We start from the raw sequence: 60207 nt of genomic DNA on the forward strand, positions 1-60207 counted from the left end.
AAAGCTGATCCGTCGTTCCACGACCAGGACGGAATCCGCATTGTTCCTCCTCAATCTGAGGTTCGACAATCGGCCTGACCCTCCTTTCAAGTACCTTGGAGTAAACTTTCCCGCGGAGGCTGAGTAGTGTGATGCCTCTGTAATTGGCACACACCCTCTGATCCCCCTTTTGAAAAGGGGGACCACCACCCCGGTCTGCCACTCCTTCGGTACTGTTTCCGACTTCCACGCAACGTTGATGAGACGTGTCAACCATGACAGTCCCTCAACACCCAGAGCCTTCAGCATTTCCGGGCGGATCTCATCCACCCCCGGGCGTTGCCACTGTGGAGTTGTTTGACGACCTCAGTGACCTCCCCCCGGGAGATTGGTGTTGATCCCCCGTCATACTCCAGCTCTGCCTCTAACATAGAGGGCGGAGTTGTCGGGTTCAGGAGTTCCTCAAAGTGTTCCTTCCAACGCCCCAACACTCCATCAGTTGAGGTCAACAACGTCCCATCCTTACTGTACACAGCTTGGATGGTTCCCTGCTTCCCCCTCCTGAGGTGTCGGACAGTTTTCCAGAACAACTTTGGTGCCGCCCGAAAGTCCTTCTCCATGTCTTCTCCAAACTTCTCCCACACCCGCTGCTTTGCCTCGGCCACGGATGAGGCTGCTGCCCTTCGGGCCTGTCGGTACCTTGCAACTGCCTCGGGAGTCCCCCGGGATAACAAATCCCTGAAGGCCTCCTTCTTCAGTCGGACGGCTTCCCTGACCACCGGTGTCCACCAGGAGGTTCGAGGGTTACCGCCCCTTGAGGCACCTAGGACCTTGAGACCACAGCTCCCCGCCGCGGCTTCGGCAATAGAGGCTTTGAACACCGACCACTCTGGTTCAATGTCCCCAACCTCCACAGGAATGCCCGAAAAGCTCCGCCGGAGGTGTGAGTTGAAGGCCTCCTGAACTTGGGCCTCCTCCAGACCAGACGTTCCCAGTTCACCTGAACTACACGTTTGGGATTACCAGGTCTATCCAGAGGCTTCCCCCGCCACTCGACCCAACTCACCACCAGATGGTGATCAGTTGACAACTCCGCCCCTCTCTTTACCCGAGTGTCCAAAACATACGGCCTCAGGTCCGATGATACGATAACGAAATCGATCATGGACCTTCTGCCTAGGGTGCTCTGGTACCACGTACACTTATGAGCATCCTTATGTTCGAACATGGTGTTTGTTATGGCCAATCCATGACAGAAGTCCAGTAACAAATCACCACTCCGGTTCAGACAAAGTCATATTGCTAAATATCTAAATGTAACTTTTTGCATGGAATAAACCCTCAACTTAACTGATGTGTAGGTGATCTAGTATTTAGTATTGTTTATTGGAATGTATATCAGTGTATTCAAGTCAATACTTCATTCATTTAAACCAATATATTTCTTGATTCTTTGTACAGTATGAAAAAAGAGTCTTTGTACCTGAGCTGAATTCACTGCTGTGAGGAGTCCAGTTCTGTCTCTCACTCTCTGGTCCAGCCTGTCTGCATCACCTGGACACCTTAAACAAACAGATATATATATATATATATATATATATGTAAAGTACCATGTGTACAAACAATATAACTGATTCTCTGCTGTTGAACATGTTGGATTGTGTATTGTCCGAGTCAGGGTCCTTTTTATTTTACTGTAACTTTGGAAGTTGTGTTACCAATGCTTACTGTTTATTTGATACCCATTTGGTAATGCAATTAATAAAAACAACAAGGTTTGGGTTCATTCTTCAGATGACTGTGACGTTAACGTGTAAGCTCGATAATGAACTCCAGCTCAATCAACCATATTGTAATATCTAAGTAATCATCTTGAAATATAATTTTAATATACACACATCTTATTGTGAGGTTGATTTCACATACATTACTTCGACATTAGCTTGTCTACATACTTGAGCATAGCCAATTTAAATTAACCTTAGATGCATACAGTTCTACCTACATAATACAATATCTCTAAGTTACAAGGATGTAACCTTATTTTATCAACCTCAAACAGAAGCCGTTTGTTCAACAGTATTATCCCACTTAACACTTGTCTATTTCGTTTTAACCTTTATATATACAGTCTATGATTTTAAGTTGGAGGCTACGATTAGCATCGTTAGCACCGATGTAGCTACCACTAGCTTACATGCTAACCCAAGCCTTACTATTCATTACGTAGCTGATTAAAATCATTAACACATAAATAAAGCACTCGACTTTTACTTACCGCATTCATGCACCGTCTGTTTTAACCGCAGATCGAGTCACAATAGTCCGATATATAAGCATGAAGAACAAACAATCACGGCCGGCTACAAGTTGTGTTTCCTGGATGAGCTGAGCAGGCAGAGTCCCTGTAGCTAGCTTCACGGAGCAGCTAGCAGAGAGACAAGAAGCTAACAGCGGCAGGTACTTGACAGAACCGTCACTCAATGTGACCACGCCCTAATTTATGCACACACTTTAAGACATAATATAAATAAAAGGGTCGCGTTAGAAAACAATTCACTCATAGATCCATAATCATGAAGGTGGAATCTAACTATATCGATAATAAAATGTATGGAGCCAGGGGTAGAAACATGTTTTTTTCTGCTGTAAAATTGGGCATTTTAACATGGGGGTCTATGGAAATTGCTCCTTTCTGCAGCCATCGCCTATCGGCCAATATATGAACTGCAGTGTGTGGCACTTCCGTATTGGCTTCCCGGCTCTTCCCCAGAGTTTGCTTGGTTTTTACATAGAATTCAATGTCATTTAACATTCAAGACAATTAAACAATGGAATTATCCTGTAAAAAAACGATAATTTCTCATCAAACCAATTTACAGAATAAAACCTTTATTTATTTTTAAATAAAAGTAATTTACTGTATTTTTATGGTATTTACACGTAATATAGAAAAACAAGAAAGGTCTGTAAAATAATACAGTACATTTCTGTGAAAAACTTTTTTTTTTTACAGTGTACCACTAGGTTAAAATAGGATATTATGGGACATTTGGACTGCTCCATTCCTTGTAGTCTCTGTCCAAAGGTAACTTTTAGATGTTTTTGTCATTACGCACAAACTTAAGAAGATTTACACATAATAATAATTTAAAAAAAATCACAACCCATTGTCCTCAACATATGGTGCTTAATTTAAAATGTGAGACCCATCCATCCATCCATCTTCTCCCGCTTATCCGTGGTCGGGTCGCGGGGGTAGCAGTTCCAGCAGAGAGCCCCAAACTTTCTTTTCCCTGGCGACATCAACCAGCTCTGACTGGGGGATCCCAAGGCGCTCCCAGGCCAGCGAAGAGATATAATCCCTCCACCTGGTCCTAGGTCTACCCCTTGGTCTCTTCCCAGGGGATGTGAGACCCCCCTAGCATAAAATGCTCTCACCCCAGATGACTCAATTTAGACCACACACACACACACACACACACACACACACACACACACACACACACACACACACACACACACACACACACACACACACACACACACACACACACACACACACACACACACACACACACACACACACACACACACACACACACACACACACACACACACACACACACACACACACTTTGATTCTGGCACACACACCCCAAAAAAAAACTCTCTTTCTGAGAGAATGGGAATGTTACTCTTTTACTGTCACTTTATGTCTGGATAAACTCCAGTCCAATGCAATTTTAAAGAGATAGTCATTTTTAAGTAATTAGTGGTTATTATTAAATATGGCTCTTTTATTGCTACTTTTAACTTTTTAATGGATCCTATGTAAGTAAAGCCTGATAAAACTGTCAAACTCCCGAAATCCACCAGAATACTGGAAATTACATCTTCTGTTAAAAATGTCCTGGGGGGACCCCCAGACCCCCGCTTGGGGGCGTGTTCAGTATGCCCCCCCCCACCCCTGGAAAAAAATCTCCTGTTATCGGACGGTGTGAGGTTGGCAGGTATGGCTGAAGAGCTGATTAAGAATCCGTTGTCCGATAGTGTCACAACTCAGGAGGAGACTGGCTCAGGAGGGAGCCAGTCTCGATTGAGGCCCATCAGCTCTGATCTGCGGCCACTTCCCCCCCAGAAACTGTATTTAAATCTCATCCTGGTCACTGACCTGCCAGTGTGCAACTCGATTTTGACAGGATAACAACTGGTGACTTCTAGAATTGTGTGAGTAACATTCTGTTTTTAGACTTCTCTGTTTCACTGTGTGTACTCTGTATAAATGCTCTGTAGTTGATCTGACTGAAATTGTGATTTTAAATCTCAAAACCGCTACAGTATCTGACAGGCAGAAACTTGGAACAAGTAATTTGACTGAAACCTTAAAACTGAATTAACTGACTGCTAGGGTTAACTTTGATTTAAACATTTGTAGAATACTAAGAGCTTTATTGAGTAGGTGTAACTGTATTAAGGGTTAAACTCATAACTTTATAACTTAGGGTTTAATGTAATTGTAAAACCATTGGGCCACTGAAAAGATATAACAACTCAGGAGGGAGCCAGTCTCGATTGAGGCCCATCAGCTCTGATCTGCGGCCACTTCCCCCCCAGAAACTGTATTTAAATCTCATCCTGGTCACTGACCTGCCAGTGTGCAACTCGATTTTGACAGGATAACAACTGGTGACTTCTAGAATTGTGTGAGTAACATTCTGTTTTTAGACTTCTCTGTTTCAGTGTGTGTACTTTGTATAAATGCTCTGTAGTTGATCTGACTGAAATTGTGATTTTAAATCTCAAAACCGCTACAGTATCTGACAGGCAGACACTTGGGACAAGTAATTTGACTGAAACCTTAAAACTGAACTAACTGACTGCTAGGGTTAACTTTGATTTAAACATTTGTAGAATACTAAGAGCTTTATTGAGTAGGTGTAACTGTATTAAGGGTTAAACTCATAACTTTATAACTTAGGGTTTAATGTAATTGTAAAACCATTGGGCCACTGAAAAGATATAACAACTCAGGAGGGAGCCAGTCTCGATTGAGGCCCATCAGCTCTGATCTGCGGCCACTTCCCCCCCAGAAACTGTATTTAAATCTCATCCTGGTCACTGACCTGCCAGTGTGCAACTCGATTTTGACAGGATAACATCGAGATATAACGCAAAATAGAAAGCCCCTTGACCCCAGCCAATTAAGGAGAACCGTAAGGCCGTGTGTGACGAAAGTTATATGGGCACGTTCGGGGCAGCGCGCTGACCCAGAATATGGTGTTTGATTTCGAGAAAATATTTTTACAAGCCTTTGAGAAAGTTATTTATGATTATCTTGGCCACTAGGGGTCGTACAGCTTCGAGACTGGCACCGTTGGATTCAGCGTCAAAAAGTAAGTCGGAATAGATATATTTTGATAAAAGACAAAACAAAACAACACGGGGTAAAACTCCAATATTTTCGGTGATCTTTGGTATTTCCCAAGGTCCTAGAAAATCGAGACCTAGCCTATTCGATTCAACGTCCTTTTCTGAGTTTGACAAAGTGTTTTTTAATTAAAAAAAAAAAAGTTTAAAAAAAGAAAGCAAAATCTGCAAGTATTTCAAAAATCTGTAACTTCTTATTGAAAAGTTGTAGACCATTGATGTCACCTACCATTCGACTCAGCGTCATCCAATTAGTGCGGGGGGGGGGGGGGGGGGTCCCTAGCTCAATGAATGTTAGGGACCCAAAATAGTGTCACTACAAAGTACAATCAAATCCAAATTGCCTGAAACGTGCTCCTAACTGTTTTTTGGGTGGTCAATTTTGGATTTATGTGGGATATATCTCCCACCCCCACACACAGACTACACCCCCCCCACTACAGAGCACCCCCCTCCCTCCCCCATCAAGAAAATAAATAAATAAAAGGCAAACAGCATATATTCAACATTGATTCAATGTTGGCATTTCAATCATTAAATTCGACCACAATACAACGTTGATTCAATGACATCTTTTCAACATTTAAGGTTGATCCACCATCAATCTTCAACCTTAACCAAAAATCAACATCTTTGACCATAATTCAACGTTGATTTAACATCTTTTGCTATCTATATTAAGTAATTAAATCGTTCAGAAGCTTCTTCTTAAAAATAAATTCATAATACCAACAAAAAGGCATTGAAAGAAACTGTTGATTGCATTCTGCTGCCATCTATTGGTGTAGATGCACAAAGCACTTTATATTTCTGGAACAATGAAAAAGTACATGTTTTGAATATGACATTGCTGTGAAAGACAAACGAAATATGGGTTCCAGCTATCGGGCTACAGCTATGGCTTCTGATAAATCCTAGGGACTGTAGATAGTTACACACAGTTGTGTGTCAGTGAAAAGGTCTCAAGAAGCCAAGAAGTTGCTTGTCTTTTTTCCTAGCTTTTATGTAGTCCTCTGCAGATGGATGGCTTGATTGTACAGTTGCCTGATTACGCAATACTGCAGCTGCCTCAACACCTTTCTTCAAACTGGAGAATTGATTGGGATCTGGTAATGATTAGGCTTTAATGTCTGTAGGAAATCAGCAGTCATCTTTAAAAATCTCTTTACTTTTTAGGGGTGACCTAATAGTCTGAATTGGGTCCAGAACCGTCAGCCAGAGAGGATCCAGATGTTCAACTCCCTGGTTGCTGAAGCTTTATTGTGTATGTATACAGTATGACTATAAATGAATCTGAATAATGTCGGAAGATAAACGAAGCTTTAATGATCCAATGCAGGAAAATTGAAATGTTACAGTTTCAAAAGAACAAAAGCAGACTGCTAAGTCATTTTCAAAAATACAGTATTGATTCAGCTCCAAAATCAGGGAAAAATGCTTTTTTTAGACCCTCTATGTCTTGTTTGACCAAAACAAAATATGGAGTGAGCTGGTAGCTGGAGAGGTGCCAGTTCACCTCCAAGGCCACTGCCGAGGTGCCCTTGAGCAAGGCACCTAACCTCGAAACTGCTCCCTTGGCGCCGGGTACCTGGCAGCCTCTCTGCTCTGCCACCTCTCCTATCTGTATGTGGTTGTGTGTGTGCATGTATATCCTCTGTGTTTGTGCATGTGTGTGTAATGTGTGTAAACACAACAGAGTGGGGACAGAAATGTCCCTGTAAGGGATTAATACAGTTCTTCTTCTTCTTCTTCTTCTTCTTCTTCTTCTTCTTCTTCTTCTTCTTCTTCTTCTTCTTCTTCTTCTTCTTCTTCTTCTTCTTCTTCTTCTTCTTCTTCTTCTTCTTCTTCTTCTTCTTCTTCTTCTTCTTCTTCTTCTTCTTCTTCTTAGTGACCACATCGTTCAGTACTCAGTTTGGCTTTGTTATGAATTTGTAGACTCCTAGATATTCAACAACTTTTCTCACAGTGTAAGATATGTCTTTAAAGACAACTTAAAACATCATAAAATAAAGAAAAAAGTAAAAGTTTGTGAGACATTTGTTCAGTAAAAGTCTTGGCCTCCCAGTTAAAATAGCCTCAAAGCAACTTTTAGCACAGTAGCTAACTTGCTGTAATTCGACAAAACAATTGAAATGCGGAATCTCTCTGTGTCCGTTTGTCTTAATGTGTCACTTAATATTACATAAAATTACAATTTACACATTTATGATCCAGGACTATGAAACACAACATTTATTTAGGCATGTGTCGTTGACGTGGAGCAGAAAGGACAGAGGTCTTGATCTGAGTTCCTCCACATCAGTGATGTTTCACATGCTTTAATCTTCCACTTTGAACACAGAGTCTATTAATTCACAGAGTCTATTAATTGTCTATTAATTAATTAATTGTCTATTAATTAATTAATTAATTAATTAATTAATTGTCTATTAATGTGATGATGTAACCTGTATCAAGGTTTTTCACTTGATCATGGCTGAGAATTGTGTGTTGAACAAAGATACTGCAAGTACAACATGTGCACACACACAATACATTATACAGCAGCATGGACACAGTGTAAATGTGTTCTGTGTTGTGTTTGGACGTGTTGTGCTGAAAATCTCAGCTCTTGAATTTAAGGTAATTGACATGAAAAACAGTCATTGCTAATGGAAATATTTCGCAGTTCGTTCACACTAATGTCTGCTGCACATCCAGGCTGATCTGAAGTAAACATTGACTAAACTGTTTGTTAATATGTTCTTATCAGACAGAAATGTAAAGATTTCTAGGCACCAGAAACAAATGTTTGTGTGCCACATTTACATTAAATTCGACATTATTGAATTGCTTCCTTTTTTGTAGTTGACAGTAGAGATCAAAAGCAATCACTTGTTTGCTGACTCACCTTTGGGTTCCTTTTTAAATTCAGCCTCTAAAATATTAAAAATGAACCCTAATCCTACCAACTGGTGTCAAAATACAGTAGACGCCAGAGCTATACTTTCCCATATATCTCACAGATGCTTTGTTCTGTCATTATAAATCAATATGATTAGAAAGACTTCAGTTTTCTGTTTGATAAGAAAAAAAGTATTAATGTATTGTGGTCCTAGATATTAGTTCAAATGTACTGCCTATGCAGTTTAAATAGATACACAATAAACAGATTAAATGTTTTCCAAAAGTCTTCAGTTGAAGTAAGTAATTTTGAAGGAGACAGACATCGATTTCTTCATGTGCTCTGTCTATTTTATTTATACAATAAGCAAATGATCTCTGACTTCCCTTAAAAGTTGTACAATTCAAAAATGATAGTTGGTTCTGACAGTAGTTTATTTATTCAGTCAGTAGTCCTTGTATTTGTTGGAGATGAGGTTGAGGCTGAGTTTAATTAAAGCAGAAGCCAATATTTTTAGGATATATCCTGTGGCGCCCCAATGTGGAGCTTTCAGAAAATACACTGTAGGCCTAGTTCACTTCAAAGCACAGTCACAGATAAATCTCTTCCATTTGTGTCTTGCTCTCACTGAACGCCACTTCCTGTAACATCGGAACCTGAATCTTCAGAGCTAATGTTAACCAGCTTATGTACACATGTGTCAAAGCATTACATATTGGAGCATATAAGAATGAGTGTGTCCATGACTTTCCGCTGTCATGTTTTCCCTGACTGGGTTTAGGTGAATCTTCTGCCATAATAACCATTACTTCAGGAATGACTGTGCAGCAATTGCATTTCTGAATTTCAGACTATTTGTTCTCTAACTGAAAAAAGACCACCATATTTGAGAAGAAGCACTTTCACTCGATGCACTGTTTGTGTTTGTTTCTTTAAATTATGGTTTGGCTCTATGAAACCTGATGTACTTATATGATTCTGTTTTCTTCAAGTTTGTATCTTCTTGGTCGAATGCACTTATTGTAAGTCGCTTTGGATAAAAGCGTCAGCTAAATGAAATGAAATGTAATGTAAATTACCTGTAACAGACACATACAGAGAGGATTGTTAATCAAAGGAGGAAGGTAAACTAGGACATGAAGATTAACCTGAACTCCTCTCAGGTAATGGTAATGGAGCACGTAAGCTTTACTATTACCAGTTACCACATGCTTCTTTAGCTGACTAAAGCATGTATATGCACAGGACACAACACATCCTTTCACATGTTTCAATTTGGGAGGATTAAACCTTAAAAAAAGGTATCCTGTGCCATAAGTGTATCATAAGATCCTGGCAGCACAAAGCACAATGATGATAACAGATAACCAAACACACATACAGTAAATGCCTAAAGTGAAAATACAACAAGAGTAAACATCTCATCCCCTCATGAATGCAGCCAGTGAAAGCATTACAAATAAATTAACATTATCTCTCAATGGATATTTTGATGTGCTGTCATTAGTCATATTTGACAGCGATTTATTGGACATTTAAATGTTTGTATTGCACTGGTGTTTGTGTGTGTTTGAGGCATTTTTAAGTGTTGCAATTACCTAGTTTTTCCACCAGAGGACAATAAAAGGTTTATTTTTTAATAAAAAAAGATGTCAGCTCAGAACATATCCTGGTAGGGAATAAAACCGGTGTTTGTGAAGCAAATTATTTTCGTTGTTTAGTTTGCTTGAAAAACTGCAAACACATGAAAATGATGATGGAAAGTATCAAAATGCTTTTTCTCTTGTGGGTTTATCACAAGGTGAGTTCCATTTTTTATTTCCTGCTTTTTAAACACGTGCTCTACAGTACAGGTTAGCTCGGAGATTTAGCGAGGCTTGCAAATGTAAACAAAGACAAGATTGCGTCCAAAACACGTCAGGCATTGTTTCTGATAGCAACTTTCTGTGGGTCCGCCGCCGATTTGACGTCATATCGGCAGCAAATCTGTATCTGCTCGTTGTACCCCTGTTTTTAAAAGATTTGGGTACGGAGGAAAAGAGAAAGGGTTTTATTTTCTGACGCTGCGTGAGTTCCCCGACACACCAGGGACACATATTTATGTATAAAATACATCAAAAAGTGCATTTTGCATGATAGGTCCCCTTTAAATAATTTTACTTCACATTATCCCTGTTAAACTGACTTATAAATGATCAGTTCATTAAAATATAGAAAAGCAAAGTGTTATCACTCTCCTCTGAAGTGAACATTGTGTAAATCCGGACAAAGGACCTATTATGCAAAATCCATAAATCCATGTATACATAAACATGTGTCCCCTCTGTGTAAAGAGATTCTGAAAGATTCAGGAAAAAAGATTTGCTCACTTTTTCTCCTGATCCATTTATATAAAAACCTGTCTAAAAATGAGCTGATCAGATTGTTGCCACTTTATGTCATAACGATTTTTTGGCTTGCGTAACCATTAGCCAATAACCAACCAAGGTAACCCCCCCCACCTTATCAGCTGAATCTCCTCCTAGAGCAAATATATCGTAGAGGGGCGTGGGGAGTGGCACCTTATTTTCATCTAAAGTAACAGACAGAGAATCAGCACTTTTGAAACAGAGGGGTTTATGGGATGCTGCAATGCATGATCTGTTTGGTATTTTGAGCCAAACAGTATAGTAGGGGACCTAATAGCTTGTTTATGTCTTTATTTTATATATATCTATATATATATAGATATATATAAGAAATGTATGCTACAACAAACTGCTATCCGACATTCTTGTATCATATTGTATTTTTATTGGTTTATACTGTATTATATTCATATACAATAATATTGGGTTTCTTGGTATTATTTAATTTGTTTACTGTGAAAAAATGTACTAAACTACACAAAACAGGAATCTAATAAAGTAAAACTACTGCTGCCCCATAATAGATTTAAGAAAATATGTCTCTCACAATCTCAATTAGATTCAAGCATAATGAGTTCTAGGACTACATTAAATAAATACTGTATATTGTAGTGCTGAGAGATAGGGAGTCGGAGGCGGTGCAATGGAGGTGCAAAAGGGTACTTTATTAAGGAGCAGAAAAGCAGATGTTGTTCGGTTGCAGTCCGGGAAGAAGAGAGTGAAGTCAGGAGGGCACACAACATATATAGAAAACACATAACATGTCCGTGTGGGAACAATACCCCCAACTGTAGTTCCATGTATGAATTATGTCCCAGTGTATTAATAGGTGGTCACCACACAAGCCCCCCAGAATTCAAACATGGCAAAAAAAAAAAATCCTCGCATCCGTGGAGGAAGCAACACAGGGGCCGAGGAGGGCGGGGTCGCAGGTGAGGGCCGGGCCATGGAACGGGCCACGAAAGGGGGCCGCAGGAGAGGGTAGGGGCCCTAACGAGGGCACCCCCACCGGGGGCGGGCCGGAACGGGCCGTCATAAGGGGGCTGCAGTAGGTGTCGTGTCGAACCCAGTAGAAAAGAGCGCTGCCCGGCCGCAGGTGAAGGCACGGCGGCGGCGGGCATGAAATCTCCGGAAGGACGGAGCGGTATCCCAGGGAGGGAGGAGCAGTCACCACGGGAGGAAGGAGCGCAACCTGGCCGCAGGCAGACGCACAGCGGCGGCGGGCACAAAGTCCTCGGCAGGCATTGAGGTATCTCCGGAAGACAGGAGCAGTCTCCCAGGGAGGAAGGAGAACAACCCGGCCGCAGGCAGACACGCAGCGGCGGCGGGCACGAAGTCATCAGCAGGCGTTGAGGCATCCCCGGGAAGCAGGAGAGGCCAGACAGGTTCCGACAATTGCTCATACACTATTGTAGCATTGAGATCTTTTTTAAGCAAAAACCTTAAAAAGTCTTAAATCAGCTTCTATGTTGTGGGGATTTGCTGCTTTTCTTGATGTTATGTTAGTAAACCAAATGTTTTTGGATTGTGGAGAGTTGGTTGGAAAAAAATGAATTTGAAAGCAAAACAAACAGACACAATTAATAAACAAACATTGATAAAATGGACACTAAACCTAAAATGACTGTAAAACATCTGCATCAGTGGCGGCCGGCCCATAGGGGCGTTAGGGGCGCCGCCCCACCTCTTCCCACATACAAACAAAAATATTAAAACAAATATTAAATAAAAAAAAAAATATTTAAAGAAAATATATATTTTATATTTTTATTTGTAATGAACAAGGTAAATATCATACAATTGGTATCAGTAAAATGTATAATCTACAATAAAATCTCGTTTAAAATTGTGTTACGATGTCTAAAGTTACTGATAAGTCACATGTTTCCTGCCTGGCCTTGCCCGTGGCATTAGTTTATCATTACCGGGCGCGTGCAAGGAGCCCCCGAGCCAAACAGCAGCAACCAGCACGTTGCAAAAGTCTCAATAGTAAACTGTGCCGCCGAAACATAATTTCAGCCAATCAGCGCCGTCAAATATTTTGGTCACGAGGGCGCTCACGTTGGCGCCCACGTTGCTTACGTGCGTTGACGTGAGTTGTTTTTTAGACTCGTGAGTGACCAAGGTGACGCAGTAGTTGGATGAGAATGGCTTGGTGTGCAGGTGCAGTCGCCGGACCTCGGTCCGCACCCAATTCCGTGCAAGAGCTACTCTCCAATCCTTTCGAAAGGAGAAGTTTGGGAGATAAACTGTTGCTTAAAGACCTTGGACTGGACCAACCCAATTTGTATATATCGCAGCAAGCTCGTGAAAAAGACAAAACGTATCAACGGGGCTTCTCACGTAGCTGGTACACCAGAAAGGCATGGCTAGCTGGATGCAAACAGGTAAATGCTGTCTTTTGTTTCCCATGCTTGCTCTTCAAACAGCCGGGGACAGATACGATCTGTTCAGAAACTAGACAAAAGTTAAACAAGCACAAACCACAGACTGTCTGTGTCATGGAGAACACAGTCACTGGTTTATTTATGTCTGTATAGGCCGTTGTTGTGAGTGTGGACGGTCGGAGCATAACGTTAGCTTAGCCAAGCTCCATTTAGAAAACACGCATTTTAAAAGGGTTTTTCGCCTGCCGTCTATCTGCAGACTTGTCAAAGCGTTAATTCATGGTTTTTACTAACCGGTATCAGTATGTTGTTAATTCGGCATCATTTTGAAACGCCTATTACAATTAAATCACGGTAAAATATGTTCATCTTGTTGTAGTTGTAGCCCCCTAGCCAGCGGTTCTCTCTCTAGTTTAGCATACTCAGCCCGACTCAGCCTGGTTGTTCCTGGCCCTAGAACCACGATTTTATGGGGCCAGAAAAACTGTGAATTAGGACCCGCTAGCCGGTACTAGGCCAAGTGGAAACGCAACCAAAAACGGGCGCCGCACGGCTCGGCACGCTTAAAGCGAGCTCCGCGCTGCACTGGAAACGCGCTATTACATCACCAGAAGTCCTAATTTAAGGGGTCATTTCTCCCAAAAAAAAATGTTTACTCACTATATCAACAGCCCCACCAAAAATATTTTCCACCAGCCGCCACTGATCTACATCTTACATTAACTCATAACTTTAGCATTCATATAAATTGCATAATATTGATACAATTTACTTTGAAACATTCAATCTCCTTTGTTCCAAACACTTCACCACACCAATAATTTTGTATCTTTTTATAATTATTTATTTAGTAAATATATTTTTAAATTATAATTCTAAGCAATTACCAGTATTTTCTCTGCCTTTTTTTAAATTATTGTGCTACCGATACCAAGTCAAATTTCTATTTGGAAAAAACATGATTCTGAATCACAATAACTTGGTCAGTAAATAACTAACATTTCGTAATAAATATAATTTAAAAAATCACTATCATTACACAGTTAATTTATAAAAAAGTGCCTGTATTTTTCACTTTTTCTTTTTTAAAATAATGTGTCAATAAAGGTTTAATTTTGGCACAGTTGGGATTCCATAGATTTCACCGTCGCGATTTTTAAAGCGACCCCCGCTGTAAATTACACTAATGTTGCAGTGATATGACCGTAAAAAACACACCAAAAGCATCTTTCGCCCGCTATGCTAGTGCAATCCTTAGAAAATGTTACTACATTTCAGCTTACCTGCAGCCAGCTCCGTGTTCTTCTGTGTGAGCCCTTTTCCTGCTTTCAAAGTTCCCACGGAAAGCGAAGGACCACCCAGCGGCGCAGAGCACGACGCCGATTAGCTGCGCGGAGCTCATTTGCATTAACGTCAGTAAAGGCTGTAGGTCAATCCTTGCGGGTGCTTTTATTGGATGTGCCGCTGTCAAGCAGTGCTGAAGAATTGGAAGGGCAAACGCCAGAAAAGGCAGAGAAAAGACTAACATAAAATCAGCATTATGTAGCTCGGTCTTGCTTTATCTTCGCTCTGTTTCACCGTGGATCATCCTGCCGTGCCAGATTTCAGATCCGAAACTTGTGGACACGGATCGGTCTTGTTTTGTTTTTTTTGTGTGTGTTTTTTTTGTTGTTGAAGATTCTGTGTCTATCAAGCGGTTGCATTCTCCAGAGGTGGTACGTGGTATCTGACAACCTCTACATCCTTTTATTCCTACAAGAATGAGAGAAAACCGTGGAGCCCGGTGACAGTGTAGCCAGCTGCACCCGGGTTTGGACCTCCTATATCAGGCGGATCATCCTCAACCGGGCAGCGGATGCCTGAATGGATATTTGCGAGCCATCCAACAAGATTTCCCCGTTTCCTAAATTGGTGAATGTGTGCTGATGGAAGGAGAGTTCTGTCGGACTACATTATGGCTTTATGTTTTACGGAGGGTGCTTGACATCGGAGCGACTGGCTAGAATAACACCCTGCAGTGTGAATATTTCAGCCTGTTGATGATGAACCGCGCAGGACTGGAGCAAAGTGTCGTGAGAACCGGTTTATGGCCCGTGTCTTGAGCTGAAGTGGACATCCAGATTGTTTGAGAGAGACACACATAGAGGAAAAAGCGTCATTTTTGATGGCTCCGGGGTGTGGGAGGACGACTACACATGAAACATTGGACACCCATAATGGATAAAACTATTGCATGAAGCTGGCGTGGGGACTGCATGGTGTGTTTTTCAGGCCTAGCCTACTTGATAACAGTGAAGTTAGGGGGAAATGAGAAAATGGTGATGTGGTACGAAGAAGGCGAGAATAGGAGCCGGAGTGAGGGATCCAAATCGTCCATGGGGATCTGAGGAGCCCAGCTGAAGAATAACGGAATCCAAGTTTTCGAGGACAAGACAGCTGCTTTGATTAAAGACCTCCAATTAACTTCATGTGAAAAAGAGAGGGAGGAAATCAGCTTCCTGGTCGGGGGGTGGGGGATAGAGAGATTGTATTCATGCCTTGTGTTGGAGCAATTGGAGAACCGACTTTGCTGTGGCCTAGATGATACATATATATATATATATATGTATTTATATATATATTTAGCAAAAAGACAGACCTCAGAAGGAAAAGTGGACCTTAAAAAAAGGGCGAATGACACTCTGGTAGCCTCAAAGTAAAGCACTTGCTCAAAGAGAAAAAGGCTGAAGTGGGTTGAAGCATGGGCTGTGCTTCAAGTATTCATATCTCTGATAGGGTGGTCTACCAAAGTGGAAAAGAGTCCGAGGATTCCCACTCACCCCAGCAGACTAATACCACTCAGCAAGGAAATCCTGCCTCGGCACTACCCCTAAAACCCCCGAGCTGCAAGGTGAGGGCACCTACATTCATTACATTCACAGAGACACTGGGACAACATGTGTGTGTGTTCATGCAGATTACAGTTGGTCTCCAAGAGGCCTCTTTTCCATTATACAAAATATGTACTCAATTCACATAATAACAATATTAAGGACATCAAACAACTGTATTTCCAAAACTTCTATCATCTTGAATGGCCAAATTATAGTAAAAAAAACAGCAGATATACCTTGAGACAAAAAGGGACAGCAAACCTGCGTTACCATTCATTCAAACGCTTTTGAAACTATAATGTATTGTTTTTATATTTAGGGAAAAAGGCCTCTATACACACTCAGTTAAAGGTCACAGGGTCACAGGCCTCCATGCTTACCTTAGATTCTGTTCTCTCTGTAGTTTTTGTGTAAGAGTTTTGATAAAGCTAACATTTGCTTCAGTTTCAATCACTTCTGATGTAAACGATCTTAATGCTGGATGTATGCACTTCATAGAAGCAAAATCTAAGCGTAAAGCTGACTCTAGTCAGTCATGTTTCTTGTGAGCTTTATCTTCTGCTTCACCTGTAGCTTTTCTCTCATAGAGGCCTAACATAAAACAAGTCATTTACAGAAATGTGTTAATGAAAGTATTTGTAAAATGTACAAGGTATCTGAATAGAAAGTATTGAAAAGGATTGAGGGACATAATAGCATAAAGTTAACCCTCAGTGTGTTACATCATCACAAAAATGACAGTGCCATTTGTGTATTCAACCACTAATAATTACTCTAACAGAGTATTACCCAATGTTCTGCGTCTGCCTGAATGCAGGGACTAAAAGTGTGTCTCTAATCAAGATGATGGTGATTTTGTGAATATTTGGCATTTATGTATTGTAGAACAGTTCAAATAAGCACAACACTACTGCAATTATTCAGATACGTGTTTCGAAAAGAAAGGAGGTTATTTTGCAGCAAACTAAGAACTTATGATTTTGTTTTCCTTGTCCAATATGTAAAACACAGTAACTAGAACAGCTTTTCCTATCTCTAAATGAAGAATAATGATGTAGAAGCCTTGAGCAGTGGCACATTGGTAATATAATCAAAGACAGATCGTACTGAAATGTTTGCATGTACATCTCAGCAGGCCCCTGCAAACACCAAACGTCCATACACAAATTGTGTGTGATCTTGTGAATTCGTTGCTGCATGAGTGCATCTGTGTGTTGGTTGTTTTCATGAGTATGTGTGCGTTTGTCTGACAGACCGCAGGCTATTTGAGGGCCTCTGTCAAACCGAATTTTGTGGCCAAATGTCACTGCAGGATGCTGTGAGAAGTCAGTGTGACAGATGCGCCCATGTCAAGACGCCCACTGTGCCTTTGATTGAATTAGTCCCCTGATTGAGTTAGACTAATGGTATACAAATCTCCTTCGGCTGGAAATGGTTAATCCCTGTTCTGTAAGGTGTCATGCTTAACATCCTCTTTGGTTGCCCCTATCTTTTTATCATAATGTATAGATATGTTAGTTATAGTAGCTTTCATCAAAATGATGCGCACATCTGCTTGCTGTGATGCGTTCATGGCTCACTGATACATTGCTGCTTCTGCTTGTTGTTGCTTTTTTGATTTCTTCTTACTTTAAGAGATCACTAATGCCATTCATTGTTTTGGAGTTGTGTGAATGAACAACATAGATTTTACAACATAGTCATTCTCATAAAAAGGACTATCGTGTTGTATTTAGTTTAACATATATTTGTATATATATTTGACTGACAGAAACTGTTCTGATTAGGTTTTTAAAGTATTTTTTAAAGTAATATTGCCATAAGTTCTCTGGTCTAAGCGTCCCTGATGTGAGGATTGCTGCTTCTTTTTGTGAATTTGCTATTGTAAACTGAATTTATTTGGGTCTAGGGCAGTTTGTCAGAAGTCACAGGGCTTTAAAAAATTGTAATTTGCTCTATTTTTAGACACAACACCCAGGCAATCTTCGTCAGAATAATCAATAATGAAAATAATCATTAGTTGCAGCCTTAGTAAGAGTGTTAGATCCACATCATCTTAAATAATTTGTATCTAATTATTACTAAATGTTTGTGTTGTTTTTAGTCTGTGTGCATGTTTTTGTAATGGCTTGTGTAAGGCAGTGCATACATTTATCCCTTAAAGGATGATACTAATCATCCACATCTGCACACAGCTAGCAGCAGCAACAACAAAGTGCAGAAGTTTATTTTACTACAAAACCAAATCAAGCAAATGTAAAAACTGCGCTGTAATCATGCTTACATTTTTACATGAGAGAGATGGAGAGACAGCGAGGCGTCTGCAGTGTGAGAACGATTCAAAAGAAGTTTGGGAGTGTGATGCGAGTCTTTGTCAAGGGTACATTACCATCTGGGCTGCTCTGGCGATGATAAGGCTCAAGTACAAGGTCCTGTGATAGTGGGCATTTTTTGTGTGTTTGTATGGCCAAACAGACAGCAAAATAACACAACACCATTTATCTGGCCTTGACTTTTCCCATCCGATTGCCCCCACTCAAGGAAATCAAGTATCCCCCCCTAAACAGCTAATGTAGAATCAGTTTTACGGTTACCTCTTACTATAAATGGAAAAGGGCAATAAAAGGTGCTAAGCTTATAAGTATCTGGAGAGTAATACCATCTTGCTTGCTGCCTGATTCCAGCCTCTGCATGCATTAACATAAGTGGTGGAATCACTCAGCCATACATCAGACTTCCCCCATTAAACCCCCCCATCCCCAGAAGTGACAAGGCACACAAGGTTGCTTTCTAAAAGTCAAGCCTCAGTTGGGGAAACACACAACTGTTGCTAACTCGCCGTGCAGAACTTAGAAAAAGTCTCTGAATTCTATTACACGTCATACTTCTTAAAGAGTCTAGTAAAGCTATGATATAGCACTGACCTGCAGACTCTCTCCATTTGTTTGTGTGTGTGTGTGTGTGTGTGTGTGTGTGTGTGTGTGTGTGTGTGTGTGTGTGTGTGTGTGTGTGGTGTGTGTGTGTGTGTGTGTGTGTGTGTGTGTGTGTGTGTGTGTGTGTGTGTGTGTGGTGTGTGTGTGTGTGTGTGTGTGTGTGTGTGTGTGTGTGTGTGTGTGTGTGTGTGTGTGTGTGTGTGTGTGTGTGTGTGTGTGTGTGGTGTGTGTGTGTGTGTGTGTGTGTGTGTGTGTGTGTGTGTGTGTGTGTGTGTGGTGTGTGTGTGTGTGTGTGTGTGTGTGTGTGTGTGTGTGTGTGTGTGTGTGTGGTCTAAATTGAGTCATCTGGTAATTTATTCCAGAGGAGGGCAAAGGCTCAGCATAGTGATGAATTAATCCACTGTGCTTTTTTCTGCTGGCTGAGAGGAGTGAGTCTGATATTGGCTCTTTTTTCTTTCTATCACTATTTCACTTTCTTTAATTTGTGTATCAAACTTTCAAAGCTCTTCCCCCTGTCTGTCGCTCCTGCACTACAACACATTTGCTCTTAGATATTACTCTCTGAATGTCCAATAAATTATTACATGTATCTACATCTAACTGTTTATATCCGCACAATGACAGATATGATCTAATTCACAATAGCAGCAGTCTCTCGTGCACTCATATAAATGCTGTCGTTCAGATGACTTCAATGGCCCTGCTGTTGTCTTTGTACAGCTGCTGATTGGATCAAGTGATGGACTGTGCTTATCTATGTCTATCAAGGATGTCATGTGTGTACAATGGTCTTTTATTGCTCAGAGCATGGCACAAACGCCTGGCACACTACCATAGTTAATAGTATGATTCTTACTGGAGCAAGTGTTGGTAAGGCTAAAATGGCACATGTACTGAATGTTAAAAGAATAGTTTTACAGTTTGCGTGTTTGCTGTTTGAGAGCAAGATCGATACCCTAGAGTAAATGTGAAGCATGAGGCAGCAGCCAGCTAGCTTAGCATAACAACCTGGAAAGGGGAAAATAGCTAGTCCAGCTCTGTCCAAAAGGTGACAAAATATGCTTTCCAGCAACTCCAAAGCTCACTTATGAACAAGTTATGTTTTCTTGAATTCCTACAAAAAAGTAGTCCCTGTAGAATATTACATTTGCATTTTTGAACTTCTGTTTTTCTGCACAGACAATAGGTGGATTTTCTTTCCCTTTGACAGATCCAGGCTAGCTATTTCCAGTCTTTGTGCTAAGTTAACTGGCTGCTGAAAAGCAATATTTCTCAAAAAGTCACTGACATCAACATACTGTACTATACAGCTTTTAAATATGATGAGCATTATATTTTATTTAGACAACATGTCAGCTGCAGTGTGACCCGGTGTTTCCCTTCCTGCCTCGAGTGTCTGCAGGGGTAGAAGGGGGAGATTTATTTTTGCCGTGTCATTTATCTCCTCTGGGCCATGAGCAGACGGAGTTGAGAGGAAGCATGATGAGGCCCATGCAGCACCCACAGTCCACTGATGTATTGGCAGCTCTGAGCTTATCACCCTTCAATGTTTGTACTAAGCAGGAGATGTCAAAGGGTTCAGGGGTGAAACATGACGTTAGTACAGTATTTATACAGTATTTATTTCCTAGAACCCATCTATTCCTGAGCATTAAGCAGCTCCAGCACTTGATGTAATGACACCAAGGTCTCCCCCTGCTGACAGCGTTAACGTTGATCCTCTGTAGAAATCTAATTAGGATAATATAATAAATCCCTTTGTCACCTTACAGTGGGTCGGTTCAACTCTGAGAGCTCGCTCTCTCATGAGGTGTCAGTTGGGTGCATATACTTATTAAAGATGACCTCCTATTGTTTTAGAAATAGTCTTAACAAATAAGGCCACATTCAAAGCTTGTTCTGCTCCCCCTCCAGGTTAAGAATTTTGTATCATAAGGTCAGCATGTGATAGTTTCATAAGATTATGGAAATGGTATTCTTTCAAAACAAGGCACTACAAGTGTTTACTTTGTATCAGCGCTCTCTGTTCTCTTTCAGAAGCTCACAGGAATGTAGATGTGAGTGATCCAGGTCCTTTAAAGCTCCTTCTGGACTCTATCTCCCCCAATTTCTGGCTTTTCTAAGCTCTGTGCATCTGCAGGGCTGCGGTGTCATGCTACCGATATGCATTTCAAATGTGTGAGTTGAGAGTTAGCAGAGGGGATTTATTCGTTTTTATATCTTTAAGATTTGACTGCATTTTTTTCTAAACTTTTGAAATACCTTTTTAGTGATGCAGTGCGCATAAAAAAAAATAATAACGTGATTATTGAATTGAAGAAATTGAATTTCCTTTTTTTTTTACAATCTCCGAAAGTAGACTAAACCATCAGCCAACAGTCAAAAGGACATTTTATAAATATTTTGGACATTTTGCAAACACACGAGCACTTCTCAAGCTGTGATCAAATTTCACTTTTTTTCTTATTCCAAAACCAGTGTAAAGCAGTCGAGATGTGGTTCCACGGGGAGTGTATTGACTATTTCTGGAGCAGACCACTGTGACTTCCAGCGGTCTTAAGGGTTATAATACCACAGCTTGTTGTTTTTACAATTTCTCTATGAATAACAAAAACAAGATATATCATGTAAACTAGTGAGCGTTGAGGTGCTTTTTGGCTGATTTTGTTACCCGCCCACGGAGCAAAGTTAGTTGTGTTCCAGTCTTAATGCTAAGCTAAGCTAACCAGTTGGCTGTAGCTGACTGTATACCTTTATATTATTGCGGTGGTATTGATCTTCTCCTATAACTCTCAGCAAGAAAGCAAATAAGTGCATTCTGTAAATGAGCTATTCTTTTAAAAAAGAGTCATGGCATTTAAAAAAAGAATGCAATTTAATATTATTTCTATGTACGATTTGGCATCACGATTGTAATATTTTTTTAAATACAGTGATCTATTGAGTGATCTGTCTGTGAACTTCTATTTCCTCAGTTAGTAACACCACATCTTGTGACTGTTTTAGCAATTATTTTAATATTTTCTCTCTTCAGATACAACAGTGATGTCATGTTCATCGCCTCTACACTGATATCTGTCGAGGTCTTAACCCCACACTTAACACTGGTTTTAAAAGTACACCATGTACAGACAGACCACCATATCATTGTTCCTCCACAGAAAGAGTTCATCTGAGAGATATCTTTCTTGCATATTGTCAGTGTTCATAGGCCAGTTTTCTTTATATTCCCCTTTTAAGAGAGCCTTATGTGACATTTGTGGACTCCTGTAACACACAGTGTTAACAATTCTAACAGTCATGTTAACAGCATCTGCTTACTGAAGTACTTTGGCCATTTTCACGCTTCGTCACACTACTGTACTAGCAGCCAGAATAAACTGAAGAAAAGTTCTGTATGGTACAGTGTCGAAAGATTTTTCATGTGCCAATATTTACAAAACGCCAAATATTGGTAGATTTAGTATTAAGTGATGAACCTCATTTGTATTTCACTGCAAAAATCTGGCAGTTGATCTGAGACTATTTTGAAATAAAAATGTTCCCGATGTTTGACATCATTTTACTGCCTTTCTTCACTAAAGACGCTCTGAGCAGACTGGAGCCTCACTGGATTTAAGTGAATGGGCCTGCAGCTTATTGGCTGTAGTAAACACGCAAGACACTCACTCACCTGCTGAACAGCGCATTAAGCCAGCAGTGCTTGTCTCCCTTCTTGTTTTAATGGACACAGCTATGACGCAAAACTCTCTCGGGTGTGTCCTGCGTTGAGCTCTGAAGATATACTGTAGCCTCAGTTCACATATACCGCGCAACTTTTACGGCGCAGAGCACAAATGTTGTGCATTGTTCTTGTAGTGTGGGGTGTGTGGATGCAAGGACAGGATTCATGTTCAGAATACTTGACTGTGACAGACTTGTATTAAGTCTTGTAAGATATACATATACATGTGAGGTACATTTATATTATCCCCTCTAAGATAAAAACAAGTATTTCCAAAATAATTAAGTTAATATTTTCTATATGTGAGAAGTTGACCTTTGATTTGATGTACCTTTTAGTATCATCATACAGGAAGATATATCCATGTAATTCGACTCTGACTCAATGAAATTCAACCAAGATAGATGATGAATCTTCACTCGAAGTCCAGGCTTTTCTTTTAAAGACACATAACAAAGTCTTGTAAGATAAGATAAGTTAAGATAAACTTTAATAAACCCAAATATACTTTTTTTTTGTTTCAGCAGCATGTAAAACAAGTATTGCACACAGTTAGAAATTAAAAGAGCAGAAAATAAACAATTATACAATATTAACATCTCTATACTATTGAAGGGCTAAATTACAGCTAACACAATATAGAAGTGGGATATTATTTATATTTAGTTAAATTATTATTAAATTGTTAATCATAACAGCTGATAAAATGAATCATTGGTATCTCTCTTCTTAGTAGTTTAGCTAGTTGTTGCCTAACACATATGAACATTCAGTCATTGCATGGGGTGTGATATGTGAAAGAGCAACTCTGTAATCTCGATGGCATTTTGGAAGCCATAGGAGAGCAGGAAAGGTTTCATTCGAAAGTACGCAAGCAAACGCCCCATTAAATATAATTGTAATGCACACTAGACAATGAAAGACAATTAAAAACCTATGCCTTTATAATAGTAGTGAATTACTAGTTTAAACATTCCTGCACGTCTGTCAAAAGTACCTGCGTCATGTATTGTACCTGCTGCACCTGCCTGATTACATTCCTCTGAGGTCGTCACTATTACTGTGTGCAGTGTAAACAGAGAAGAAAGCAGTTGAATTCTTTATTTTACATAATACACATATTGTTTTATTAGTTTTGCTGTTCTTCTCTTTCAGATTATACCTGGTAATAGGTCAAATCAAATAGTGATTATAGTTAAACAATATCAGGTCCTCTATTCCTACCTTTAGCAGAGGCATTTGCACGCAATGATTCCTACATAAAAACAGTGGCTATAATAATGTTTTGGCCGAATAATCCAGACACGTGAGCCTTACATTTGATTGGGTCAGAAGCTGTGTGTCACTGCTTTTTAAAATTATTACTCATTATTATTATTTCTATGTTTATTTTGAGTGTTTTATATCAGTGCTACATCACATCACTCTCTACTTACTGTCAATCATCTGAGACCCAGAGGAAAAGTTGCTGTTTTTGCCAGAAAAGAAACCCTCAAAATCATGTCTCATCAAGCCAACTGTCTCTCCTCTGATTCATTCGGCTTTTTGATTAAAAGTTAGTTTTGAAAAATTTCATTTTGTATTTTTAAATACTGGGTAAGGCTGTAGGCGCAGGATGTATTGCAAAATTATGAGGACAAGGAACATTTAAATCAAAATTACTTGGTACAAAAACAAGAAGCTTTGTCGTCATGTTGTCAGTAGATCCATAAACATCATATAGGTTAAATATGGAATTACAGTTATGCCTTTCCATTTTATTTATGATCAGTTTACATCAATGTTGAGTCAATGTAATTTGATTTTATTGCGATAAATTTGCACTTTTCCGAATATTTCCTGCTTTTAAAATAACCTGTTAAAATGTATGGGTTAGAATGAAAGTAGAAAGAGGCCAAAGTATTTGAATCTTACAAGCTACCAAATACCTTTATTGTACAATTTAATCAATGCTAAATACTTTATGTTGAATTTAAGCACCAATGCATTTACATCATAGCAAATAGAAATATAATATATATATATGTTTTTTTTGCTTACAAAATGTAAGTTCAGTGCTATATAACTTTCAAGAAAATATTTTGTTAAATTCTAAGATTGTTTTCAGTTTCTTATACAATTCAATTTGTTTTTTCTGCATATTATTAGCTATGTTAACATAATATTCTTAAAGGGCTCGGGTACATTTGGAGCAGTACCAAATTAAAACATTATATATAAGATTATGTAATGGTAATACTTTACTTATTCAGACTGGAAGTTGCTGGTCTAACTTTTTTTTCCAGTACTAGGGTTATTACAACTGAATTTAGGATTTATTTTATACTCCTAATCTGTTTATTTAAATTTTACAGCAGGAGATTCTGCAATATAAAATATATACTTTTTTGTTACAAACTTCTATGAATGTGTGTGTTGGCATGCAGTCCTCAAATCCCCATTCATTAATTGGTGCGTGTGTGTTTAAATGAAGTGTAGTGTTTGTGCCGAACCCCCCTGCTGTGGCTCGTGTCGCTCACTGATCCCTCATGCTACGGTGACATCAGGCTCCTGTTTTAGCAGGTGAAGAGGAGGGGGAGTCCGGTGATTATCTAATGCCCTCTCACAGCCATCTGAAGAGCTTCGCAGAACCACTTCTGATATTTAAAAAAACAGATTTAAGCTGTTGTGGAGAGGTGGAGCCACGCAGAGTTGCCGATAGAGCAAAGGGTGGTGTGGCCGCCGTGAGTGTATTGCTAAATCTAATCCTCTCTGCAGGCCACAGGGCCGGCGAGGTCATTAAGATTGTACAGTTGGGTATGACTCTGGAAACACAGCCAGGGTAGGATCTTCTCATTTATTTGTTAATCTTGTGTACTTATTGTCAAGTATTCTGCTGTATTGAGAAGGAGAAGGGGCTGACTGCAGTGAAAATGTTGCCGGTAAGATTACAGTTCACTGTGGTGTCACTGGAGCGGGCAGTGTCCCACTTAGACTTCCCAAGCTCCTTAACTTTGTCTTCTTGATTTACTGGCCTCTGAACTTACCTGGTAAGAGAGGAAGTACAATGTGGACTACACACGGCTTGAACACACGCTGCAAATTGTGCACACTGCGCAGTGCAAATGAAACGCGATTAAGGATATATAGCCGATGAAGCCCGGGGAACACAATGACGGGAACAATTAAAGACATAATCATACATATATCCTTGAGTGTGGTTTGTACAGCAACAATTGGCTATTGTTTGGGAGTGAATAAAAGTGAAAGTGAGGTAGGTTTAAGTAAGAGAAGGAGGCTGATATAGGGGCAGAGGAGGACGTTTTAGTAAGGGGCTGCAGCACTGGGTGGCTTAGGATTGTCCAGGTCTTATGGGGATTTCAGAGTAATCTGGATAAGAACCGAAATACCTTGAAGGTGAACAGTGGAGAAAGTGCTCGGCTCCTCGTTAATCTGTCTTCTGTCTTTATTTAATTTACACACAGTGGTTGATACCCAGGACATCATGTACTGTATATTTTTTTTCTTTAAAGGGGCACTCAATTGATGGTTTTAACCCAGTCTTGAGACGTTTAATTCAATTAAATAATAATTAGATAACAAAAAGCCGGCCTAACAAATTGGAGATGTATGTGGGAGAAAAAAAAGTTACATTTAGGAGGCAGGGAAGGTGTAAGGCAATGTAGGATGCAGTGTTTTTGGAGAATGACCCATACTAGGGATCAAAAGTTAGATATCTATCTTTGATTTTAACCATTTAAAAAAAAAAAGTCCTTAATTCAAAGAGGTGCAGTAATAAATGATTGCATTACCACTTTAACCGTGCATGCTTGCTGCCGTTTAGTTTCTGAAGGCTGGCTTTCATCACCATACAGGCTTAGATTCGTACTGAGATTCAAAAGTCAGATTTTCCTCAAATGACTTTTCCTTCAAATTGGATAATAAAATTGGCCAGGGTCATAGTTTGTACACAGCAAACACAACTTTCATACAAATCATTTGAAAAGACAAAGAGGGAAATTGGACACATTTAAATAAATGCAGCCACAGGAGTTGCATAACATTCGGGGACTTTAAAACCTCATCTTTCTTTTGACCTGAAAGAAATCCCAGCCTCAGTTTCATCATCATAGTACAGTTTAGCTTGTATGCAGCATGTGAGATCACTATGTGTTTCTCCCCATGTTTAATGAGTGTGTCTCTCCCCTGCTCCTGCGCGTCTTCACATCCCCCTGTGGGCCCATGTGTGAGGACTCCTCTGAGCTCAGGCTCCGCACCGGGCCTGTCGGCAGGAGCTGCTGCTCTGCCAGGCCTCAGTTACTCTCGCTGGCACAGTGATGCACAGATCACATACACACCGCACCACTGTGGACACAGGGTACACACGCAGGGCCTAGGCAGCGTCACGAGCTGAGGGAATGCAGCATGTACTCTGATGTCAGCCGCATATAAATACAATCCAATTACGTTTAGTTTGAGAAATATTAACACTTGATAGACTTTATATGTAGGAGCAGAATATGCATGCTGCTGTACTTTGTTCTTCTAGAATCTGTGTTGACGTAGACGGTAGGTAGGAACACCCATTTTTATTTTCAATTAAAAAGAGAAAGCCGCAGTTCATCTCTGATGGGTATTTGTCGGATATCAAGGTGTGCAACCTGAGTGAGAAATAGGGACAGCTCACCAAGGATGGAGTAACCTTCCCATTTTCTGCAAACTCTGTATTTTTAAACCACGGACGTCATTCAAGGGGGTTTGGGACTGAATTCCAGGACATACTCAGTCGTGTGTGTGTGTGTGTGTGTGTGTGTGTGTGTGTGTGTGTGTGTGTGTGTGTGTGTGTGTGTGTGTGTGTGTGTGTGTGTGTGTGTGTGTGTGTGTGTGTGTGTGTGTGTGTGTGTGTGTGTGTGTGTGTGTGTGTGTGTGTGTGTGTGTGTGTGTGTGTGTGTGTGTGTGTGTGTGTGTGTGTGTGTGTGTGTGTGTGTGTGTGTGTGTGTGTGTGTGTGTGTGTGTGTGTGTGTGTGTGCACTATCTGGTGAGGTCTAGGAGAGATGTCACTTCAGACAGAATAGAGGTCAGGGCTTACTCTAGAGACACTGCACTAAAAACAATGTCAATCTGTGCATAACACTTCACTTTCTGTCTTTATGTTGTATTATTTTGTTGTATTAAAGTTGTGTTATATCTAGCAACAGCATGTTAAGCCAGCATATCAAATTGCAAGCTAAGCTATTGTCTCCTAAGACTATTTACTTACCTAGACTTGTTAACATTTCAGAGTTTAAATCATCAGATTATAGTATACACCAGGAAAAATATTCTGTCACATGATTGGAGGGGCATCCAATATTTGATGTCATGATATTTTACGTATACATTTACATGATGTGACGGGGTCTCAATGTTGTGATATGATATGAAGTAGCAGTTGGGCAAAACACTGCAGATTGTTTGTTGGTGTCTCTGTTTAGACATCATTGAGGAGTTTCGATGGCTAAATGTAGGCTCTAATGAAAAGAAATCGGTAAATACGGTCAGACTTAATTATATTTTTCCAGTCATACGTACAGAATGGATGCGATTTATTTGGAGGCCCACATACGGGGACCTCAGTGGTTAATTGTTGCTCAGTCACCTTTTTGGATTTTGGGGTATGGCTTGAAGATATTATGTGTTCTAATTGCAAATATTTGTCTCTGATATTTTTGCTGATCTGTTCTTGGCCACGATGCAGAAAAGAGACTTCCCAACCCTTAAACGTGTTCAAATGTTGCCATGATTTGCCCCGGGGGATGTCTCTATCAGTAGTTGTTTATGTGATTTGCTTTTTATAAAGCACACTCTGTTTGTAAACCTGGATTTAAACTAGTTCCAAGTTGCATCAGCTGCTCCCGTGCACATGAATGCGTCAATGCACATATGCAAACACACAAAACCTCGGAATTAAAGCACCCTATAGGAAAAGAAGAATGATTTTATGAATGATTGACTGAAAATCATTGAAAGGTTTTGACATAATAATTGTTCTAGACCTATTTTCAAGAAAAATAGATTAACGTTGAATTCCCCAAAAATATGACCTTTTGCTAGTTTAGTGCTAATTTAATTGTCTCTTGACTTTTCTTTATCTTCCTTTATTTTGTAGACTCAATTATTAATTAAGTTAAGAAATCAGGAGGATTAATCAAAGACTTATTAAAACAATTCATATGTATTTGTTTTCTTAAACATAGGAACAGGAAAGATTATAAAATGTTAAAGAAGAGCAAAATAAACAACAATCTGGATGAGTAAAATTGATTTTAATTTGTGCACACAGTCAAACAATTGTCATAGACAGTGAAAGAAGGCACGTTGTTCATCTCATGACATGCATCTGACACACAATGAATAACAAGAAAATAGATATTAGATGAACTTTAAAACAAGAACATTTCATGAAATCTAGTTTTTCTAATTACAAATATATTAAATTAATATTTCTTTACAGGATATTGTAGTTTCTGTTCCAGGAGATTGGTGTTTCCTCTGACAGGCGTGAGAGAGAGAGAGAGAGAGAGAGAGAGAGAGAGAGAGAGAGAGAGAGGAGAGAGAGAGAGAGAGAGAGAGAGAGAGATGAGAGAGAGAGAGAGAGAGAGAGAGAGAGAGAGAGAGGAGAGACGAGAGAGAGAGAGAGAGAGATGAGAGAGAGAGAGAGAGAGGAGAGAGAGAGAGAGAGAGAGAGAGAGAGAGAGAGATTCTGGGACAAACTGATCCACAGTGGCCTAGTTTCCCTCTGCCATGCCAGTGACTCAACTAAAGTCTTCTGCCTGGCTGACTGTGGGCTTGGTCACCGTGGATAAGACATGTGGACGCAGACAGAATACACACGGTTGCAGTATTTTCTTCTTAACCGATAAACTGCAATTACATTAACACGTTAAATTACTTTTCTTTCGGTTGGGGGGAGGATGTGTGTTTTTCACTGCTCTTTGTCTACAGTATTAAAGCAATAGAAAATAATAAGAGCAGGGACAAATATTGAATGATCCGAAATTCCTCCTATATGTTTTATTTATCCTTTTTTAATGTTATTTGTAAAAGAAAGACTTGTCTGCTGTACATCAGGATACAACAGAATATGAATAGAGTTGTAACATAACAAACCTTAGGTAACAGGGGGTTTGTTGTATGTTGTGTGTGAACCCCTGCGTGTCGACGAGTGCGTCGTTCTGAGAGTAATGGAAAGCAGTGTGCAGGAAAAAAAGGGAACACATTAAAGGAAAGGAAGGGCTGCTAACGTGGGAAGTTGTATTAGTGTCTTGACTTCAGCAGTCTGGGTTTAATCACAGACGATGTGTGTGATTCTTACAGCAGCTGTGTACTGGAGTCATCATTTTATGTATTCGTTCCAACAGGGGGATTACATGAAATCCATAGCCGGGTTCAAATGAAACATTGTTTTAAATATTATTTAGAATTCTGAGCAGTAGCACACAATCATCACTTTGCCACTTTGTCATCATTTGCTTCACACTGGGCCAAGAACCAAAGGAGGTTTGAAGGCTATGAAATAATCTGATCAGCCTTAAAAAAAAACATGTCGTTTTTGCTAGATGGTATTTAGGCAGGAATCACCTACAGTGGGGCAAAAAAGTATTTAGTCAGCCACCAATTGTGCAAGTTCTCCCACTTAAAAAGATGAGAGGGGCCTGTAATTTTCATCCTAGGTATACCTCAACTATGAGAGACAAAATGAGAAAAAAAATCCAGAAAATCACATTGTCTGATTTTTAAAGAATTTATTTGCAAATTATGGTGGGAAATAAGTATTTGGTCAATAACAAAAGTTCATCTCAATACTTTGTTATATACCCTTTGTTGGCAATGACAGAGGTCAAACGTTTTCTGTAAATCTTCACAAGGTTTTCACACACTGTTGCTGGTATTTTGGCCCATTCCTCCATGCAGATCTCCTCTAGAACAGTGATGTTTTGGGGCTGTCGCTGGGCAACACGGACTTTCAACTCCCTCCAAAGATGTTCTATGGGGTTGAGATCCGGAGACTGGCTAGGCCACTCCAGGACCTTGAAATGCTTCTTACGAAGCCACTCCTTCGTTGCCCGGGCGGTGTGTTTGGGATCATTGTCATACTGAAAGACCCAGCCACGTTTCATCTTCAATGCCCTTGCTGATGGAAGGAGGTTGTCACTCAAAATCTCACGATACATGGCCCCATTCATTCTTTCCTTTACACGGATCAGTCGTCCTGGTCCCTTTGCAGAAAAACAGCCCAAAAGCATGATGTTTACACCCCCATGTTTCACAGTAGGTATGGTGTTCTTTGGATGCAACTCAGCATTCTTTCTCCTCCAAACACGTCTAGTTGAGTTTTTACCAAAAAGTTCTATTTTGGTTTCATCTGACCATATGACATTCTCCCAATCCTCTTCTGGATCATCTAAATGCTCTCTAGCAAACTTCAGACGGGCCTGGACATGTACTGGCTTAAGCAGGGGGACACGTCTGGCACTGCAGGATTTGAGTCCCTGGCGGCGTAGTGTGCTACTGATGGTAGCCAGCTCTCTGCAGGTCATTGACTAGGTCCCCCCGTGTGGTTCTGGGATTTTTGCTCAACGTTCTTGTGATCATTTTGACCCCACGGGGTGAGATCTTGCATGGAACCCCAGATCGAGGGAGATTATCAGTGGTCTTGTATGTCTTCCATTTTCTAATAATTGCTCCCACAGTTGATTTCTTCACACCAAGCTGCTTACCTATTGCAGATTCAGTCTTCCCAGCCTGGTGCAGGTCTACAATCTTGTTTCTGGTGTCCTTTGACAGCTCTTTGGTCTTGGCCATAGTGGAGTTTGGAGTGTGACTGTTTGAGGTTGTGGACAGGTGTCTTTTATACTGATAACGAGTTCAAACAAGTGCCATTAATACAGTTAACGAGTGGAGGAAAGAGGAGGCTCTTAAAGAAGAAGTTACAGGTCTGTGAGAGCCAGACATCTGGTTTGTTTGTAGGTGACCAAATACTTATGTTACCGAGGAATTTACCAATTAATTCATTAAAAATCCTGCAATGTGATTTCCTGGATTCTTTCCCCCCATTCTGTCTCCCATAGTTGAAGTGTACCTAGGATGAAAATTACAGGCCTCTCTCATCTTTTTAAGTGGGAGAACTTGCACAATTGGTGGCTGACTAAATACTTTTTTGCCCCACTGTATATATCTATATTTTTCTACCCCAGCATGCTCTGTCGAAATTGTTGCACTATATGGTCCACTATATTGTGTGTAACTCTTACGTCCGTAAGTCTTCTGAGAATTAAGGTACTCTATTTAGCAAAGAAAAAATATACCCCAATGCACTGACACATGTACACTAACTGAGGACTACCATCATGGTGTTTGATGGAAGGAATATTATCCAAAAGTGTTCATTTGTATTGCTATTTAGTATTTAGTCCCCTAAATAAATAAAAAATGTATACGGAAGTAGTAGTGATGTTGGACTCCTCCGCAGCGGTGCTTGATAGAGGGAGGCTATCCCAGCATGCATTGGACGAGAGGCACAGCAACATCCCCGACAGTTTGCATGTCTATAGCAGGCCTTTTACCAATGATAATTTTTCTAAAATATACATTATAAAAATACACATTTACAGTAAACCCAAGCCACAGAGTGTCCTAAGGGACTTATGTGCATTAAAAGTCAAAGGCATTTAGTTTAATGTTTACTTTTAACTATCTTGTTTGGATTCAAGGTGTGTCCTCTGCAGCTTGTCTGGCAGTTTAAAAAAGTCCAAAACACAAATAGATGGATACATGTTTTTGCCGAATCCCATTTTCTATCGACTTATCATTGTTTCTTTCCTGAAAAAAGCTGAAAAGCAGCCCCGTTTTAGCTTTGACAATGCACTTTTCCCAAAATCCAGTGTTGACTTATCCAAAACCTGTATGATTTAAAGTCAGTTGAAATGGATTTGACTGAATTGAGTGATGTTTTGCCAGGCTGGTCATTGATCGGGCGCAGGTATGAAACCCCATTGTTATCAATGGCTTCAGAGCTGATCTATGGGGCAGCCAATGATAGTGGCCACACATGAAAGTGAATTATTCTCTCTGATGTAACATACACAGCATGCGCAGCTAGCCACACTATCTGAGTGGCTTAGTGTGTGTCACTCTGTGCCATTTAGCCCATCACTTAGCTGTGTGTGTGTGTGTGTGTGTGTGTGTGTGTGTGTGTGTGTGTGTGTGTGTGTGTGTGTGTGTGTGTGTGTGTGTGTGTGTGTGTGTGTGTGTGTGTGTGTGTGTGTGTGTGTGTGTGTGTGTGTGTGTGTGTGTGTGTGTGTGTGTGTGTGTGTGTGTGTGTGTGTGTGTGTGTGTGTGTGTGTGTGTGTGTGTGTGTGTGTGTGTGTGTGTGTGTTGTGTGTGTGTGTGTGTGTGTGTGTGTGTGTGTGTGTGTGTGTGTGTGTGTGTGTGTGTGTGTGGGGTACATAGTGTGCGTCCACTGTGGCTGGGGCTCCCCTCTAATCAGACCTAATGAAGAACATTGATTCATTTCCATTTAATTAGGACTTTTAGACGAGAACACACGGCAACACTTTGACAATGCTGATCTTGTCTAATGTCATAGTGTCATCAGCTCTGCAATCAATGTGGGAAAGTCTAAATGAGGCAAACGTAGTATCAGACAAAGAGATGTGAAGAACATGTAAGACGTAGAGAGCGGTTTCAAAACGAGGGTTCTGGAGATTGTTAGAGAACAGCAAGTACTCCTAAGAAGCATGAGCAGGGGCATGCATCCCAAGATTCCCTGCATCCTGGTCCCAGCTCTGGGGTGGAGGAAGCTGTTTACTCTTTCTATCTCTCACTGCTGACGTCGGCGCACCGAACAATGTCATCCAATTTCCTGTTTTTCACTTTAGTGGAAATCCACTCTCTGTGTGTGTGTGTGTGTGTGTGTGTGTGTGTGTGTGTGTGTGTGTGTGTGTGTGTGTGTGTGTGTGTGTGTGTGTGTGTGTGTGTGTGTGTGTGTGTGTGTGTGTGTGTGTGTGTGTGTGTGTGTGTGTGTGTGTGTGTGTGTGTGTGTGTGTGTGTGTGTGTGTGTGTGTGTGTGTGTGTGTGTGTGTGTGTGTGTGTGTGTGTGTGTGTGTGTGTGTGTGTGTGTGTGTGTGTGTGTGTGTGTGTGTGTGTGTGTGTGTGTGTGTGTGTGTGTGTGTGTGTGTGTGTGTGTCATACATCAGACTTCCCCCATTAAACCCCCCCATCCCCAGAAGTGACAAGGCACACAAGGTTGCTTTCTAAAAGTCAAGCCTCAGTTGGGGAAACACACAACTGTTGCTAACTTGCCGTGCAGAACTTAGAAAAAGGAGGAGGAGATCTATAGGGCAGGATACACTGGGAGCAGGATATAGGGTCATAGGCAACTCCGCTATGTAAATACATTAGGTGTATTGAATGAGAGAAGCAGGAGACCGCAGACTGTCCTGAGAGCTGCTGGGGATGACACCCCCCAGCTCTCTGATGGGCTCACATCGGCCTCAACGAGGAAGAACGGAACCATATTTAAACTGTCTTTCTGGAAACTGTCACTTCAAGTAATTTTTTGATTGCCTTTTTTTCATTTTGAATTCCAGCGTTTAAAGGTCACCTATTATGCAAAATCCACTTGTTCATGTATTTTATACGTCAACATGTGTCCCCTCTGTGTAAAGAGACTCTGGAAGTTTCAGGAAAAAAGATTTTCTCACTTTTTGTCCTGATCCATTTATATAAAAACCTGTCTGAAAAAAAAGATTTTGGCCACTTTGTGATGTCATAATATTTGTTTGGCTTGTGTAACCATTAGCCAATAACCAACCAAGGCAACCCCCCCCCCCCACACCTTATCACCTGAATCTCCTCCTAGAGCACCAGGGGTTGATGGGATGCTGCAATGCATGATCTGTTTGGTATTTCGAGCCAAATATGTTTTGTATATATCGGAGACCTATAATATATTGATGAAAAACAGTATAATAGGGGACCTTTAAGATACTTGCAAGCATGACACAGTATGAACATTTCATGGCAAATTATTCTGGTAATAATAATATGCTGACCATCATCAACCTCTCGTAACCCTTTTTTAATTGGCACATAAACATACTAGAATTACTTAAATGTTGTCAGGAATCACACATTTGTAATACATCACAAATGGGACTCATCCTTTTTTTATAGTGAACAGCCCTTAACAAGGTCACCGAAGATGGTATGGTCCTCCTGCGTAAATAAGAAATAACAACATAAACAGAAAATAGCAGTATTGTGTGACATCTGGCTCTACATGTCAATTCTCCCCCATAATAGCAAGCTAGACAGCTTTTCAGGTCATCCATGTGAGGATTTTTACAATAGATTAATTTTTTCTCGTGTTAAAATCCTACATCTCCCATACTTGCCAGACTGGTTCACCAACAAGGAAAAGTGGGAGCCGGGCCCCAAACCCTCAGAGGCCCCAGAGTCTTCAGGTCCGCCCTGTGGTAATTGGCTTGTTGTAATAGGTTTAGAGATTTAGTTGTTCGTCGGATCGGTATCAGCACAAATCCCAACCTTATTAAGGGAATCACGTTTTTGCAATGATGCCTTTTTATATTTACAGATTCTTTGTCAATATCATTTTGTAATTCAAGGTGTCCTATCAGCTACATTTAGTTAATCGTTATGGGATATTGACTCAGTGTTAAGAACCACAGCACCCCTTACATTAAAACGATTTCAATGTCACAGGATAACATACATATTTGAAGTTTGGGAAAATTAGGCTTTATTTGTGGTGCTACTGAACTGTTTTGCCTTATTCTTAGATTTGTTTTTATTTTTCACTATCTTGATATGTTTTCGACATTTTCTTTGTTGTTGCCCTACATGCCAATAAGCATTAAGGGTGGTTAACATGAGAGCAGTATACAGCACCAGCAACTACATTTCCTAAAAGCACGTTGAACTAACCTCTTTTAACAGGATGTTAAAATTATTTGTATATAGAGTTAATAACTTTGAGCTCTGTGTACATAATAAATGAGTAACTGACAGTATTTACACAATGCTCAGGGACTGAGAGAAACTCCGAGTTTTAAAAAGCCTCATAGCTCATTTTTGATAGCTCCGGTTTGAGAGGTCATTTGACTCTGGAATCAGGGGATTTTAGAAACCCCAGTTCCATAGGTTTGTGAAATGAGTTTTAAATAATGAAAACTGTAATGGCATAGAGCGCAGACCGTATTTTGAGACGTCTGCAAGTAGTGTACAGTATCTACCCTGTTTTTCAAATACGATACGATAATAGTTTAATGGTCAGATCAAGTCTGAAATTGTACTTGCATCACAGCAGCTCCATGTGTAACATAAAGATAGACAAATATCAAGACACAATATATGAAAAACAAACATTTAACATAACAGCACAATCACTGAGAGAAAACATGATCAAAGGTCCACATGGCACATACGCTGTTGCAGCGAGTTTAATACAAATTGGGAAATTAGTTTTTTCTGTAATCCTATCGACAGACAAACAGGTAAACAACTTGAACTGAAAACACAACATCTTTTGGTGAAGATAATTAAGGAGACTTTGTCCGATCTATATATGGCAAAAATCACACATATACGAAAACAATGTTCAAAGAAGAAACTGCTTCAATATTATTAATTATTCCAGCTAGTTTACATCCTAAGTTTTAATTACATGTTGCTCTCAATAATTAAAAGGACAAAACAAATAACAACAATAACATCATAAAAAACAAATAATCACGGTACTGTATGATTCCTCTGAAAGTCATAGTGACGTTTAGTTAAACCCCAGCTCAACTAGACACTTAAATCAAGATGAGGTACAATGACCAGCATGCTTTCCATTTAAATCAGCCCTGCACTATGCCCTGCTGCTCAACACACTTGTCGTCTTCATTAAGAAGTGGCCCAGTGGCCCGACAGAGCTAAAGGTCCAGTGTGACTGGTACACACAGCACACACAGGGCGGGACGAGAATTACGTAGGCACACACTCCGTACTCTTCGCCTGCCTGGCCTACATGCTCACTCACTTCCCCCTGCTTTGTTTGCCTCTGGTTGAGTGCCAGTGTGATGTTTGCGGGATGCAAATGCTTGGCTGAGTGATTCATTGCAGTGTGTGTACTGTACAAGAGGAGTATGTTGCCCGAAGAGGCTGGCAAACTGGTTCAGCTGCGTGTGTGTGTGTCAGTATATTCTAGTTACAAAACCTCAGCTGCAGTTGCATTGGTTGTGTCAGTGTGGGTTAGAGAGGGAAGTCTCCCTGGATGGAGACAGAGCGCTGCTGTAGCGAGGCCTCGGCTCGCTGGAGGCTCTGTGGCCAAACTCCATACTTCAGGACTCCGACCGACCTCAGCTAGCTCGCCAGCACATGGCATTGCAGTGGAAACATGACTTCTATGTGTGGCATATTTCTTGTGTGGCCACTGGCCACTATCTGTGACATTTACCCGGTAGTAGTCCATAGAAGCGTTTTGTTTCACCTCCACATGGTTGGTTTGAATCTTTCATCAAAATGTATATGCATTACATTAATGCACACAATGTGGACAATAACTGATTTGCTTACTGCACATATTTTACATTTTATTGCATTATTTTTCAATGTAAATACTGCTTTATTTTAAATGTTACTGTATTATTTTCTTATTTTTTTTGTAATATTATTATAGTGTTCTTAAAATAGTTCGCTATCTGTGCTTTTTGTCTTACTTCTATGTATGCACCACGACACCAAGTCAAATTCCTCGTACACGTCAACCTACCTGGTAATAAACCCGTTTCTGATTCTGATTCTAAAGCTGATGGCTGAGTTATTTGTTCCGACACACGTGGTTTGATTCATTGAAATCACATCTGACAACAAGAAAACTGGGTCATGTTCAGTCAAACCTTTTTTGGCAAAAGCATGTGCCCTTTCCATACGTTAGTCCCCGCCTCTCTCACTAACACATGCATACTGTCTCTGGAGTGCCCATGAGCCTATCATGCGACCAGGTCCTCGTGTCTGTGAAAGATCAGATGATCACAGAGCATCAGCTTGCAGCCATCCTGATGACATACTCCTTGTTTGAGGACGGCTACAGCAAATGGCCTAGTGTCATGATGACGTCAATAAGGCTACAAGCGAGGGCTAATCAGCTTTTTTTCTCCCCCCCCCACCCCTTTTGTTGTTTCAATGGAGCTTTCAAAAAGGCTTACAATTTAGCAAGAAGTAATTTACTGCCGCCCGGCACGCTCTAAAATTCCTCTCTGTATTCCTCCTCACATGTGTAGATTGTTTACAGAGAAGAGGAATTCTACAGGGATGGCGGTCCACAAGGGGCTTGGTTGCTATGGTTACTAACCCCTGAGCTAGTTTCCATTTAGCAGGAAGGAAGCTAAATTATTTGCAGACAGAAAAGAGTAAGGTCATATAGCGAAAGTGCAATGAGTTGATAAGTCTGTCTTATTATTTTAAAAAATCTAAAATGATCTACTTTAGTGTATAGTTATATTAGATAACAAGAGATTACATTACTTACATAAAACAAAACATGTCAAAATACTATGTTGCAAATACATGTAATGTATGTTGGTATCAAAAGTAAAAAGCACTGCAAAATGGCCCAATTCATGGTGTTCTATTATTAGATTTTAATTACTGATATGTAAACATTTATGCAGCATTTTACTGTTAAAACTGGCCAAGGTGCAGCACATTTATTGACCTAATGTACGGTGTAAACGCCCAAATCTAAAACATACATTTATGTCTATGATGATGTACAGTAAGAGGTTGTCAGTTCCTGCACTTAAGTAAAAGAAGCAATATTGTAGTCCTTTATCTAAAATATCACAAAATGTGAAAATTACCGTTTCAGTGTTATACTATGTAATGGTATTATTTCTTTTTTTAATCAAATAATGTATAAGAAGCATTTTAGTGTTGTAGTTGGTTAAGGTGTAGCTAATTTTATTTTGGGTGACATTTTGTTAAATCCTTGATAATATTTGATCAAATAAAGATATGGAATGGGGAAAATGGAAATACAAAAGGGCCTCACAATTGACATTCCGTAAATATAAGTAGGTTAACAGGCAAGAAATGTCCTATTTGGTGATTTAAAACTGCTCTTAAAATTGAGTTACCACCATGCTTTTCTACATATAATGATTTAATAATGTCAGAAACGGATTGGTTTTGCCATTATTATTATTATTACTATTATTGTTGTTATTAATATTAAAAAGCCAATGAAAACTTAACACACATAACTGAAGAAATATCTCTGACTTGATTTATGTCTAATCCTTGTTTTCTTGTTATCTTTCAGACCACATTAACAGAGGTGCAATTTGGACCAATGAAGTTATTTAAAGACCCACTTCAGGTATTGTAAAACAAAGCCAAACATCTGAATGATTGATGTTTATGTGTTCCAACGCATTACAGCTTTCCACGTAACAGCAGAAGTGCTCCTGGGAAATGTTTATGTTCATATCATTTAGGGGCTTTTAGCTGAGCCCTGGGGCTAAACATGGTGTGACTGTCAATATTTGGCAGTCACACCATGTAGCATTTTTGTCAGTATTAGCATTTCAAAACGTCACCTTCTATTGTATGCATTGAGAACTAATCTTGAATTTCTCAAAGGTACCACACCTCTTTAAGAGATTAAAGGGAAAAACCGTCCCCATGCAAACATTCAAAGAAGAGGAAGAAAAAAAAAAACTGTTAATGGATCTATTGTGTGCAGGGCAGCCTTGGGTTGTCAAGGCAACTAGGCCAAACATTTATGACCAAGAACATACCATAATGAACAATGCACGTTATGGAAGGAGCGCACAGAGGATCCATGCACCAGTGTGGTCACTGCAAACAGGACATTCTCTGACGTTCAATGGGTCATTATACACTTTGGTACTGCACTCGTTTCTTTGGCAGTCGCTGCTGCTCATTGTTTGAAAACTTGGGAGAAAAAGTGAGACTTTTCAGAATGTGTACGAAATTTGAGAATAAAATTAAAGAACTGAAAAGTTAACATACCATTTAGCTGGAAATGCTAAACATTTGCTGCTTACAGCTGCCCAAATGTGAGGATTTTCTGTTTCTCTTTGTTTGGCTAAATTCATTTCCTGGTTGTATATAAAACAAAACATTTAAAGACGTCCCCTTATGCTCTGAGAGTTTCTGATGGGCATTTGTTCCTAACTTTGTTTACAGCCCACAGACAAAATAATAAATCATGAACATAATTGTTAGTTGCAGCCCTGATGTAAAGTAAAATATAAACCTTTATTTGAATACCACAGCTAAACTGAGTGTATCAGTAATGAAAAGCAGTCAGCTGTAGTCAAAGAACAGCAATGCATTAGACGTCCTGCATGCCACAAACTAATGTCTGATGCTCTCCAGTGTGACCACAGTAGGAAAACGAGGTAGAAAGATATCCCCTTCCTGTTTTTGTCACTCACAGCTGATCCTGTCATGCCCTTCTCCGCTCTACTCCTCCTCTTTTCTCGCGGCTCACAGGATCTGACCGGGCCCTCTCTGGTTTAACAATGATCTTTTCTAGGCAGAGAGTTCAAACCCTGCCAAAATGCTCGCAACTCCCTGCAAACTGTGTTTCCCTCTTTCTGTCTTTGTTTCTCTTCTAAGTTCTCCGCCTTTTCCATTTTTTTCTTTGGACCATTAACAGTGTGTCCTCACTTAAAATGTACTTCGAGTTCTACTGTGTTATTACGGAGCGAGGCCTATCCTTGTTGTCAGTGCAGATGGATCTGAAAAGACCTTATCTCAGCCTATATTACCCCATTCCTCCACCTCTGCGGGAATGTTGACTTTCCTACCAACATCCCAATGTGGAATTCTGATCTAATTCCCTGTGCGTACCGAACACAGCTGCAGGACTCAGTGGTGATGTATTTATGACCCGGACACTTTTTGCCGCTTGCAGGGAAATTGTTCATATGTGGAATATGGTTTACATTATCAAAACCCCTCACAGGCCTGGAGCTAAGTACTTAAATAAAGCTACAGCAATCATGAGAATGAATCAAAAGGACAACTGTCAGAACAAGCAATCCTCTATCCTCTCATTGTGTGGAGGATAGTAGCTCTAGTTTCTCCAACAAAGTCACGTCTTTGTGCCCTAACTCAATTAAACAGGTGTGATGCAAACTCCAAACCGCAGAACAAACTTTCCCTTCTTTACGTTCATCCTGCTCCCTGCCAACAGTTGGAGATGACGTCTGTTTGAGAGAGTGACTCATGAATCTGCTCTTAGTGCAGCACTGCTCCTGGAGGCGGGCCTAACTCTCTGGTCCAGTATTTACGCAAGCAAGAGGTTATATGAAAGTATGCTGGCAGAGAGGGAGCGCGCTCCCAATGGCTGGCTTGACGGTAGCGGCAGCACTTTGTGCCACAGCCTTGGCAGGCCGGAGGGAGGGGCTGCGGCCGGTCAAGGCCACCTCAACTAATTGTGTCATAGATCACGGCAGTGGACAATAAAATCTGTGACGCACCCGAGTACGAGCTGAGCCTGATCAATCAGGGCCTGTCCGCGGCAGGCCTGAGGTCAGAGTCAAGCCCACAGTGCATAAGGACGACATGCGCAAATGAGCGTGAATGCACCGATGATGACATGACAACTCTGAGCTGCTGGCACTGAAGCATCAAATCCACATTTTACTGTAGCGCTCCCTCCTCTTGTGTCTTTCTGAACGCACTGTGTAGCACAGGGTGGAGGCAGCTCATCTGTGATTATATCCAACTTTCTAATCAAATCACACCTACATATCAATTAGCTCTCTAATGTTTTACAACAAATGTTATGTCCATCTCCTCTCTAAATACTGTATCTCTAGTATTATTTGATTAAACCAAACAAATAATCTTTATGTGACACATTTAGCATTTCTACAGCACGTATAAACAGAACAATCAACTAGGAGTTGCTTTCTCTAGTCTAGGTGATAAGCATTTTTCTTTATTTTCTGTCATTTTATTTACTTCATAATTAATTGTTGAATCATGAATACATGTACAGATATTTTTGCTAAGCCATCTCTCTTTCTGCAGGTACTTTTAGTTTTTGCCAAAGAGGAGAGTCAGAGTAATGGCTTCTGCTGGGCATGTGAGAAGGCCAACTTCAGGTGCAGCATGGCACGAACACCCGAGTCAGCTCTTGAATGTTTCTTGGAGAAGCATCATGACCTCGTCATCATTGACCACAGACATTCCAGACACTTTGATGCTGAAGCACTATGCCGGTAGGCCTCTTCACTTCTCTTCATCAATGTATTTGTAACTATTTCCTGTTGTATCTCTACAGCAGGGGTGTCAAACTCAATTTCATTTCGGGCCACATCAGCATTATGGTTGCACTCAAAGGCCCGGTTGTAATTTTAATTATATATAAATATACATATGTAAATATATAATATAATAATATATTAAATAATGTATTATATTACATTGTTGGCCCTGCATTGGATTATTATCAGTTCTGGTAATATCTTCCTAAATTACTACGTCTGAAAGCAGAAGTCTAGGGAAAATCATTGAAAGCAAATATTCAACAATTACACCTCTTGTATTGTATAGTGTATTCTTTGCAAGCTCTTGCGGGCCACATAAAATGAGGTTGCGGGCCGGATTTGGCCCCCGGGCCTTGAGTTTGACACCCCTGCTCTACAGGGATGCCGTGCAGTGTGCCCTCAAAGCTCTGTCAGATGAAATCAAGTTCCACTTTACCAACACATCACGTTCCAAATATGTGCATTTGAACTGATTTCAGACTCAATGCAATCAAAGGTTTTATTATTAAAGACGTGGTCAAATAATGTTTTCTTCTAAACTGTCCAGTCATTTTTTTAGCTGTTCAGTTGATATTGTAAAGTTTTCAAGATTTGTACACAGTTGTAATTTTTCATCAAAACAACAAATGAACAACATGACATGTCAAGAAACTCTGGAAGTAGAACAATTATTAAAATATTAGTTAATAAAGCAAAAGTGAAAGGTTACTTCAACTTTAGAAACAACATTGTATTCATACTACTACTGGAAAGGTTCAAGCAGTACGTTCGTACTTCGTACCAATTTGTACCTTTTTAAGTGAATTAATTAGTTTATCCCATTTGTAGCCAATGATTTAACATTGTTTTTCCTGTTTAGACTTCTCTGCTTGCTTGGTAAATAACTCTCAATCACAGCATATTGTGTTCAGGTGTTACATCTGACTCTAGCCCTCTGGATGGAGAGGTGGATCCAGTTGAATTTATTTCAACTATTTTAGTGACTGTCATCAAGGGCCGAAAACATAATCCAGACCAGATGATGTTGAAAGGATAGCGCTTGTGTGTTACAGAGCATTTGGTAACACGTGCGGTCATGGCTCTGTGCGTGGGGTAAATGGACGGCTCACTTTGGGCCCCGTCGTTCCATCCCATGCTACCTAGCGGAGGCATGTTGATGAGAAATGAGCGGTGCCTGCCCATACCACCCTCTATCTTTAGCCTCTGCCCAAACCAAAAACACATTTACAAACATTAATTTGCCCTGCTCAGCGTGTATGTTAACCCCATTCATTTTGGCCAATCCATATGTTCAGTGTACACGCACAGGCTCCGATGGGGAACTAAAGGGCCTTTATGACCGCTGGCTGGGGGAAACCACAGGCGGATGAGTGGCCCTGTACACTGCATTCTTTCAGAGGCCTCGGCCTGCACACCGAGCTCCACCACTGGGCTCGGCCTGCCTGAGAGAATCGGAGCGTGAAAAACAGAAAAATACATTGATTTGATGCCATGGGCTTTTCCACCAGCCTGCTCTCTGGCTAAAAGGCTCTCTCTGTTTACATTCAGGTCAATTAGAGCGGTCAACTCTTCAGAAAACACTGTGATAGTCGCCGTTGTGAAAAGGTATGTCAACTTGCTGGCCCTACTCTCCCTTTTTGCCCTTTTTTGCCCTTTTCTCTAACTGTCTTTTTAAGTTGCTAATGATTAGGAGTATTGTCAGAATAAAATACCGCAGATCATGTTTTTATTAGGGTGCTAACACGTTTTCTATTTTGAAGGCCAGACAGAGAGGAAGCCTCTGTGATGCCCCTGATCAATGCCGGCTTTAATAGGGTGAGCGAGATTCCGTCCGTAATCGTGTGTGTGTGTCTTCTGCTGCCTGTGTTTGTATTATTCTTTCAATATGCTTTTTTATATCCCTACTGTCAACACTGTAAGGCAGGAACACGGATTGTAAATCATCTTTGTTTGCTCAGGAGACATGTGCTTTGAGTTCCTTGTACTTGAATCATTGTAACTCATGGCATCAGCAGCACTATAACAACCCTTTAATGGATACGTTTCTATGAAAATGGGATTTTAGTGTTCTTTGATTGATCCCTGCTGTCCCTCTGACTTTTAGAGATATGTGGAGAATGCCAATATGATGGCCTGCTATAACGAGCTGCTACAGTTGGAGCATGGAGAGGTGCGGGCGCAGTTCAAACTGAGGTGAGTCCTGTACTTTGTCCTGTACCGAGTTGTGGTAGCATCTACATTTTGTACTATAATTCAAAGCTGTTGCACTGAGAGCAAGACATTAGAAACATAAGCTGTTGAGGTGATAGCCAGTAGATCCACAGACAACAAATATTATTATTGGTTTATTATTATAAATATTGCTTGTTTTTATTATTTTACATAATTTGATAAACTGTTTTATTTTATGTTTAGTTTTTAATTAATTGAATGTTGTTAGTCTTGTTCTAGGTTCCACTTTTAAATATTTTTCCTGTCTGGGTTTTGTACTTTTCTTTTTTACCTACTGTTTTATCACTTTTATTTCAATCAACCGTTATTGCGTTATCCATCTATTTTATTCTATTTATTAAAATATTTTTAAAAACTGTGTGGACAAAGAGAAAAAAAAGATGGTTTGTTCTTTAACAATTGTCCTTTTTTATGCGATTTGAATACTTTTGTTTATGTTTATATGTATACAAATAGTTGCTGGACCCTCTGCTTGTTGCATTTGTTAACAACACTTCTCTGTTGTCTCTCTACTTGTATTGCAGGGCTGGAAATGCTATTTTCACAGCTCTAGAACAAAGCCAAGAGGCCATCGAGATCACTTCTGAAGATCAAGTAATTCAGGTGGGTTTATATCCTTAAGACTTGCAGTTGCTTTATTGTGATGTACAGCAAGTCCTTCTCTTTCTTCTTCCCCTTCTTCTCTTTCTCTCTCTCCTTCTCTGCTGCTTTAGAGCCTGTTCATGTCTTGTGATCCCGGAGCTCAGTTCGATAGATGCAGTTTCTGTCCTTCTGAATGGCTCCTTTTGTTGCCATCAACGCACTTTATCCTGTTATCACGTTATGTTTTCACAAAACATATACTATATATGTTTTTGAGCTTTGTGAACTAATCAAAGAATGTGTCGCCTTCTCTGAATTGTTATGATTGGCAAGGTTCATATGTCGTCAACTGGACTGAGTGTAAAGTCATTGTAGATGTAATAAACTGTCATCTCCGATCTGGCTTCACCGCTCTTGTTTCCTCTCCTTTGCAGTACGTGAACCCGGCCTATGAGTCGATTATGGGCTACCAACGAGGCGAGCTAATAGGGAAGGAAATAATAGAAGTGCCTAAAAGTGAGAAGAATAAGCCTGATCTCCTTGAAACAATAAATTCCTGCATACGGAAAGGAAAGGTAATATGCATTCATTAAATCATCTATTTTATACATTTCAGTTGAAATGAATCAGATACCGTATCTCAGGGTAAAATAATCACATCTATGTGATAGCTGATACTCTTACAAACACAGTTTTCACATGAAGACTATCGTCTCACAATCAGATCACAGATCGCACTGCAGATATTTGCTCCTGCCTTTGTGTCTGTGCATGCATGCGTGCACGTGCATCCAAGTGTGCTGTGAGTCCGCACCACTGGTCATCCAGCAGCTCTGTTTCATGTGCATAAGAACAGCGGTTGATGGCTGTGCTGTAATCTTACTACACAGAGAGCGAAGGTCAGTCTCAGACAGGCTAACAGCAGGAAGAGTCTTTTTAAGCTGCCACAGCCGTCTGTAGGTGGGGGGACATGAAACGAGCGCACTGGACTCCAGGAGTGCCCACCCGCCCAATCCATTAAAGCAACTTGCTGCTCTGTGAAATACTCTGAGCTATCCCGCTTTACCACCTTACATGCACCACAAACACTGCTACGCCCAGTCGTCAACCATCTTTTGGACATTTTCAAACTACTAAAAAAAAATAAAAAAACTGGAGCCGTCATTGTTATAATGGATCATTACTCTGCTGTACATTTTCTGTGTCTATGTTTCATCTCTCTCTTTTGGTTTTACCTCGTTCCAGGAGTGGCAGGGGATTTATTATGCCAAAAAGAAGAACGGAGACAGCATTCAGCAAAATGTGAAGATCACACCTGTAATTGGACAGGGAGGGTGAGTGTCCGTATGTCAAGGCTCTTTCAGTCTCGCTAAATATAAATCACCTTTTCTGTAACTGAATAATTACACTGGACGAATATGACTGTCTCCTGGTGTACTAATTAACTTTTGTCATTAACAGAAAAATCAGACACTATGTGTCTATCAACTGGCCTTTACATGATAATAATAAGGTGAGTTTCCAGTTTTGATGATAAATAATGAATGAGATTATTTATTTTCTTGCCTACATGTAACAATTTGCTTTTTATTCTGTCCATGCAGAGCGATAAATCCACTGAACGTGTGCAGGCAGAGTCTCAGACAGGTAAGATCCACACTCGACACTGTATTAGGGTAACATTACAGGCGATTTATGTTGCTTAAATATTTCAGATTTAGTAGTTCAGGTTTTCTCTGCTGTATAGTTATCAGCATTAGTGATGGAAGATCTTTCCATGACGATGTCACTTGTGATCGGTCACAAGGTTTGAGGATGTGAGGGCCAACAGTGTGTTTATCATTAGGAATCACAACATTAGTTCCAGTTCTACAGATGTTACACTCGTTTTTACTGTTTTCAAACACCAACTATCTGTTAAATCTTAGCAACAATACATCTGGGAACCTGAGCTTTTTAAACAAAAACACTTTCGACATTTGTCAGAAAATGGAATGCACCATGCCAGAAAATCATTATTCTCTTTAATCATAACACACATGTCAAACGGCAGTCTTGCTTTATGTAGATGAGAAACACCTTCAAATAAATAAAATCTTTGTTATGTTGATCTTGAAAAGGTTATGCAGCTTTTTATTCCCTTTAATCTGGGCTATTGTTCCTTGCCGTATTGTGGTATTAACCATGAAACCTACTGACAGCTGCAACTGATTACAAAATGCAGCAGCTCTTCTCCCGACAGGCCAACAGCACAGGGATCAGATCTCTCCTGTGTTGGTGTCCATTCAGCAGCTCACTGAAAAGAAGTGATTTTTAAATTATGATTTTGTTTGTGAAGCTGTGCATGTTCTTACAGCACAGTCTGTCACATTAACACCCCTATGAACCCTGGGCCTTCTGATAAAGTATCAAACGTTTGTCTCTTTTCAAAGAGACTCGTTGTTTACATTAATGTTGTTATTCTTTCCCTTTATTTAATCTAAAGTGAATTGTGAATTTGAAGTACAAAATATGTCCACTGCATAACTGTCGGCTTACGTAGACAAAGAAAGCTGTGTGAGTAACCTTTTCTAAACACTACATTGCCCAGTTGTTTTTTGAAAATGACTGAGCCCTTTTAAAGAATTCAACTTCCTGCTTGACGCAAGTCAATGAGAACTAATGTCAAGCCTATTAGATCCTATTAAATAAGTACATCTTTAAGTGTGCTATGTTCAGACAGTTTTGAGTTTTTTCTGAATAGGAAACATAAGATAACACAAGCCTTATCTTAAAAATTCCTAGGAAAAATCTGATAATATAAACGACAAGTTCCACACTTTGTGAAGTATTTGACATAACATTTATTAATTGAATTTAACTTTATTACATTTTATACCCACATTGTGGATGATAAAGTCAGGCTGTTGTAGTCAGGCTGGAGTGATTCAGAGTGTGTCTCCTCTCCTTAAAGGATATTGGGCCAAAGTCAGCCTGTTCACAGAACTGGAAATGTTTGTGTGTGCATGTTAATGTAACGTTGTTTCTTCTCCCCAGACATCCAATCTAGTAAGCACAAAGACCGGAGGAAAGGCTCTTTGGACGTCAGATCCACAACTTCTCGGGGGAGCGATGGTGAGAGTGAAGGGAGATATATGATGAAAACTCTGGTTGTTACTTGCCAGCTTATGGGACCTTCCTTGTTGTTTGTTTGCTTCAAGTGTTGATTGAGCCTACACACAAACACAATCATTAGATGGAAAACTGCCGCCTAATTTGTTGGTGAATTATAATTTGGGGATGTTCTTTTTTCATTCTGTCAGGGAGCTCGCAGCGAAGGCACTCCTCAATGGCCCGAATCCACTCCATGACTATAGAGGCTCCCATCACCAAGGTGGGTTCATTCCCCCCCCATCATCCCTCCCAGCCTGCGTCTCATGATTATCACTTTGAACTGATGTTTTTTATCTCATGACTGAACTCTTGGGTTATTAATCTGCCAAAACCGCCATGAGCACTTCTTGTACAACTACTAGCATCGAGGCTAGAGGCCACGCATACCACGTCAAGAGGCGATGGGTGGATAAAATGACACATTTCATGCACAAGGCATTCATGCATGTCAAACCAGAATGACCTGCTGTTGCTGTGAAGTCTGCAGCCTGGATAGTCAAAAACAGAAAGTCCCCAGGGATGGTCATATGACACACTGCAGCTCGTGTGTGTGTGTGTGTGTGTGTGTGTGTGTGTGTGTGTGTGTGTGTGTGTGTGTGTGTGTGTGTGTGTGTGGTGTGTGTGTGTGTGTGTGTGTGTGTGTGTGTGTGTGTGTGTGTGTGTGTGTGTGTGTGTGTGTGTGTGTGTGTGTGTGTGTGTGTGTGTGTGTGTGTGTGTGTGTGTGTGTGTGTGTGTGTGTGTGTGTGTGTGTGTGTGTGTGTGTGTGTGTGTGTGTGTGTGTGTGTGTGTGTGTGTGTGTGTGTGTGTGTGTGTGTGTGTGTGTGTGTGTGTGTGTGTGTGTGTGTGTGTGTGTGGCGCTATAACTTGTTTTCTAGGATAAAGCAAATGTTTAAATACGTTTTTGGAAGTTTTCTACCTGTTGTGTTAAAACAAATATATTTTGTACGGAGACAACTGTTTTTCGCCTGTTTTCAAGATGTTATGTTAAACTACGCTAACTGTATCCCTTCTGTAGCTGCATAGTTAACAGCAGATACGAGTAGTATTGATCTTCTCATCCAATCCTTAGCAAGAAAGTGAATTAGCAGAATGAAGAGTGACCACATAACACCATTATTAACCAATGTAGGTTTCAGGATTGATTGTTTACATCTTACTGGTTAATGTAAGGGTTTCCTACAGGGAACAGAGACATTTTCAGTCATTGAAGATTTTGTAATGACCAAAATAACAGGAAATTCTATCTATTTGAATTGTACGATAATTGTTTCTGAATTTTAGATTTTTTTTTACATTATCAGAACTTCATTTGCTTATTTTATCCTAGTCCTACGCATGTCTTTTTATAAATAGTACACAATATCAGTTTGTTGTTGCTTTTTGCATAAAGGGCTTTACAAATAAAAATACTTGTTTCGTCTTCCAGGTAATCAACATCATCAATGCAGCGCAGGAGAGCAGTCCAATGCCCGTGGCAGAGGCCTTGGATCGGGTACTGGAGATCCTGAGGACAACTGAGCTCTACTCCCCACAGTTTGGCACCAATGATGAGGACCCCCATACGAATGACCTCGTGGGGGGGCTGATGACGGTAAGCCGCAGATCCTGTGGAGAACAAGGGTCCTTCAAGAGGTCTGAAACACCCAAACAGCTTCCTTCCGCTAAGAATGAATCGACTCCCATATGATAACGCACGTCAGAGGCAGAATTCCTCAGTGATAACACGCAAGGTCCAATCGCCATGAAAGCCAATGATGGCGCGTTCAATTAAAGAAACAGAGTCAGGAGTGGTTATGTGTGAGGATCTCTTTCCATATGTTGGGGAGGGAGAGAGATTAACAGTCAGCAATGGTGAAGTACAGAAGTAGAAAGAGTGCCAAGTTGGCAGTCTTGGCAACAACCCCAGAGGAAGTGTTAGATTGTCCTTTGTACTCCTGTAGGCTGGAGAGGAAAGCCCAACCCGCCCACCACCCCCCCCCCCCCCCCCTCTCTCTGCACACAGTCACACTCACATGAACCTCTTCCTCTCGACGCCGCAGGCCTAGAAACATCCTGTTCTTTGGATCAGATGAATAAGCATGGCTTTATACATGTACACTCTGGACTCACAGAGGAGGCAGAGAGCTATTACACACAGTCCTTCCCCAGAAACAGTTGTTCTGTATAAGTGATAAGGACTGATGAAACCAGAAAACAGTGAGGCATGAGTTCAGGTTTAGATTGTTATTTATGTTTGATCATGTTGGTTTATGAGGTGCCTGGCTGCATGTGTAGTAGATAGATTCATTTGTTATGGTGCGCTGGCTCTGACCTCAGAAGACGCAGCGAACATTAAGAGAAGAGCTGTCATCTTTCTGGGCAGAAAAGTCTTTAAATAACCAGTGTGTACAGAAGCACCGTGACCATGAGACAATGCTCGGGTCAAAGATGAGCCATTCTCCTCTTCCTTTTTCACTTGTGAAGTAAACATTTAACTCTGCAACACATACCCATGTACTCATACACGCCCAATGTATACTGTAAATATATTACATTACTGCTTTCACAAAGCTGACAAGTGTCAACAATAACATTAGAGAGACATTGAGGCTTTAATGTTCCTAATGTCTTATTTTAATGTTTTTTAAGCGTTTTAACATTTGATAACCTAAAGGCATAGTTTTATTACCACATAAAACAGATTTAGCTCAGCTTCTTGTCAGTTATTCTTTGAGAGACACATTTAAACAATATTTTTTTTTTTGATAAACTATAATGGATGCAGAACTACTGCAGTGGTTATTGTTGACATTAAACAAGACTCCAATACCCAAACTTCTGTACTCTTTAGTATGCCAGAGTCAACTTGCAAGCCAGCAGGTTTTACTAACCCACAATCCTAAGCGCAGTATATACTGTATATGAGCAAGAGGGTCAAAGTTCACGTTTCAATGAAAATGACAAAGCAGAATTTAGCAATGTTATGCACATTTCAAGCAAGGGCATCTTACAAAGTATGTAGTGCAGTATGTACTAAAAGTAAAAAGTATGTGACTTGCTGAGGTTTAGCAGGTATATAGTTTGAAATGTTCAGCATCTTAGTTTAGCATGCTTAGCATTCAGCTAACATGAGCCATTGAGCACTGAACACAAAGTACGGCTGATGGCAATGTTGTTTCATCTCACACAGCGAGAACTTTAATGTTTGTACCAGATGTCAATCAAAACCACAAATGTCAAGCTCATGGGGGCGCTAAAGGACAAATCAGGTGGTAGTTAATATTCATCCTCTGGGGACCATGAATGTTTATTTAATTGACCGACTGATATTGTTTGAAGTAGAGCCACTTGTTTGATCTTCATTGACAGTTTCTTATTACCCTGTTTTTTTCCAAAGCTGTTAGAAATCACAGTCCTAACAGAGCCGGATCATTTCACCACGAACCTCTGAGAAGCATGTGTTTGATTATTAAAGTGATGATGTGTTGCACCCCTGATGAGCACCATTTGCTGTCACAGCATGCTGCACTGCCCAGCAGAGAGAAATGTCATAATGGAATATTTTCCGGCAGATTATCTGACATGTACATAAATTAACACGATGTCATTTCTGACACAACTATTACATTTCGCCAATATGGAAATTATTTCTTAAACCGCACATTGGCTTTATTATTAGGCTCTGCTTGGCTGCCTCATCCTTCGCTCACTCTGCGTGCTAGTGGGGGAACTATATGAGGTGTCAACATATGACGGCCTCCAAAACATTGTGTCATGGCACAGATGAAAGATCGCTCATAAAAGTGTTAATATGGAAAATCTGTGTCTTTGTTTCCTATTATGTATCATACTGTTGTAATTCGTTACGTTCTCGCCTCAGTCAAAGTGCATTTCTTCCTGCAACTTGGTCAAAATACACAAGACAAATAGTGTTTAAAAGCGATGAACACACGTTAATTGTTGTCACTGCTGTGAATATAATTAAAACATGAATGATTCTAGTCATGGATGTAAAACGACCAATATCTTTAGTTAAATGTAAACCTTTATCTATCCACATATTTATTTGTTTTTCTACGTATCCTTCTTTCTGTGTCTTTGTATGCACCACATATACCAAAGCAAATTCCTCGTATGTGTAAACCAACTAATAAAACTGATTCTGGTACTGATTCTGATATTGATGGAGCTCCGAGGTGTGAAAGTGAAGTGATGTAATTTCGTATCTATCGTTGGATACAAATTATTGTGGCTTAATCTGGGCATCAAACTACTTTTCAATGTTGGTCAATGAACAGAGGTGGAAGGAGAACTCGGTACTTGAGTACAATAATACAATTATTAGCTGCAATATACTTAAGTATCAAAAATAAATTTTCTTTACTTTGACGTCCGAGCTGATCATTGTCAGTGTTGGTATTCCAAGCAGCTTCATTTAGCACAGAATACATTCATATCAGTTCTGATGTCAGATTAAATGTCTCAAAGCACCCAAACACTTTAACAGTCCATATATTTTATTCTGAAGGCAGTTTTGACAGCTTTGACACTGGTGCTCCTAACACTGAGCTGAACTCTTCATGTGTCTGTTCAGAAAGCATGAATGGTGCTGTCAGTTTGTGCTCCCTCACTCCCTGACACTTTCTTTCTTCTCTGTTCACAGGATGGCCTACGCAGATTGTCAGGAAATGAATACATCTTGGCCTCGAAACGTAAGTGTACTTACATTAAGGATATGAACTGCTATGCTACATTTTAGAGTCACATTGATTTTCTACAAATGTATTCATCTTAATGTATTCTCTTGCGTCTTCCTTGCTCACAGAGCCCCACCATATGCCCAGTCACCTGACAACCCCTCTGACTTTAAATGACATCCCCCCTCGTATCGCCCAGACTATGGAGAACGAGGAATCTTGGGACTTCGACATTGTGAACTTGGAAGCTGCAACCATGAAACGGTGAGGCAATAACACAGTTAGGGTCTACCAAAGGAACAGTGCCTTATGTTTGACAGCTTGGGATGAGAGTTTATATTTAACCAATATGCTGAATCCTCCCGCAGGCCTTTGACTTACTTGGGCATGAAGATCTTCTCCAGATTTGGGGTCTGCGAGTACCTTAACTGCCCTGAGGCCACTTTGCGCTCCTGGCTTCAAGTAATTGAAGCTAACTACCACTCCAGTAACTCCTACCACAACTCTTCTCATGCAGCTGATGTCCTGCACGCAACAGCGTATTTCCTCTCCAAGGAGAGGGTCAAGGTAATTTGAAAAAAAGGAAATCTATATTATTTTAAAACAATATATGCCAAACTTGTTAAATATAACATGTAATCTGAATGTTTCTGCTGGTCAAAAGCTTAGCCTATAGACATATAAATATATAAGATGTATATATGATTCATCTTCAAGAAAAAATAGGTGACATAACTGGTTTTGAAAGAGAAGATGTGTATATAAAATTATGTTGCTGAAAGTCAGCAACTTGATTTAAGTGTTAGCATTAGTGAAATGTTAGCATACTTTTGTTTACAAATGTCCAACACGGCTCTGGTTGTGAGCCTAAACTCCTACAGTATGTAAATGTAGGGATTTTCTACTACAGTCCCGTCTGAGACCGTTATACAAGAGAGTCGTGGTCCGGCCCAAGTGTGTCAGTGGCTCAGTAACTGCTGGAGGCCGGGCTCTGGCTAAAGCTGATTACCAATCTGTCTATTTCTGATGTCAGTGGAGGGATCTTTCATTGGCTTAGCTAAGTTACATCACCAACGGTTAACAAATACCTGGAAATCAGGTTAGCAGGTTGGCAGGTCTGTTGTGTTGAAAATGATTTTAGAAATTAATGATTTTGAAAGTCTTTATAGTGTTTTTTTTTCTTTCCTTATAGTTCTTTCAATCAGTGTTTATTTATTTTCAAAATGTTACATCACACAGAACAGATATATATTTCTATGTTTTCATATCTTTTTTTACAATTTCTGTCAAGACAACTTCAGAAGTAGGTTTGAAAATAGTTTTTTAAAATCTACAACATTGATCACACATTCAACTAACTGAAAGATTCATATGTTATGTATCATGGAAATCTTAAGATCCATATTCAATGCACCTACAAAAAAAAAGAAAAAAGGAGCTTTTAATTGCATTATCCTAATAATGATTCAATCAATCATATTTATATAGCCCAATATCACAAATGTTACATTTGTCTCAGTGGTCTTCACAGTTTGTACAGAATATCAGTATGACAATACGACACCCTCTGTCCTTAGACCCTCACATCGTACAAGGAAAAACTTCCGGAGAAAACCCAGTTTAAAGGGAAAAATGGGAGAAACCTCAGGGAGAGCAACAGAGGAGGGATCCCTCTCCCAGGACGGACAGACGTGCAATAGCTGCCGAGTGTAAATTGAAAAGATAATACATTTGCAACATAGGTAGTCCAAATGTTTGGAAATGCATGTGTGTATAATAGGAAGATGAATCCACGAGGATATCCATCCAGGACCTATGATCCAGGACCACAGCCACGACTCAAGATCCAGGGCTCGCGATGCAGGACACAGGACCGCAGGATCATCCATGACTCCGGATCCCGGCGTATATAGACACCAAAAAGAAAGAAATTTGGGGAAGCTGGGTTAATCGGAACATGAGTGTACACGGGTATAGACAGAGAGAAGGAAGAAGTAAGATGTCCCCCGACAAACTAAGCCTATATCAGCAAAACTAGGGGCTGAATCTAATCAGCCCTAACTATAAGCTTTATCAAAAAGGAAGGTCTTAAGCGCACTCTTAAAAACGGATAGGGTGTCTGCCGCCCGAACACAAACTGGAAGCTGATTCCACAAATGTGGAGCTTGATAAGAAAAGGCTCTGGCTCCCATTGTACTTTTATTGATTATCATGAATAATGAATAAACACAACCGGTCCCCACTATGCAAAGCTACTTCTGGGTTCAACCTGCAGGTTATACTTGAAACAAGTCACAGCTGTATTAATATCGGGATGTGACATGTCTAGTTAATGTCTTTGAAGGTTATGGCTAGCTTTTAGCCTAGTTTATCACTCAAAACAATGCACCAAAGTATCATCATTCCAGAATTTTCCTTTAAATGCCTAACAACTTGTTCAATCTGCCCCAACAGCAAAGTTTGGATCCCATTGACGAGGTGGCCGCCCTCATTGCTGCGACTGTTCACGACGTGGACCACCCAGGCCGCACCAACAGCTTCCTGTGTAATGCAGGAAGTGAACTGGCCATCCTCTACAACGACACCGCTGTGCTAGAGAGCCACCATGCAGCACTGGCCTTCCAGATCACTACGAGAGATGATAAGTGCAACATCTTCAAAAACATTGAAAGGTAGGAGAGTCATTACACAAGAAAATACTGTAAGTCACCCACAAAAATAAAAAAATGTCATCATCCAGTTCATGCCTCTGATGTTCTTGATCATCAGACACAACACATTAGCATTATGAAACTAGGCATTCCCCTTATTGTGTGGACGGGCTGCAGGTCTAAGTAAAGTTTGACCTCAGTGTTACCGAAATGTGTTTGTGACATAAGGTTGAAAAGACAACCTCTGTATTAAGATGAATTATTTATTTATTTTATTCTGAACTATATGCAAATGTGCTGACTTTTATGAATATGTGCAATAATGTGGTGGCACTAGGAACCCAGTAGTTTTTGCAAACCCTACTTTATTAGATAAACAGACATTTTGTAATATACAGAATATTCTAATAAATATATATAATATTTGTAAGCATCAACACAGTCTACATAATTATATTATATACTACTGGATAACATGTTATGTATTGAGGTCCCTATATAAAATAGTTTGTGACACAGACATGACCTGAAGTATCATGAGTGGATAAACTAAGTCTGCATTTGTGCGGATAAAAGTGTGTGTGTGTGTGTGTGTGTGTGTGTGTGTGTGTGTGTGTGTGTGTGTGTGTGTGTGTGTGTGTGTGTGTGTGTGTGTGTGTGTGTGTGTGTGTGTGTGTGTGTGTGTGTGTGTGTGTGTGTGTGTGTGTGTGTGTGTGTGTGTGTGTGTGTGTGTGTGTGTGTGTGTGTGTGTGTGTGTGTGTGTGTGTGTGTGTGTGTGTGTGTGTGTGTGTGTGTGTGTGTGTGTGTGTGTGTGTGTGTGTGTGTGTGTGTGTGTGTGTGTGTGTGTGTGTGTGTGTGTGTGTGTGTGTGTGTGTGTGTGTGTGTGTGTGTGTGTGTGTGTGTGTGATTTGAGTCCCAAAGCAGAAAAGCTCACATGTGCTGGTCCCTCAGAGGGGGAAGGTGAACAAAGCATCCATTCATCGCCACTGTCACTGCAGTCAGAAGGGGAAAACTGTTCACACGGGTTTCCATGCTGTTTACCACACTGTCATCTCACTCTCTCTGTGTTTTCTTTTACCACCTCCCTGCCTTCCCTCCTTCATCTGTCCATCCCTCTCTCTTTTCTGTCTCTGTCTTTCTTCCTCTCTAGGAATGAATATCGAACGCTACGACAGGCCATCATTGATATGGTGCTCGCAACTGAGATGACCAAACACTTTGAACATGTCAACAAATTTGTCAACAGCATCAACAAGCCACTGGCTGCTCTGGAGGAGAATGGGGTGAGATTAGAAATGATAAAACACAGAAAAAAAGGTTGTTATAGTTACTAACTGTGAAGAAATAGTAGTTCAAATACAAATTCCTTTTTCCTCAATAGTTCAGAACAGGAAGGACACACTAGATAAACACAACTATTATAATCTCATTCTGTCGAACACTGTCACAGAAACATAATTGGTTCAACAGTATGCAAGCAACAAATGTTTTAAGAGCTTGAGAGATGACGATAGTGGTTCAGGGGACTTGTGGCCTGTTGTTGCACGGGCACAGATATCTTTGTGGGGAGAGAATTTTACAACTTGGTTCCATCTTTCTCGTCTGTGTGTGGAATGCTCAACACAGACATTTAAAAGTTGCCCCTTAAAGGCAGGAATGATCCGGATAAATGATTTAATGCTGAGAGAATGCTGTGTAAAACCACTTCAAGAACATCAAACTATTTGATAGGATTTTTAATGGACTGTAGGTTAGTTGCAAATCAAAATGGAGCTCTTTAGCCTTTTTGTCACATATACTTATAGTAAAACAGAGACCTCACACATCTCGGCTAAGCAAAATAGACCTTCTGTACTTCTACTAAACAAAATTGTCGGTTCATCCATTCTTGAAAGATACAGTAAGCTGAAAATCATGTGACTGCCCGACTTACGCTGTACTCTTTTACATGCAAGTTGCTGAAGTTCATAAGAAACAAACGCTGCTTCTTAAAAAAATCCTCTCCCATGAATCAAAAAGCCTGCTGTCAGTGCCATATTTTATTTCCCCAGAATTAGTTTGTGTACAAACACATTCAGTTATTTTTAAAGTTGTCAAGCTGCTCTTGGTGCTATAGCTGTCTATTGCTAATAATAATAAGAACTTCAGTTGTCCTTGTGCTAATGGTCTGCTTCTGGCTTTCCTTTTAGGGAAGCAGCGATGAGGACTCCGCCAAAAGCATTCTGACGTCCCCCGAGAATCGCATCCTCGTCAAGCGGATGCTCATTAAATGTGCTGACATCTCCAATCCATGCAGGCCTCAGGAACTCTGTATAGAATGGGCCGGACGCATCTCAGAGGAGTATTTTGCACAGGTAATTAGACAAAAGATACAACTTTGATGATGTTGTGAGATGGATTTTTTTATTTTATGATAATCATTTGTGCTGTTGTCTCTGGTGCAGACGGACGAGGAGAAGAGACAAGGTCTACCAGTGGTTATGCCTGTGTTTGACAGAAACACGTGTAGCATCCCAAAGTCTCAGATTTCCTTTATAGACTACTTCATTACGGACATGTTTGACGCATGGGATGGTAAGGATGCACTGCACGTTAACACTAAAAACACATAGACTGCTTTACATCTTCATTGTTATGTAATAAATCTATTTTTCTATCTGGATTTCTTATTGAGATCCAGTTTTAGGAGGATGTACAATACAAGCATAGTAAACCAAATTCAAGCTCACAAATAGCACAGACAGTGGACAGTTCATTCCCTATGAAGGAAGACAAATTGTAAGTGGCATGTACAATATTGTAATATCTTCTAAAGAAATTAGGTAATCCCCTACTGAGTATTTTAGTTTAATACAGCTGTCAAATTAGCAAATAAAGTATCATGGTCTTTTAAAAAGTACTTTGATATCTACATTTGTACTAAATCTAAACACTGTGTTTTACTACAACATTAGACCAGGGTCAGTGGAGAAACCTACTTCATCAAGTAGATCAAGAAACCTTTGTCAATGTCATTATTAAATAAATAAAAAAGTAATTTTATTGAAAAAATGATTATTGAAAAAGAGAGTACCAAATTAATCTTTATTGGTAGCTATCCTGAATTAAGATATAAGAGAGTAAAAGTTAAGTTTGTGCATTCATACACAGTCATCCAAATGTATGAATAGGAAGGTGGTATTGACTTAAAAAAACAAACTACCAAAGTTGACTCTTGTGTTCACCTTCTATCATTGTGTTTCCAGCTTTTGCAGACCTTCCCAACCTTATGCAGCACTTGGACAACAACTTCAAGTACTGGAAAGGCCTTGATGAGAGGAAGCTGCACAGCCTGCGACCGCCTCCAGAGTAGGCGCTGCAGTGTTGGGTCCTGGGACTCTGCGGTCCGGGGCAGCCCTCCTCTCTCCTGCCAGGGCGTCTCTCTCCCTGCCAGCCCAGCCAGCCACTGGGCCTCCTTGCCTTCACTCTTCTGCTTCTGTAGCATGCTGAGCGTCCACAAGTCCGTCCATACAGAAACCACAGAAGGACTTCCTGGCAGGCAGTTGCAGCTGGCTTGTCAGATGAGAACTGTGACAAACAGACACGGACACACAGCATCCTTATGAACTCCTCGTGCCTCTCAGGCATCCGCAGTGTAGCTTGCCAAGTGACACGACTGAGAGATGGTCCTAACAGGCCTCCTGGCAAAGCCTCCATCCCTTATTTACTACATGAGCACTCCTGTCTGCCTGTGAAGTTGCTGTTTGAGTAAAAACTGCTTGTTAGCTGAAGGAGCAAGCAACACTGGAGGAGTGGGTGAAATGTGGCCTGGATATGAAGGTGACCAATCCACATCAGGCCATATCATAATTACCTTTGACCTCCATCCCTGTGCTCGAAGCAAGGCAGTACTGCTCCTTCTGCCCCCAGAGGCCACACCATGAAAGAACACTCCACTGCTTTTTTTTTTGTTGCAACACTTTCATGTGTCCTTCAGAAACACATCCAAGTTGACACATAGCTGTCATAACAGACAAACTACCAAACGACATGTGGGAGGGGATGCCTTCTCTTTGGGTCAGGGAGTGGATCTTTACTTTAGGCCACTGCTGAGAGACAAACACCTCAACATCATGATCATAGGTAACTAATTACACATGATTTGGTATGTTAATTTTCTTAGTTTTTCCTTATTTTATATAATAAAAACATTCATAAATGAATGAGTTGATAAGTAAGAACAAATTGAATTTCGAAAAGAGAGAAAAAAGCCAAAGCTGATGAAAACAAATAATATAGCTAATTATTACTCATACAAAGCATTACCATAATAAACATGTTTATTTTCTTATCAAAAGTACAGTACCAGTTTGAATGAACACTTTTGTATTGCACTGTAAACAATATTAGAAATGTCTACGTCTCAGTGATTGGTCCAGGGATGGGATGTTGCATTGTCGTGTGTGTGTGTGTGTGTGTGTGTGTGTGTGTGTGTGTGTGTGTGTGTGTGTGTGTGTGTGTGTGTGTGTGTGTGTGTGTGTGTGTGTGTGTGTGTGTGTGTGTGTGTGTGTGTGTGTGTGTGTGTGTGTGTGTGTGTGTGTGTGTGTGTGTGTGTGTGTGTGTGTGTGTGTGTGTGTGTGTGTGTGTGTGTGTGTGTGTGTGTGTGTGTGTGTGTGTGTGTGTGTGTGTGTGTGTGTGTGTGTGTGTGTGTGTGTGTGTGTGTGTGTGTGTGTGTGGCAACAATCCCTTGCTCTTGGTTTAATGCTGGACACCGCTTGACATTTGACAACAGCAGAAATATGTGAAAACATTTTGGACTTGAACATTTTTTCTCCCAGAAATTTTTGTATCTGGTTTATCCTACTGAAAAGACTGCCTTATTTTATACAATATTTATACAGTACATCCCACTGTGCAACTGCAACGGACATCTGGAGTTTTTATTATAACATAGTCAAAAGGTTATGTTCAAGTAAATCTCA

At 40.3% G+C, this 60207-nt stretch overlaps 1 protein-coding gene across 3 annotated transcripts; it reads left to right on the forward strand.

Annotated features, from left to right (window-relative positions):
• The first annotated feature begins 14554 nt into the window (after positions 1-14554).
• On the forward strand, positions 14555-59748 carry pde8a (phosphodiesterase 8A). Of its 3 annotated transcripts, XR_004554168.2 has the most exons (23): positions 14555-15978; positions 38967-39023; positions 41714-41904; positions 43501-43557; positions 43713-43767; positions 44057-44145; positions 44709-44787; positions 45201-45341; positions 46012-46100; positions 46228-46279; positions 46371-46413; positions 47803-47880; positions 48069-48139; positions 49346-49510; positions 52562-52610; positions 52724-52859; positions 52964-53162; positions 55050-55267; positions 56397-56529; positions 57436-57600; positions 57691-57820; positions 57921-58024; positions 58492-58582. XR_004554168.2 is itself a non-coding variant. In XM_034108191.2 (22 exons), exons 1-22 carry the CDS (start codon positions 15829-15831, stop codon positions 58596-58598), a joined length of 2454 nt encoding a protein of 817 aa, XP_033964082.1. In that variant the 5' UTR covers positions 14557-15828; the 3' UTR covers positions 58599-59748. The 3 variants fall into 3 exon arrangements, 2 of the variants coding, with proteins under 2 accessions (XP_033964082.1, XP_033964097.1); XM_034108191.2 differs by lacking the exon at positions 57921-58024 and having other exon boundaries at positions 14557-15978; positions 58492-59748; XM_034108206.2 differs by lacking the exons at positions 14555-15978; positions 57921-58024 and adding an exon at positions 25385-25439 and having other exon boundaries at positions 58492-59748.
• Positions 59749-60207: the final 459 nt, after the last annotated feature.

Source organism: Pseudochaenichthys georgianus, chromosome 3 (genome assembly GCF_902827115.2).
Source record: "Pseudochaenichthys georgianus chromosome 3, fPseGeo1.2, whole genome shotgun sequence".
NCBI classification, from domain to species: Eukaryota; Metazoa; Chordata; class Actinopteri; order Perciformes; family Channichthyidae; genus Pseudochaenichthys; species Pseudochaenichthys georgianus.

Coding starts and splice junctions, on each gene's coding strand:
- pde8a (XM_034108191.2), top strand. CDS start 15,829: ATGGGCTGTGCTTCAAGTATTCATATCTCTGATAGGGTGGTCTACCAA. Junction 44,788..45,200: donor CTGAAGATCAAGTAATTCAG/GTGGGTTTATAT, acceptor TCTCCTTTGCAG/TACGTGAACCCGGCCTATGA. Junction 52,860..52,963: donor GAAGCTGCAACCATGAAACG/GTGAGGCAATAA, acceptor ATCCTCCCGCAG/GCCTTTGACTTACTTGGGCA.